At 60.2% G+C, this 70586-nt stretch overlaps 2 protein-coding genes across 5 annotated transcripts in view; one reads left to right on the top strand and one right to left on the bottom strand.

The window, feature by feature from the left end:
• Positions 1-15327, top strand: part of SHANK3 (SH3 and multiple ankyrin repeat domains 3) — a 163146-nt gene extending 147819 nt beyond the window's left edge. For all 4 annotated transcript variants that reach the window (XM_086886258.1, XM_086886255.1, XM_086886256.1 and 1 more), the window contains one exon: positions 12856-15327. In XM_086886258.1, coding sequence (XP_086742384.1) covers positions 12856-13402 — 547 coding nt within the window. In that variant the 3' untranslated portion in view covers positions 13403-15327. The remainder of the gene's footprint in view (positions 1-12855) is intronic.
• Positions 15328-30297: 14970 nt separating this feature from the next.
• On the bottom strand, positions 30298-67090 carry MAPK8IP2 (mitogen-activated protein kinase 8 interacting protein 2). The gene is made up of 12 exons (XM_086886247.1): positions 66542-67090; positions 55665-55770; positions 53144-53386; positions 49225-49321; positions 44341-46536; positions 42458-42533; positions 41313-41485; positions 37205-37314; positions 37010-37129; positions 35778-35848; positions 32857-32955; positions 30298-31386 (listed from the first exon to the last, which is right to left on the bottom strand). The coding sequence occupies exons 1-12, from the start codon at positions 66604-66606 to the stop codon at positions 31314-31316; spliced, it is 3429 nt and encodes a 1142-aa protein (XP_086742373.1). The 5' UTR covers positions 66607-67090; the 3' UTR covers positions 30298-31313.
• Positions 67091-70586: the final 3496 nt, after the last annotated feature.

Genomic DNA, 70586 nt, shown 5'->3' with positions numbered 1-70586 from the left:
GAGGGAGGGTGGGAATAGAGGGACGGGGATGAGGTGGCCACTTTGGGAGAGGAGGTGGCCAGGATTGGGAATGAGGGGACCGGGATTGAGAAGGAGGTTCCAGGATTGGGATGGAGATTCCAGAATTGGGATGGAGATTCCAGGATTGGGATGGAGAGTCCAGGATTGGGATGGAGATTCCAGGATTGGGAATGAGGTGCCAGGATTGGGATGGAGATTCCAGAATTGGGATGGAGATTCCAGGATTGGGATGGAGATTCCAGGATTGGGAATGAGGTGCCAGGATTGGGATGGAGGTTCCAGAATTGGGAATGAGGTGCCAGGATTGGGATGGAGGTGTCAGGATCAGGATGGAGGTTCCTGGATCAGGATGGAGGAAGCCAAGTTTAGGAAGGAGTAGAAGAGAATTGGGAAGGAGTGACCAGGATAGAAGAGGAGGTGGCAAAATTTGGCAAGGAAGTGACCAGGATTGGGATGGAGGTTCCAGGATCAGGATGGAAGTTCCAGGATTGGGAATGAGGTTCCAGAATTGGGAATAATCTGACCAGGATCGGGATGGAGATTCCAGGATCGGGATGGAGGTTCCAGGATCAGGATGGAGGTTCCAGGATCAGGAATGAGGTTCCAGGATCGGGATGGAGGTTCCAGGATCAGGAATGAGGTTCCAGGATCAGGAATGAGGTTCCAGGGTCAGGATGGAGGTTCCAGGATCAGGAATGAGGTTCCAGGGTCGGGATGGAGGTTCCAGGATCAGGAATGAGGTTCCAGGATCAGGAATGAGGTTCCAGGATCAGGAATGAGGTTCCAGGACCAGGAATGAGGTTCCAGGATCAGGATGGAAGTTCCAGGATCAGGATGGAGGTTCCAGGATCAGGAATGAGGTTCCAGGATCAGGAATGAGGTTCCAGGATCAGGATGGAAGTTCCAGGATCAGGATGGAGGTTCCAGGATCAGGAATGAGGTTCCAGGATCGGGATGGAAGTTCCAGGATCAGGAATGAGGTTCCAGGACCAGGAATGAGGTTCCAGGATCAGGGATGGAATTTCCAGGATCAGGAATGAGGTTCCAGGATCAGGAATGAGGTTCCAGAATTGGGATGGAGGTTCCAGGATCAGGAATGAGGTTCCAGGATCAGGAATGAGGTTCCAGGATCAGGAATGAGGTTCCAGAATTGGGATGGAGGTTGCAGGATCAGGAATGAGGTTCCAAGATTAGGAATGAGGTTCCGGGATCAGGATGGAGGTTCCAGGATCAGGATGGAGGTTCCAGGATCAGGAATGAGGTTCCAGGATCAGGAATGAGGTTCCAGGATCAGGATGGAGGTTCCAGGATCAGGATGGAGGTTCCAGGGTCGAGATGGAGATTCCAGGATCAGGAATGAGGTTCCAGGATCAGGATGGAGGTTCCAGGATCAGGAATGAGGTTCCAGGATGGGGATGGAGGTGGCCACGCTGCTGACGGCCACAACCCCAGCCTTCTCCACCCTGCCCCCCAACAGGGCTCCATGGATTCCACTTCCCGTGGGAAGAGGCTTCTGCAGAGGTCCCAGGCACAGTGGGATCTCCTGGATCCCCTCCCCTCTGGCTTTCCGTGGGATTTTCCCAGCTGCCCAAAGGACATCCCAGGGTCCTTTCCCACCAGCAGGGCCTTGGGAGAACTCAGGGAGGTTGAGCCGTGGAAAACCGGGAATTCTGGGGAGGTCGATCCCAGCCCTGGATCCCAGATGATCCCGCGGGATGCGGGAAGGGTTTGATGCCTACAAGGAGACAGGGTCCCAGCACGTGTCCTGTCCCGGTGTCCCCGTGTCCGCGCGTCACCGCTCCGCTGGCTTCTCCCATCCCACCCATCGCACTCATCCCAAGGAAACGGGACTCGGGATTCCTGGGGAATTCGGGAAGAGCAGCGAGGGCTGGCTGGAGCTCCCTGGGATGAGCTCCGGGTCCTGAAGGAGCCTCCAGGAGGGAAAAGCGTTCCCGGCTCGGGATGTTCCCGTCAAACAGGGATTTGTCACCTTTTCCTTGGAAATGGCCGGGAAAGGGTTTTTCCTTGGAGAAATCCAGAGGGATCCGTTCCAGGTGGAGTTCAGGGAAGGAGGGAGCTCCGGGTGTTCCTCAGGATCCCTCACGGGAAGAGATTGGCTTGGGAAGGCCCAGGGGAAACGCTGGAGGAATTGGGAATTTTCCTATGGATTCCAGCCCTGAATTCCCTTTTCCTGCCAGGATCAGAGAAGGGAAAAAGGGAATTTTAGTCATGACACCCCTGACCCTGCCAGAGCTCCCTGCCGGAGCTTCCCGGACACCGGGAATGCTCCGGATCATCCCAGGGCAGAGCTCATGGATAAATCCCAATCCCAAAACTGCTCCGGAAAAATCCCAGCTGGAGCCTGAGACCCCCTTGGGTCCCCATCCCTGCTCCAGCAGGGTTCCCTTGGGAAGTCCTTCCCAAAAATTCCCAAATCCACCTTCCCAAATGTTCCCAGACTCCTCTCCCAACTTTTGGCATTCCCGAGGTGTCCCCGGCACAGCTCCGGCATTTCCGCTGCAGGAAGGGATAAAATTGGGAACAATCCAGGGGTTTTGGGACGTTGCGAGCTGCCATTCCAAACCTGGGAGCTCCTGGTCCTTATCCAGGTGGGATGAGGCCGTTCCCTCCTTCCCGACAGCGCAGCCGGGAGGGATCCGGGGGAACTTCCACAGGTAATTCCCTCTGGGAAGCACCGAATCCCCGGGAACATCCCGTGGCCTTTGGGGGTGGCCGATGGCACTGTCACTGTCACCAGCCCCGGGGGGACATGGAAAAACTTGGGAATTTTGTGTCGGCTGCTCGGTGTTGTTTTGGCTGTGGGGCATTTTTCTCATGCGTTTGTTGTTTCCTTCCTTTCCCAAATCCTGGCCTTTCCCAAATCCCTCTTCCCGATGCCCCTGCCTTTCCCAAATCCCCGCTTTTCCCAAATCCCTGCCTTTCCCAATTCCCTGCTCCTTCCCAAATTCCTCTTTCCCAAATCCCTGCTCCTTTCCCATTTCCCTCCTCCTTTCCCAAATCCCTGCTCCTTCCCAAATCCTTCCCCTTCCTACATCCCTGCAATTCCCATTTCCCTGCTCCTTTCCCAAATCCTGCCTTTCCCAAATCCTCACCTTTCCCAAATCCCCGCCTTTCCCAAATCCTCACCTTTCCCAAATCCCCGCCTTTCCCAAATCCCCACCTTTCCCAAATTCCTCTTTCCAAAATTCCTGCTCCTTTCCCATTTCCCTCCTCCTTTCCCAAATCCCCGCCTTTCCCAAATTCCTCTTTCCCATTTCCCTGCTCCTTTCCCAAATTCCTCTTTCCCAATTCCCTGCTCCTTTCCCAAATCCCCGCCTTTCCAATTTCCTCTCTTTCCCAAATCCCCGCCTTTCCCAGATCCCTGCTCCTTTCCCAAATTCCCCTCCTTCCCAAAAACCTTTCCCAAATCCCTCCCTTCCCTCTTTTCCCAGCAGCTCTGTCGCTGTCCCACCCTCCAGGCTTTGGCTGAATCCATGCAATTCCAACCGCCCCATTCCCGGCCGGCCACGCCCTCCCCCATCCCACGGGAACCATCCCAATTTTTCCCCCCTCTCCCCCCAATTCCCATCCCCTGGAATTTCAAACCCAACTGGGGCTCTCCACTCAGGGAACAACCGGGACAACCCCAGGCCGGATTCCCGCGGTTCTCCCGGCCGCGAATCCCTCGGGATCGACGTCCGGTGGCTTCTTTTCCGTGTGGCGCTTCCCGGACCGGAGCTAACATTTCTCTCATTGCCTCTTTTCCTGCTTCCATGTGCATGTCCCGCTGCTCTGTCCTAGATCCGCCTCTGGCCTCCGGAGGGTGGGCGAGTTGTGTAAGTGAGCACGTTCCCATTCCATAGCTCCATCCCACCGGGAATGTTCCCATTCCTCGCCCGTCTCTCTTCCCCACTCCCGGCTCCGGGATGTCCCTCGGGAGCATGGCCCTGTCCTCCTCCTCCTCCTCTTCCCCGTGCTGTGGTGGCTCTTCCTGCTGGTGTTCCTGCTGAGGAAATTCCCGTCGGGATCCCGGGGAGTTGGGGAGTGAGACCTCGGAGAGGTCTGGGAAGGGTGGGAGAGACACTGGGAAGTGGGAGAGGATCCCAGGAAAAGTGGGAAAGGGTCCCAGGAAAGATCCCAGGAAGGGTGGGAGAGACACAAGGAAGTGGGAGAGGATCCCAGGAAAAGTGGGAAAGGGTCCCAGGGAGTGGGAAAGGGTCTCAGGAAGTGGGAAAGGATCCCAGGAAAGGTGGGAGACACCCAACGAAGAGTGGGAGAGACACCAGGAAGTGGGAAGGGGTCCCAGGAAAGGTGGGAAAGGATCCCAGGGAGTGGGATAAGATCCCGGGAAAGGTTCGACAGGATCCCAGGAAAGATCCCAGGAAGGATGGGAAGGACAGCAGGAAGTGGGAAGGGATCCCAGGAAAAGTAGGAAAGGATCACAGGAAAGATCCCAGGAAGGGTGGGAGAGACACAAGGAAGTGGAAAAGTATCCCAGGAAGTGGAAAAGGATCCCAGGAAAGGTGGGAAAGGATCCCAGGGAGTGGGAGAAGATCCCAGGAAAGATCCCAGGAAGGGTGGGAGAAACACCGGGAAGTGGGAAAGGATCCCAGGGAGTGGGAAAGGATCCCAGGAAAGGTGGGAAGGACCCCGGGAATGGTGGAAGAGACTCCAGGAAAGGCAGAGGAGACCCTGGGAAGGACATTGGGAATGGGGGCGGAGCATCCCCATTCCCATCCCTGTAATCCACGGATGCGGCCATGGATGCTCCAGGATCCATCCGCGATTCCCCAGGGTGGGGGAGGGGTCCCAGCTCCCCCTCCGGAGCAAAAATTCCATGAGCCAGAGGTGGGAGCTGCCGGGATCCTGCTGCATCCCAATCCCCCAGGGAAAGGGACCCACAGCAGGAAAATCGGGATCCGGGAATTCCCCCCCTCTTCTCCCAGCAGCGATTCCGGGATATCCCAGCGGCTTCCAGAGCTTCTGGAATCCCTTCCTGAGCCGGAAGGATCCCTGGAAAAGCTGTTCCCGCTCAAGCTCCCATGGAGCGGAAGGAGCAATCCATGGGATTGGGTGGGGGAAATCCCTGGGAATCCATGGGAATCCATGGGATTGGGTGGGGGAATCCATGGGAATCCCTGGGAATCCATGGGAATCCATGGGAATCCATGGGATTGGGTGGGGGAATCCATGGGAATCCCTGGGAATCCCTGGGAATCCATGGGAATCCATGGGATTGGGTGGGTGGGGAGGGGAGGGAAATCCATGGGATTGGGAGGGCCGGAGAATTCCCCCTGGGAATTTCCCAGCGTGCATGGCCGGCTCTGTGCTCCTGGTTGTGCTTCCTCCGTGTTGTCCCCGTGTCCCGTCCTCGTGTCCCGTTGTTCCGTGTGCGGAGCTCCGGCTCCATCCGTGTCCCAGCTCCCGGAGCCCTTCCCGGGGTGATTTTTGTTTTTTTTCCTTGTCCTTTTCTGCCAAGTGCTGAATTCCCGAGGCCGCTGCCCCATCCCGGCAGAGCGGAGCCGGATCCCGACGCTCCGGGAATGCCGGGGGCTGCGTTCCCAGGGATTTGCTCTGCTCCCGGGTGGGCTGGAGGTGTGGGATGCTCGGAAGCCTCCGGCCTGCTCCGGAACTTTCCGGGAACACCCGGAGCGGGGTCGTTCCGGAGGCCGTGGGGAGCTGATCCCATCAGATCCAGCCGTGGATTCGTTCCCTCGGTGCTGGCACCGGTGTCACGGAAATTTGGGATATTTGGGGGACGCTGGGGGGTGTCCGTCCCCTGTGTTGGCACCAGGGGCTCTTGGATCATCCAATGGATTGTTCTGGGAGTTATCCCGGGCTCATCCCGAGGTTCTGCCCGGGGTTTATCCCAAGGCTCATCCCGAGGTTCATCCCAAGGTTCCTCCCAAGGCTCCTCCCAAGCTTTCTCCCAGGGTTCATCCCAGGGCTCATCCCAGGGCTTATCCCAAGTTTCCTCCCTGGGCTCATCCCGAGGTTCCTCCCAGTTCTCATCCCAGGGTTCATCCCGAGCTTCATCCCGAGCTTCATCCTGAGGTTCCTCCCAAGGTTCCTCCCAAGGTTCTTCCCAGAGCTCATCCCCAGGTTCATCCCAGGGCTCATCCCAAGGTTCATTCTGAGGTGCTTCCCAAGGTTCATCCTGAGGTTCCTCCCAAGGTTCATCCCAAGGTTTGTCCTGTGGTTCCTCCCAAGGTTCTTCCCAGAGCTCATCCCAAGGTTCATCCCAGGGCTCATCCCAAGGTTCCTCCCAAGGTTCTTCCCAGAGCTCATCCCGAGGTTCCTCCCAGGGCTCATCCCGAGGTTCATTCTGAGGTTCATCCCGAGGTTCCTCCTGAGGTTCTTCCCAAGGTTCATCCCAGAGCTCATCCTGAGGTTCATCCCAAGGTTCCTCCCAGGGCTCATCCCAGGGCTCATCCCAAGGTTCATTCTGAGGTTCCTCCCAAGCTTCATCCCAAGGTTTGTCCTGTGGTTCCTCCTGAGGTTCTTCCCAAGGTTCATCCCAGGGCTCATCCTGAGGTTCATCCCAAGGCTCCTATCACAGCTGCCGGGTTCAGGACAGCAGGAATTCTGTCTCCTGCTCCCACACCTGATCCCAGATCCTTTGCCATGGCCACATCCCAACCCCCAGAGTGACTGGGATCAGGAAAACTTTGGACAGTGTTTGATCCTAGCCCAGTATCCCTGTCCAGTTCCCAGTATCCATATCCAGCTCCCAGTATTCCTGTCCAGCTCCCAGTATTCCTGTCCAGTTCCCAGTATTCCTGTCCAGTTCCCAGTATCCATATCCAGTTCCCAGTATCCCTGTCCAGCTCCCAGTATTCCTGTCCAGCTCCCAGTATCCCTGTCCAGTTCCCAGTATTCCTGTCCAGCTCCCAGTATCCCTGTCCAGTTCCCAGTATCCCTGTCCAGCTCCCAGTATCCCTGTCCAGTTCCCAGTATCCCTGTCCAATTCCCAGGAAAAGCCAGGGGCAGGGTTAGGGTGAGGATCAGGATCAGGGTCGGGATTGGGGTCAGGATCAGAGTTAGGATTGGGATCGGGATCCAGATCAGGATCAGGACCAGGGTTGGGATTGGGGTCAGGATCAGAATTAGGATTGGGATCGGGATCCAGATCAGGATCAGGATCAGGGCTGGGATTGGGGTCAGGATCAGAGTTAGGATTGGGATCGGGATCCAGATCAGGATCAGGACCAGGGTTGGGATTGGGGTCAGGATCAGAATTAGGATTGGGATTGGGATCCAGATCAGGATCAGGATCAGGATCAGGGTCAGAATCAGGATCAGGGTTAGGGTTATGTTTGGGATCAGGATTAGGATCAGGATCAAGGTTAGGGCTGGGATCAGGGTCAGGATCAGAGTTGGGATGAGGATCAGGGTCGGGATCGGGGTTGGGATCAAGGTTGGGATCAGGGTCAGAATCAGGATCAGGATCAGGGTTAGGGTTATGTTTGGGATCAGGATTAGGATCAGGGTTAGGGTTGGGATCAGGGTCAGGATCAGTGTTGGGATGAGGATCGGGGTCAGGATCAGGGTTAGGGTTATGTTTGAGATCAGGGTCAGGATCAGTGTTGGGATCGGGGTTGGGATCAGGGTCAGGATCAGGTTTAGGATCAGGATTAGGATCGGGATTAGGATCGCGATTGGGATCAGGATTAGGATCGGGCTTAAGGTTACATTTGGGATCAGCACTGGTGGAAGGTCCACAGAAAGGACAGATAATCCATCGGATCCATTGGAAGGAAGATTCCGAGGAAGCTCCTTGGGAAGGTTGGGAAAAGCACCATTGGAAAGTTGGGAAAAAAGTGGAAAAGATCTGTGGAAGGTCAGGGGAAGATCCATGAGAAGTTCAGGAAAATGTCCAGAGGAAGATTGGGAAGATTCATGGGAAGGCTGGATGAACGATCCATGGGAAGATCGGGAAGATCCATGGGAAGATCCATGGGAAAGTTGGGAGGAGATTGGAAGAAGATCTGTGGCAAGATTGGGAAGATCCATGGGAAGATCAGGAGGATCCATGGGAAGATTGGATGAAAGATCCATGGGAAGATCGGGAAGATCCATGGGAAGATCGGGAAGATCTATGGGAAGGCTGGATGAAAAATCCATGGGAAGATCAGGAAGATCCATGGGAAGATCCATGGGAAGGTTGGATGAAAGATCCATGAGGAGATCCATGGGAAGATCAGGAGGATCCATGGGAAGGTTGGATGAAAGATCCATGGGAAGATCAGGAAGATCCATGGGAAGATTGGGAAGATCCATGGGAAGATCGGGAAGATCCATGGGAAGGCTGGATGAAAAATCCATGGGAAGATCCATGGGAAGATCAGGAAGATCCATCGGAAGGCTGGATGAAAAATCCATGGGAAGATCGGGAAGATCCATGGGAAGATCCATGGGAAGGTTGGATGAAAGATCCATGAGGAGATCCATGGGAAGATCCATGGGAAGGTTGGATGAAAGATCCATGAGAAAATCCATGGGAAGATCCATGGGAAGGTTGGATGAAAGATCCATGGGAAGATCAGGAAGATCCATGGGAAGGCTGGATGAAAGATCCATGAGAAGATCCATGGGAAGATCCATGGGAAGGTTGGGAGAAGATTGGAAGAAGATCCATGGGAAGGCTGGGAGAAGGTCCAAGGTGGGGGAGGAAAGGGCTCCTTTGGAAGCTGCGATGGGAATTGCGGGAGACAATTCCAAGGATTTCTGGGCCACCACGGAACAGCAGCACGGGAGCGTTGGCAAGGAACGGGGAACGATCCAAACGATCCCAGAAGCGATCAAAAAAATACCAGGAGCAATCACAGTAATTCCAGAAATTATCCCAGTGATCCCAGGAACGATCCAAACAATACCAGGAATGATCCCAGTGATCCCAGGAGAGATCAAAATAATCCAGGAATGATCCGAGTGAATCCAGGAGCGATCCCAGCAATCCCAAGAATGATCCAAATAATCCAGGGGTGATCCCAGTGATCCCAGTGATCCCAGGAATTATCCAGATAATCCCAGGAACAATCCCAGTGATCCCAGGAGTGATTCCAGCAATCCCAGGAGCGATCCAAATAATCCAGGAGTGATACAAATAATCCAGGAATGATCCCAGGAATTATCCAAATAATCCAGGAATGATCCCAGTGATCCCAGGAGCGATCCCAGCAATCCCAGGAGTGATCTAAATAATCCAGGAACGATCCCAGAGTGATTCCAGCAATCCCAGGAGCGATCCAAATAATCCAGGAGTGATCCCAAATAATCCAGGAATGATCCCAGGGATCCCAGGGATCCCAGGAACGATCCCAGTGATCTCAGGAGTGATTCCAGCAATCCCAGGAGCGATCCAAATAATCCAGAAGTGATCCCAGCGATCCCAGGAATGATCCCAGCAATCCCAAGAGCGATCCAAATAATCCAGGAGTGATCCCAGGAATTATCCAAATAATCCAGGAATGATCTCAGTGATCCCAGGAGTGATCTAAATAATCCAGGAACGATCCCAGGAGTGATTCCAGCAATCCCAGGAGTGATCCAAATAATCCAGGAGTGATTCCAATAATCCAGGAGTGATCCCAGTGATCCCAGGTGCAATCCCAATAATCCAGGAATGATCCCAGTGATCCCAGGAGTGATCCCAGGAGCGATTCCAGCAATCCCGGGAGCGATCCAAATAATCCAGGAGCCATCCCAGTGATCCCAAGAATGATCCCAATAATCCAGGAGCGATCCCATCGATCCCAGGAGTGATCCCAGGAGCGATCCGGGCTCGGGAGCTGCCCCAGGTGGGATCGATGGGGTCGGAACGCCCTGGAGGAGCTGCCCCATCCCAGCTCCCGGAGAAACCCGGAGCAGCGGGAACGGTGCCCCTTGGAGCCGCCCGGAAAATCCCCCAGGAGCGGGAACGGGATTCGGGATCACCTCGAGGAAAATCCCGTGATCCCAAGGGGTTCCTAAAGCCTGGAAAAGCTCCCTGAGAGCAGCATCCCAAAAACTGGGATCCTCCCGAAGGAATCGTCCGGCATCCGGAGATTCCTGGATGGAGAGGAAGGAGCCGGGATGGGATCGGATTTTCCAAAGGGGAATCCGGCCACCTCGGCGCATCCATAGGCTTGGGAGAAACACCCGGATCCTTTGGATTTTCCGTGGCTGGTCCTTCCCAGATGCTACTCGCGGGGTTTTCCGGCAGATCCAGAATTTCCCGGATTCCCAGATCCAGGTGGGACGCAGCCACGCCCCCGCAATTCCCATCCCACGTCCCGTTCCGCAGGGAAATCCGGCTTTTCCCTGCCCGCTTCCAGAGGGTGATTCCTTCTCTCTGTGCCAGGGGAGCAGAAAAACGGGAATTGTTGGGAATGTGGCTCAAAAATGGGAATTATCAGGAATGTGGCTCAAAAAAAATGGGAATTATTGGGAATGTGGCTCAAAAAAAACAGGAATTATGGGGAATGTGGCTCAAAAATGGGAATTATTGGGAATGTGGCTAAAAAAAATGGGAATTATCAGGAATGTGGCTCAAAAATGGGAATTATCAGGAATGTGGCTCAAAAAAAAATGGGAATTATCAGGAATGTGGCTCAAAAATGGGAATTATCAGGAATGTGGCTCAAAAAAAAATGGGAATTATCAGGAATGTGGCTCAAAAATGGGAATTATCAGGAATGTGGCTCAAAAAAAAATGGGAATTATCAGGAATGTGGCTCAAAAATGGGAATTATTGGGAATGTGGCTAAAAAAAAATGGGAATTATCAGGAATGTGGCTCAAAAATGGGAATTATTGGGAATGTGGCTCAAAAAAACCGGGAATTATGGGGAATGTGGCTCAAAAATGGGAATTATCGGGAATGTGGCTCAAAAAAAATGGGAATTATCAGGAATGTGGCTCAAAAATGGGAATTATCGGGAATGTGGCTCAAAAATGGGAATTATCAGGAATGTGGCTCAGAAATGGGAATTATTGGGAATGTGGCTCAAAAAAAATGGGAATTATCAGGAATGTGGCTCAAAAAAATAGGAATTATCAGGAACATGGCTAAAAACCTGGAATTGTCGGGAATGTGGCTCAAAAACGGGAATTATCTGGAAATTGGCTCAAGAACGGGAACTTTTGGGAATGTGGCTCAAGAACAGGAATTTTTGGGAATGTGGCTCATCCTGCAGATCTTCGGGCACGTCCAGCTCGTCCCTTCGGGAATTACGGATTTATGGGATCTTCAGAGACCATCGACATTCCCAATCCCGGGGGGCGGCGTTGGAGGCGGCGCTGGATCCCAGCAGCATTCCGGAGTGTCCCGGTTTTCCAGGAGGGAGCTGAGATTGGGGGGTGGGGGTGGGGGGCAGAGCCGGGGAGTGTCAGGGAAACTGAGGCACGGGGATGCCGGGATTTTATGGGATGGTTGTGAGGATGAGCGGGGTGGGGTGGGATGGGATGGGATGGGATGGGATGGGACCTCAAAACCCATCCAGGGACAATTCCCACCATTCCAGGCTGCTCCAAGTTTTCCTCGGACATTCCCGGGATCCAGGGGCAGCCCCAGCTGCTCTGGCAATTCCAGCTGGGAATTCCCAATTCCCAACATCCCAGCCCCATCTCCCCTTGCCCAGGGAATTCCCTCCATTCCCAGCTCTCCCAGCCTGGCATTGGATCCAAAGGAATTTTGGGATCCAGGGGTTTCCCTGGGAATCTCGGCACTGCAGGAAGGGTCTCCCTTCCCTTTCCCAGCCCCAACTTCCAGAAAAATCCCTCGGGATGGATTCGGAGCCTCCCAAATCCCAGAATCCCGGAATGGTTTGGGATGGGATCCAGGGACCTTCAATCCCATCCCATTCCAATCCCACCATCCCAGTCTGCTCCAAGCTTTCCCTGGACATTCCCGAGATCCAGGGGCAGCCCCAGCTGCTCTGGGAATTCCATTCCAGCCGGGAATTCCTTCCCAAATTCCCCTTTTCCGATCTGGAGCCATTCCCTGCGTCCTGCCCCTCCAGGCCTTTCCCAAATTCCGGCTCTCCTGGAGCCCCTCCAGGCCCTGGAATGTTCTGGAAGCTCTCCCTGGCTCCTTCCCTTCTCCAGAGGAACATTCCCAGTTTTCCCAGCCTCTCCAGAGCAGAGGGCTCTGATTTCCTGGGATTTCCTGGGATTCCCGCCAGTGTCAGATCCCTTTCCTTTCCCGTTCCCCGTCCGTTCCGTGGGGACCGGGATGGGGACAACTCCGAGGGGACAGCGCCGGGCTCGGGAGCTTTGTCCCCATCCCAGATTCCCACAGTGGGAATTCCAGGGAGGATTCCCAGGGGGTCCCACATGTCCCAGCGCCCAGGGGACACCGGTCCGGCCATCCCTGAGCTCCTCAGGCCGCAGTGACCGCCCGGTGACCACCACCGGCGTGTCCAGAGGGTCCTTCCATGCCGGGAAAACACCGGAATGTTCCCTCTTATCCCAACTTTTCTCCGCTGGGTCTCTCCCGTTCCGTGCGGGACCGGGATCAGCGCGGGTCGGGGCAGGACGGGGGGTGGGGGGGGGACAGAATCCTCGTCCCCAAGGCCGGGGACATTTGTGGGGCGCAGAGCCGGCCGGGAATTCCCACCCTGGAGACTCGGCTGGAATCTTTGGGATATCCCCAGCGGGGATCTCCCACCCGAGCCGCGTCCCCCACCCCGTGCCAAACCCAATCCCGCTGGATCGGTGTCCCCATTCCCAGACCTGGCCTCACCCCTTCCCTCTCCTCTCTCTCTCTCTCTCTCTCTCTGTGTGTGTGTGTCTGTCTGTCCGTCTGTCCGTGTTGTTGTTGTTTTTTTTTCCCGTTTTCCCGCTCTCTCCGCAGACTTTTCAGTAGTTTAGGAGAGCTCAGCACCATCTCCCAGCGCAGCTCCGGCACCACCTTCACCGTGCGGCCCGGCAGCCGCTACCCCGTCACCCGCCGCACCCCCAGCCCCGTCAAACCCGCCGCCCTGGAGCGCCCGGAGCCCCTCAGCACCGTCCGCCCCTACGGCCTGACGCCCCCCACCATCCTCAAATCCTCCAGCCTCTCCATCCCCCACGAGCCCAAGGAGGTTCGCTTCGTGGTCCGGAGCGTCAGCGCCCGCAGCCGCTCCCCGTCGCCGTCGCCGTCGCCGGGGCCGCCGCTGCACACGCTGCACCCGCCGCGACCCTTCATGCAGAAGCCGCTGCAGCTGTGGAACAAGTACGACGTGGGGGACTGGCTGGAGAGCATCAACCTGGTGGAGCACCGGGATAAGTTCGAGGATCACGAGATCGAGGGGACCCACCTGCCCGCCCTGACCAAGGAGGACTTCGTGGAGTTGGGGGTGACCCGCGTTGGGCACCGCATGAACATCGAGCGGGCGCTCAAGCAGCTGGTGGACAGCTGACCGCGTCCGGAGCCGCCGTGGGAAGGGCGGGGCGTTATTCCCAAGCCAAGAAAACCCACTCGGATTCTCCTTCTCCTTCTCCGAGCGCTGCACTGAGGGTGTGGAGCCCACCCCCCACCCACCCCCGACCCCGGGCTCCCACCCGCTCCCGGCCCTCCGCCCCCGCGCCGCCTCCGGCCCGGGAATGTTGCATGAAATTCCTCCTCGTTGCCGTTCTCCCGGAGAGTCTGGCCTGTAAATCGCTCCCTGTGCCCTGCCCGGGGGGTTGGGGACAGGCAGGGACGCGGTGGTGGCACCTCGGTCACGGCCCGGAGCCCCCCCCGCAGCCCCCCAGGCGAGAGCCCCGCGGGTGGCACCTGCCGAGGTGGCACCTCCAGGGTGGCACCGCCGGGCTCGGAGGTGGCCCGAGGTGCTGAGGAGTCCGGGGTGGTCCTGCCGGGAGGTGGCTCCAGGTCCTGAACCCCCCCTCAGGTGGCCCTGGCAGGGTCAGAGGTGGCCCCAGGTCACTCTTAGGGTCAGAGGTGGCTCCAGGTCCTCCCCAGGTGGCCCTGGCAGGGTCAGAGGTGGCCCCAGGTCCTGAACCGCCCTCAGGTGGCCCTGCCGGGAGGTGGCTCCAGGTCCTGACAGCACCAGGTGGCCCTGGCAGGGTCAGAGGTGGCCCCAGGTCCCTCTCAGGTGTCCCTGGCAGGGTCACAGGTGGCCCCAGGTCCCTCTTAGGGTCAGAGGTGGCCCCAGGTCCCTCTCAGGTGTCCCTGACAGGCTTTGGGGTGGCCCCAGGTCCTGAACCCCTTCAGGTGTCAGGGTCAGAGGTGGCCCCAGGTCCCTTTCAGGTGACTCTGGCAGGGTCAGAGGTGGCCCCAGGTGTCCCTGGCAGGGTCAGAGGTGGCCCCAGGTGTCCCTGGCAGGGTCCCAGGTGTCCCCAAGTGTCCCCCAGGTGTCCCTGGCAGGGTCCCAGGTGTCCCCAGGTGTCACCCAGGTGACCCTGGCAGGGTCACAGGTGGCCCCATGTCCCTCCCAGGGTCAGAGGTGGCCCCAGGTGTCCCTGGCAGGGTCCCAGGTGTCCCCAGGTGTCCCTGGCAGGGTCCCAGGTGTCCCCCAGGTGTCACCCAGGTGTCCCTGGCAGGGTCCCAGGTGTCACCCAGGTGTCACCCAGGTGTCCCTGGCAGGCTCCCAGGTGTCACCCAGGTGTCACCCAGGTGTCCCCGCTGGGCTCAGAGGCGGCAGCTCCAGCGGGGCCATCCCAGCGGCGCTCTCGGAGAAAGGAAGAAAAGAAAGAAAAAGAAGGAAAAAGAAGGAAAAAGAAAGAAAAAAAGAAAGAAAAAAAGAAAGAAAAAAAGAAAGGAAAAGAAAGAAAAAAGAAAGAAAAAAGAAAAAGAAGGAAAAAGAAAGAAAAAGAAAAAAAAAGAAAGAAAAAGAAAAATAAAGAAAGAAAAAGAAAGAAAAATAAAGAAAAAGAAGAAAAAATAAAGGAAAAAATAAAGAAAAATAAAGGAAAAAAAAGGAAAAAGAAGGAAGAAGAAGAAGGAGGAGGAGGAGGAGGAAGGCCAGCCGGACCCCCCCGGACTCTGAGCTGCTGCCCCGGCCGGGTGAGAGGGAGCGAGGAGCGCATGGATCGAAGCATGTTTGGGAAATTCGGGAGGCCGGGGGAGGGGGAACAAATCCCGCAGCAAAAAAAAAAAAAACCACAAAAACCCACAAAAACCCACAAAAAACAAAAAAGCTTTGCCAAGGTTTTGAGGGGAGGGGGAGGGGAGGGGAGGGAGGGCAAGGTTTGATTTCCTCTGGCCTTCGGGGGGGTCTCGTTTTTCCCAAAAATCAAAAAAAAAAAAAAACAAACGGGGGAGGGGGAAAAGCGTTGATGGGAAATTATTTAATCTCCGTGCATTTATCTAAAGAGCAGCTGATAAACCCCACCAGATAACGAATTCCAGGATTTTCTCCCCTTTCCAAACCCTTCTCTCCCTCAAAAAAATCCCGCTCATCCCTGGTTTTTGCATCTTTTTAAGCAGCTCTATATTTGGAAAGAGAGAATATCTATATATCTATAACTCCAGAGCTATAATCACCTGATTTTTGGGGGTTTTTTTTTGCTTTTTTGGGTTAGGATTTTTTTCCTAAAAATAATAATTCCTATCTCTGGACTGGAGGAGACGCTCCCGGGACGCCCCAAGTGGCTCGAGGGAGTTTTTAAAGCGACTGAATGAATGTGAAAAAAAAAAAAAAAACAAAAGCAAAAAAACAAAAGAAAAAAAAAGAAAAAAAAAAGAAAAAAAAAAAGAAAAAAAAAGGTCTTTTTAAACACACACACACACACACACAAAAAAATAAAAATAAAAACCCTCCTAAAACCCTCCCCCACCTCAAAAAAAACAAACTCCTTTTAGATGCTCTGGATTTGTTAAAATTCAGAGATTTACAAAAAATAAATCCACACACACACAAAAAAATATAAAAAATAAAAATAAACCAACCCCAAAGTTGGGTTTTGGGACACACCGAGTCTTCCAGGCACTCAGCAGGGAGGTCCCCGAGGGTCGTGTCCCCAATTTGGGGCTGGCGGTGGCCGCGGGGACGCCGGAGCCCGGTGGTTTTTAGGGGGAAGGGAGCGGCGTCCCCGGTGCCACCTCTGTTGTCCCCCTGGGGTGACCGGGAGGGGAGGGCTCGGTGGTCCCAAAAGCCGAGACCCCCAGGAAGGCATTAAACAAAAAACTCTTGTGGTGCTAAGAGGGGAGGACAGGGAGATTCGTCCTGACCCTCGACCATCTCCGAACCTTTCCGAGCTTGCCAGGGAAAAGGGCCCGGAGCTCCTCCGGGACACCGGGGTGGCCCCGGGGTGGCCCCAGGATGGTCCCTGTCCTGTGCCAGGACACGGGGATGTCCCCAGGATGGTCCCTGTCCTGTGCCAGGACACCAGGATGTCCCCAGGATGTCCCCAGGGTGTCCCCTGTCCTGTGCCAGGGCACTGGGACCTCCCCAGGATGTCCCCTGTCCTGTGCCAGGACACTGGGATGTCCCCAGGATGTCACCTGTCCTGTGCCAGGACACAAGGGTGGCCCCGGGGTGGCCCTGAGATGTCACCTGTCCTGTGCCAGGGCACTGGGATGTCCCTGGGATGTCCCCTGTCCTGTGCCAGGGCACTGGGACCACCCCAGGATGTCCCCAGGATGTCCCCAGGGTGTCCCCTGTCCTGTGCCAGGACACTGGGACCTCCCCAGGATGTCCCCAGGGTGTCCCCTACCCTTTACCCAGGATGTCCCCGACATGTCCCCTGCCCTGTGCCAGCCACCGGGATGTCCCCAGGAGGGTCCCCGGTGCCACCTCCTTGTCCCCGAGCCCTCACCCAGGTGGCGACACCCGGAGCTCTCCGGAAGCCACCGGGGCTGCGTGGCCTGTCCCTGTCCCCGGCTGCCACCCCGCTGTCCCAACCGGGACGGGAGCGCCTCGCCGGGATAAAAAAAATTCCCGGGAGAACCAAAATCCCGGGAATTCCGGGCTCGGTGAGCCCGGGCAGCTGCCCGAGCCCTCACCTGTGTCACCACGGGTGCCACCGCACCTGGCAGGTGTCCCCAGCCCCCGCGATGTCACCAATGTCACCCGCGAGGCAGTGCCCGTGTCCCCAAATCTGCCCTGCCAGCCCTGCTGCGTCCTCAGGTGTCACCCTCGGCCCCCAAATCCTCTGTGACAGAGCCCCCCATGGTCGCCTGCCTGCAATCCGCCCTCCTGTGCCCCCCAAATCCTTCCCCCTGTGCCCCCAAATCCGCCCTCCCGTGCCCCCCAAATCCATGTCACCCTGTGCCCCCCAAATCCATCTCACCTGTGCCCCAAATCTGTCCCCCTGTGCCCCAAATCCTTCCCCCTGTGCCCCCAAATCCGCCCTCCCGTGCCCCCCAAATCCGCCCTCCTGTACCCCCCCAAATCCGCCTTCCTGTGCCCCCCAAATCCATCTCACCTGTGCCCCAAATCCGCCCTCCTGTGCCCCCCAAATCCAGCCCCCTGTGCCCCCAAATCTGTCCCACCTGTGCCCCTCAAATCTATCTCACCTGTGCCCCCAAATCCAGCCCCCTGTATGCCCAAATCTATCCCACCTGTGGCCCCCAAATCTGCCCTCCTGTGCCCCCCAAATCCAGCCCCCTGTGCCCCCAAATCCATCTCACCTGTGCCCCAAATCTGTCCCCCTGTGCCCCAAATCCTTCCCCCTGTGCCCCCAAATCCGCCCTCCCGTGCCCCCCAAATCCGCCTTCCTGTGCCCCCCAAATCCTTCCCCCTGTGCCCCCAAATCCGCCCTCCCGTGCCCCCCAAATCCGCCTTCCTGTGCCCCCCAAATCCATCTCACCTGTGCCCCAAATCTGTCCCACCTGTGCCCCCCTAAATCCTTCCCCCTGTGCCCCTCAAATCTATCTCACCTGTGCCCCCCAAATCCACCCACCTGTGCCCCCCAAATCTGTCCCACCTGTGCCCCCCAAATCCATCTCATCTGTGCCCCCAAATCCATCCACCTGTGCCCCAAATCCAGCCCACCTTAAGACCCCAAATCCATCTCACCCTGTGCCCCCAAATCCATTTCACCTTATGACCCCAAATCCATGTCACCCTGTGCCCCAAATCCATCTCACCCTGTGCCCCCAAATCCATCCCCCTGTGCCCCCAAATCCATCCCCCTGTGCCCCCAAATCCATGTCACCCTGTGCCCCCAAATCCATCCCCCTGTGCCCCCAAATCCATGTCACTCTGTGCCCCCAAATCCATCTCACCTGTACCCCAAAATCCAGCCCACCTTATGACCCCAAATCCATCTCACCTGTACCCCAAAATCCATCCCCCTGTACCCCAAATCCGTCCCCCTGTGCCCCCAAATCCATCCCCCTGTGCCCCAAAATCCGTCCCCCTGTGTTCCCAAATCCGTCCCCCTGTGTTCCCAAATCCGGTGCCACCCTCGCCCTGTGCCCCTGCAGTGTCCGGCATTCCTGGGACACTCCGGGCGCAGGGACAGGTTGGCAGATCCGTCCCGATCCCATCCCAGATCCATCCCAGATCCCATCCTGTATCCCATCCCGATCCCATCCCAGATCCATCCCAGATCCATCCCAGATCCCATCCCATATCCCATCCCAAATCCATCCTGATCCCATCCCATATCCCATCCCATATCCCATCCCAGATCCCATCCCAGCTCCCATCCCGATCCCATCCCAGATCCATCCCGATCCCATCCCAATTCCATCCCATATCCCATCCCAAATCCATCCCATATCCCATCCCAGATCCCATCCCAGCTCCCATCCCGATCCCATCCCAGATCCATCCCGATCCCATCCCAATTCCATCCCATATCCCATCCCAAATCCATCCCAGATCCATCCCAGATCCCATCCCAATCCCATCCCAGATCCATCCCGATCCCATCCCAATCCCATCCCAGATCCCATTCCGATTCCATCCCAGATCCCATTCCGATTCCATCCCGATCCCATCCCAGCTCCCATCCCGATCCCATCCCAGCTCCCATCCCAGATCCCATCCCAGATCTGTCCCAATCCCATCCCAGCTCCATTCCTTATCCCATCCCAATCCCATCCCAATCCCATCCCAGATCCATCCCAGATCCCATCCCGATCCCATCACAAATCCATCCCAGATCCCATTCCAGATACATTCCAGATACATTCCAGATACATCCCAGATCCAATCCCACGTCCAGTTCCGGATCCCATCCCAGCTCCCATCCCAGATCCATCCCGATCCCATCCCAATCCCATCCCAATACTGTCCCAGATCCATCCCAGATCCCATCCCAGATCCATCCCAGATCCCATCCCGGATCCATCCCAGATCCATCCCAGATCCATCCCATCTCCATTCCAGATCCATCCCAGATCCATCCCGGATCCATCCCATCTCCATCCCAGATCCATCCCGGATCCATCCCGGATCCATCCCAGATCCATCCCGATCCCATCCCAATCCCATCCCAGATCCATCCCGGATCCATCCCATCTCCATCCCATATCCATCCCATCTCCATCCCAGATCCATCCCATCTCCATCCCAGATCCATCCCATCTCCATCCCAGATCCATCCCGGATCCATCCCGGATCCATCCCAGCTCCCATCCCAGATCCATCCCAGATCCATCCCGGATCCATCCCGGATCCATCCCAGATCCATCCCAGATCCATCCCAGATCCATCCCGGATCCATCCCATCTCCATCCCAGATCCATCCCAGATCCATCCCGGATCCATCCCAGATCCATCCCAGCTCCATCCCAGCTCCATCCCGGATCCATCCCGGATCCATCCCAGCTCCCATCCCGGATCCATCCCGTGCCGCCCTCCTGTGCCTCCCGTGCCACCTCCTGTCCGTGTCCCCTCTGTCCCCGAGCCCTTCCCACCTCTGTCCCAATCCCATCCCGGGGAGCTCCCAGCCCCTCCGCATCCCGCCGGGAATGTCGCACGCGGGAATGTCCCACGGGAATGTCGCACGCGGGAATGTCCCACGGGAATGTCACACGCGGGAATGTCACACGCGGGAATGTCACACGCGGGAATGTCCCACGGGAATGTCACACGCGGGAATGTCACATGCGGGAATGTTCCACGGGAATGTTGCACGCGGGAATGTCACATGGGAATGTCACACGGGAACGTGGCACACGGGAATGTCACTCGTGGGAATGTTCCATGGAATGTCACACGTGGGAATGTCACACGCGGGAATGTCACACGTGGGAATGTCACACGTGGGAATGTCACATGTAGAATGTTCCATGGGAATGTCGCACGTGTGAATGTCCCATGGGAATGTCGCACGCAGGAATGTCGCACGTGTGAATGTCCCACGGGAATGTCGCACACGGGAATGTCACATGCGGGAATGTTCCACGGGAATGTCGCACACGGGAATGTCACATGCAGGAATGTTCCATGGGAATGTCACACGCGGGAATGTTGCGCATGGGAATGTCACACGCGGGAATGTCACACGCGGGAATGTCACATACAGGAATGTCACACACGGGAATGTCGCATGGTGGGCAGAGCGCTTCCCTTCCCGGGCTGGGGAACTGGGGAATTCCCAGGACCACCCTGCCTGGCACTGACCACCCTGAGTGGCACTGACCACCCTGGCACTGACCACCCTGCCTGGCCTCCCTGCCTGGCACTGACCACCCCTGCCTGGCACTGACCACCCCTGCCTGGCACTGACCACCCTGGCACTGACCACCCTGGCACTGACCACCCCTGCCCACCCTGCCTGACCACCCTGCCTGGCACTGACCACACCTGCCTGGCACTGACCACCCTGGCACTGACCACCCCTGCCCACCCTGCCTGACCACCCTGGCACTGACCACCCTGGCACTGACCACCCCTGCCCAGCACTGACCACCCTGGCACTGACCACCCTGCCTGACCACCCTGCCTGGCACTGACCACCCTGAGTGGCACTGACCACCCTGGCACTGACCACCCTGCCTGACCACCCTGCCTGGCACTGACCACCCTGGCACTGACCACCCCTGCCTGGCACTGACCATCCTGCCTGACCACCTTGCCTGACCACCCCTGCCCAGCACTGACCACCCCTGCTCAGTACTGACCACCCTGCTTGGCACTGACCACCCTGGCACTGACCACCCGGCCTGACCATTCCAGCACTGCCCATCCTGCTCAGCACTGACCATCCTGAGTGGCACTGACCACCCCACTACTGACCACCCCTGCCCAGCACTGACCACCCTGCGTGACCACCCTGCCTGACCACCCTGAGTGGCACTGACCACCCTGGCACTGCCCACCCCTGCCCACCCTGGCACCCTGCTCAGCACTGACCACCCCAGCACTGACCACCCTGCCTGGCACTGACCACCCTGCCTGACCACCCTGCCTGGCACTGACCACCCTGCCTGGCACTGACCACCCTGCTTGACACTGACCACCCCAGCACTGACCACCCTGCCTGGCACTGACCACCCTGCTTGGCACTGACCACCCTGCTTTGCCACTCTGCCTGTCCCTGCCCCTGTCCCTACCCGTGCCCCTGCCTGTCTCCCCTGTCCCTGTCCCTGTCCCCCCGTCCCCCACGTCCCTCCCCTGTCCCCGCAGGTACCGCAGTCCCCGGTGTCCCCGGTGTCCCCCTGCTCGCCGCGGTGGAAGGTGACAGTGGCGGCCTGAGCGCGGGCATCCCCGGGTCTCGGCCCCTGCTTTTTCCGCAGCTGTTTTTTGGGGCCACCCCTAGACGGAGAGACCCGCCCGCGGCCAAACCCCCGCGGAGCGCAACCGCTCCGCGCCAAGCTCGCTCTGGGACCGGGAGAGCTGGACGCCTTCTCGCCATTTCGGAGGAGCCTTCCTCACCCTCCTCCTCCTCCTCCTTTTCCCTGGGATTTTTTCCCCTACCTCGTCCTCCGCGCCCCCGGAGGGCGGAAATGGCGGTGCCCGCTCCGCGCCCGCGGAGCCGCGGCCGTGCCCGCCCGGGCACCCCCAGCTCCCGCTGAAGCAGCTGCAGCCGTGCCTGTGTTGGTAACACTGGGTGTCACCTGCCCCGCGGGGACACCACGGCTCGTCCCAGTCAGGCGCCACGCCAGAGAAGGCGACTTCCACCCGCGCTGCCCGGCCCGGGTGCGCCCGGGGCTGCCACCCGCCTGTGTCCCTTTGTGCCGTGTCCCCGCAGCGTCATCGTCCTGATGGCTCTGTCCCCTGTGCCGCTCATCCCTGTCCCCTGTGCCACTCATCCCTGTCCCTTTTATCCCTGTCCCCTGTGCCGCTCATCCCTGTCCCCTGTGCCATTTATCCCTGTCCCCTGTGCCATTTATCCCTGTCCCCTGTGCCGCTCATCCCTGTCCCCTGTGCCGCTTATCCCTGTCCCCTGTGCCGCTCATCCCTGTCCCCTGTGCCGCTCATTCCTGTCCCCTGTGCCGCTCATCCCTGTCCCCTGTGCCACTCATCCCTGTCCCCTGTGCCATTTATCCTTGTCCCCTGTGCCACTCATCCCTGTCCCTTTTATCCCTGTCCCCTGTGCCGCTCATTCCTGTCCCCTGTCCCTTTTATCCCTGTCCCCTGTGCCACTCATTCCTGTCCCCTGTCCCTTTTATCCCTGTCCCTTTTATCCCCGTCCCCTGTGCCGCTCATCCCTGTCCCCTGTGCCGCTCATCCCTGTCCCCTGTGCCACTCATCCCTGTTTCTTTTATCCCTGTCCCCTGTGCCGCTCATCCCTGTCCCCTGTGCCGCTCATCCCTGTCCCCTGTGCCGCTCATCCCTGTCCCCTATCCCGTTTATCCCTGTCCCCTGTGCCACTCATCCCTGTCCCCTGTCCCTTTTATCCCTGTTTCTTTTATCCCTGTCCCCTGTGCCGCTCATCCCTGTCCCCTGTGCCGCTCATCCCTGTCCCCTGTGCCACTCATCCCTGTTTCTTTTATCCCTGCCCCCTGTGCCGCTCATTCCTGTCCCCTGTCCCTTTTATCCCTGTCCCCTGTGCCACTCATTCCTGTCCCCTGTCCCTTTTATCCCTGTCCCCTGTGCCACTCATTCCTGTCCCCTGTCCCTTTTATCCCTGTCCCTTTTATCCCTGTCCCCTGTGCCGCTCATCCCTGTCCCCTGTGCCGCTCATCCCTGTCCCCTGTCCCTCTCATCCGTGTCCCCAGCCCTTTTCATCCTCGTCCCCCGATCCCGTCCATCTTTGTCCCAGCCGCTGTCATTCCTGTCGCCTGTGCCACTCATTCCTGTCCTGTCCATCCCTGTCCCCTGCACTGTCCATCCCTGTCCCCTCTCCTGTCCATCCCTGTCCCCTGCACTGTCCATCCCTGTCCCCTCTCCTGTCCATCCCTGTCCCCTGCACTGTCCATCCCTGTCCCCTCTCCTGTCCATCCCTGTCCCCTGCACTGTCCATCCCTGTCCCCTGCACTGTCCATCCCTGTCCCCTCTCCTGTCCATCCCTGTCCCCTCTCCTGTCCATCCCTGTCCCCTGCACTGTCCATCCCTATCCCCCCTCCTGTCCATCCCTGTCCCCCCTCCTGTCCATCCCTGTCCCCTCTCCTGTCCATCCCTGTCCCCTGCACTGTCCATCCCTATCCCCCCTCCTGTCCATCCCTGTCCTCTCTCCTGTCCATCCCTGTCCCCTGCACTGCCCGTCCCTGTCCCCTCTCCTGTCCATCCCTGTCCTCTCTTCTGTCCATCCCTGTCCCCTGCACTGTCCATCCCTGTCCCCTCTCCTGTCCATCCTTGTCCTCTCTCCTGTCCTTCCCTGTCCCCTGCCCGTCCCTGTCCCCTCCCACCCCTGTCCCCAGCGCTGCCACGGGCAGGTGGCAGATCTGGACAAGGGACTTCCAAAGGCCATCAGGGTCCCCGGGCGAACTGGCTTCACCCGGGGCGGCCCCTCCAGCTGCCAGCACAGACCCCCCCGTGTCCCCTCCGTGTCCCCCCGGTGTCCCCCCGGTGTCCCTCAGTGCCACCGGCTCCGGGGTGGCCCCGCGGTCACTCCCGCCACTGTCCGGCCCCGTGGCCGTTCCCGCGGGAGAGGAACAATTCCCGGTGTCCGCAGCTCCCGTCCCCCTCCGGACACCTCCAGAGCCAGGGCCACCTCGCCTTTGGAAAAGCCATCCGGGAGGAGGCAGGGCTGGAGCCGAACTGACCCCTGAGCCCTGGGTCACACTGACCCCTGGGCCACACTGACCCCTGGGTCACATTGACCCCTGGGCCCTGGGTCACACTGACCTCTGGGTCACACTGACCTCTGGGTCACACTGACCCCTGACCCCTGGGTCACACTGACCTCTGGGTCACACTGACCCCTGACCCCTGGGTGACACTGACCCCTGGGTCACATTGACCCCTGGGCCCTGGGTGACACTGACCCCTGGGTGACACTGACCCCTGGGTCACATTGACCCCTGGGTCACACTGACCCTGGGTCACACTGACCCCTGGGTGACACTGACCCCTGGGTCACACTGACCTCTGGGTCACACTGACCCTGGGTCACACTGACCCCTGGGTCACATTGACCCCTGGGTCACACTGACCCCTGACCCCTGGGTGACACTGACCCCTGGGTCACATTGACCCCTGGGTCACACTGACCCCTGACCCCTGGGTCACACTGACCTCTGGGTCACACTGACTCTTGGGCCACGCTGACCCCTGGGTCACACTGACCCCTGGGCCTCCGTCACACTGACCCCTCAGTCACACTGACCCCTCAGTCACACTGACCCCTGGGTGACACTGACCCCTGGGCCCTTGGTCACACTGACCCCTGACCCCTTGGCAATGCCAACCCCTCGGCCATGCTGACCCCTGGGTCACTGCCCAGCTCTGCCAACCCCAGGGTCACACTGACCCCTTGGTCACAACAACACATTGGCCATGCCAAACCTTTGGCCACACTGACCCCTCGGCCATGCCAATCCTGGGGTCACACTGACCCCTCGGCCATGCCAATCGTGGGGTCACACTGACCCCTTGGCCATGCCAATCGTGGGGTCACACTGACCCCTCGGCCATGCCAATCCTGGGGTCACACTGACCCCTTGGCCATGTCAACCCATCGGCTGTGCCGACCCTTTGGCCACACTGACCCTTTGGCCATGCCAACACTTTGGCCATGCCGACCCCTCGGCCACACCAACCCATTGGCTGTGCCAACACCTCGGCCACGCCTTGGCCATGCCAACCCATTGGCCATGCTGGCCCCTTGACCACACTGACCCCTCGGCCACACCAACCCATTGGCCATGCCAAACCCTTGACCACACTGACCCCTCGGTCATGCCAACCCATTGGCTGTGCCAAACCCTCAGCCACGCCAATCCATCAGCGGTGCCAACCTCTTGGTCAGCCCTCAGTCACACTGACCCCTCGGCCACACTGACCCCTTGGCCACACTGACTCCTTGGCCACACTGACCCCTCGGTCACACTGACCCCTCAGTCACACTGACCCCTCAGCCACACTGACCCCTTGGTCACACTGACTCCTCAGCCACACTGACCCCTCGGCCACACTGACCCCTCAGCCACACTGACCCCTTGGTCACACTGACTCCTCAGCCACACTGACCCCTCAGCCACACTGACCCCTCGGTCACACTGACTCCTCGGCCACACTGACCCCTCGGCCACACTGACCCATCTGCTGTGCCGACCCCTTGACCACCCTTTGGCTCCTCAGCCATGCCAGCCCTTTGGCCATGCTGAGCCTTCAGCTACACTGACCCCTTGGCCACACTGACCCCTAGGTCACGCTGACCCCTCGGCCACACTGACCCCTCGGCCACACCAGTCCATCGGCTGTGCCAAGTCCTTGACCATGCCTCAGCCCTCTGGCCATGCCAGTCCCTCGGCCGTGCCGACCCCTTGACCTTCAGCTCTTTGGCCATGCCAACCCATCGGCCTTGACCCCCTCTTGGCCCTTTGGCCACGCCAACCCCTTGGTCTTGACCAACCCTTGGCCGTGCCAACCCCTTGACCAGCCCTTGGGCCTTTGGCCACGCCAAGCCCTCGGCCACACCAACCCCTTGGTCTTGACCACCTCTTGGCCGTGCCAAACCATCGGCTGTGCCGAGCGCTTGACCACCCCTTTGGGCCTTTGGCCACGCCAATCCATTGGCCGTGTTGACCCCTTGGCCACGCCAACCCATCGGCCGTGCCGAGCCCTTGACCGCCCTTTTGGGCCTTTGGCCAGTCCAACCCTTCGGCCACACCAACTCCTTGGCCACTCTTTTTGGCCTTTGGCCATGCCAACCCATCGGCCGTGCCGAGCCCTTGACCGCCCTTTTGCCGTGCCAATCCCTCAGCCACGCCAACTCCTTGACCACTCCTTTGGGCCTTTGGCCACGCCAGCCCCTTAGCCACACCATCCCACTGGCCACTCCTTTGGGCCTTTGGACATGCCAACCCATCAGCCATGCCGACCCTTTGACCACCCCTCGGGCCTTTGGCCACGCCAAACCCTTGGCCACGCCAACCCATTGGCCGTGCCAAGCCCTCAGCCACACCAACCCCTTGACCACTCTTTTGGGCCTTTGGCCACGCCAACCCATCGGCCATGCTGACCCTTTGACCACCCCTTGGGCCTTTGGCCACGCCAACCCATCGGCCATGCTGACCCTTTGACCACCCCTTGGGCCTTTGGCCACGCCAACCCATCGGCCATGCTGAGCCCTTGACCACCCCTCGGCCACGCCAACCTCTTGACCACCCCTTTGGGCCTTTGGCCACGCCAACCCCTCGGCCGTGCCGAGCCCTTGACCGCCCTTTTGGGCCTTTGGCCATGCCAACCCATCGGCCGTGCCGACCCCTCGGCCACCCCTCGGCCACGCCAACCCATCGGCCGTGCCGACCCCTTGACCAACCCTTGGTCACGCCAACCCCTCGGCCACACTGACCCCTCGGCCACTCCTCGGCCACGCCAACCCATCGGCCGTGCCGACCCCTTGACCACCGCTTGGCCTCTTGGCCACGCCAACCCCTTGACCACGGCTCGGCCACGCCAACCCCTGGGCCGTGCCGCCCCCGGCCACGCCGCCCCCGGGCCAGGCCGCGCCCGGCCGCGGCGGTTACTGTGATTCCTCTCATGGCTTCTCCAGCACTCGGGTTTTTCTGCTGTACAAAGGGAGACACTTTTCCTTTTCTTTTATCCCCTCCTTTCCCCCCGCTTCCAAAGGGGGGGAGGTTTTCCACCCCCCTCCCCAAAAAAAAAAAATAAAAATTGTCGATATTTTTCCGTTGTCCAGCCCGGCGCCATCGCTCCCCTTTTCCATCCGCCTGTCCCCGAACTGTGACAAAGAGCAAAAACCCCCCTCGGGTCACTCAGCTCCCCCACAAGGGAGGGGGGACGGCCCCGCCGGACACAACCCCATGGCGGGGCCGCGCTGTCCGGCCGCTCTCCGGCCACCGCCCTCACTGCCCATGCATGTGCCACGCCCTCACGCCCGCTGCATGTGCACAGCCCGGACCCGCCACACTCGGTTCCCCCCTTCTTTTTGTTCCCCCCACCCCCTCTCTGCCCCAAGCCGGACTCACCTGTGGGTTTTCGTTCCGTTTTTAATTTCCCCCCCAGGGTCAGTTTTGACTTTCACCCCTTAATTTTGTATGGATTTTCGGAGGAGCTTTCTCCTTCTCCGGAGTCACGGAGGTGCGGCCATTCGCCTCCCGCCCTTGACGTTGTGATACACATCCCCCCACAGAGATCTATGTTTCTTATATTATATTATTATTATTATTATTATTATTAATTATTATTATTAATTATTATTATTATTATTATGTAATAAATTTATAAGAAAGCTCTGCGTGCTCCTGTGGTGGATGGGATCCTGGGATGGTTCCAGCTCCAGGCGAGGGACTCGGAGGGTGAATTTTGGGGTGTCCTGGGTGAATTTTGGGGTGTTTCGAGTGAATTTTGGGGTGTTTCGGGTGAATTTTGGGGTGTTTCGAGTGAATTTTGTGGTGTCCTGGGTGAATTTTGGGGTGTCCTGGGTGAATTTTGGGGTGTTTCGAGTGAATTTTGGGGTGTTTCAGGTGATTTTGGGGTGTTTCGGGAGAATTTTGGGGTGTTTCGAGTGAATTTTGGGGTGTTTCAGGTGTTTTTGGGGTGTTTCGGGAGAATTTTGGGGCGTTCTGCTTGAATTTTGGGGTGTTCTGCTTGAATTTTGGGGTGTTCTGGGTGAACTTTGGGGTGTCCCGGGTGAATTTTGGGGTGTCCCGGGTGAATTTTGGGGTGTTTTGAGTGAATTTTGGGGTGTTTCGGGTGAATTTTGGGATATTTCTGGCTGAAATTTGAGGTTCCCTGAATGAATTTTGGGGTTTTCCTGGGTAAATTTTGGGGTGTCCCTGGTGAATTTTGGGCTGTCTCGGCTGAATTTTGGAGTGTTTTGAGTGAATTTTGGGGTGTCCCTGGTGAATTTTGGGGTGTCCCGGGTGAATTTTGGGGTGTTTTGAGTGAATTTTGGGGTGTTTCGGGTGAATTTTGGGATATTTCTGGCTGAAATTTGAGGTTCCCTGAATGAATTTTGGGGTTTTCCTGGGTAAATTTTGGAGTGTTCCTGGGTAAATTTTGGGGTGTCCCTGGTGAATTTTGGGGTGTCCCTGGTGAATTTTGGGCTGTCCCGGCTGAATTTTGGAGTGTTTTGAGTGAACTTTGGGGTGTCCCTGGTGAATTTTGGGGTGTCCCAGGTGAATTTTGAGGTGTTTTGAGTGAATTTTGAAGTGTCCAAGGTGAATTTTGGGGTGTCCCGGGTGAATTTTGGGGTGTTTTGAGTGAATTTTGGGGTGTTTCAGGTGAATTTCGGAGTGTTTTGAGTGAATTTTGGGGTGTTCTGGGTGAATTTTGGGATATTTCTGGCTGAAATTTGAGGTTCCCTGGATGAATTTTGGGGTATTCGTGGTGAATTTTGGAGTGTTTCAGGTGAATTTTGGGGTGTCCCGGGTGAATTTTGGGGTGTTTCAGGTGAATTTTGGGATGTTCCTGGGTGAATTTTGGGGTGCTCCTGAAGGAGTTTTGGGGTGTTCCAGGTAAATTTTGGGGTGTCCCAGCTGAATTTTGGGATATTTCTGGCTGAAATTTGAGGTTCCCTGGATGAATTTTGGGGTGTCCCGGCTGAATTTTGGGGTGCCCCTGGCAGGTCCCGGCCCCCCCCCCCGGTGTCCCCAGTGCCGGGGCAAGGGGGGGACCCTAGTGGGGCACGGCCGAGGGACAAAGGGACAGCGAAGGGTCCCCCCTTTTCTGGGTGTCCCCAACTCACTCCCCTGGGTGTCCCCAGCTCCACCTTGGTGTCCCCAACTCACTGTCCCCACCCTGCCCTCCCGCTGTCCCCGCTCTGTCCCCTCTGTCCCCCCTCTGTCCCCGCTGTCCCCTCTCTGTCCCCACCCTGTCCGCTCTTTGTCCCCACCCTGTCCCCGCTCTGTCCCCTCTCTCTGTCCCCTCTCTGTCCCCCCGCTGTCCCCTCTCTGTCCCCGCTGTCCCCACCCTGTCCCCCCGCTGTCCCCACCCTGTCCCCTCTCTGTCCCCGCTGTCCCCGGGCTGTCCCCACCCTGTCCCCTCTTTGTCCCCACCCTGTCCCCGCTGTCCCCTCTCTGTACCCTCTGTCCTCTCTCTGTCCCCGCTGTCCCCGGGCTGTCCCCCCGCTGTCCCCGGGCTGTCCCTTCTTTGTCCCCACCCTGTCCCCGCTCTGTCCCCTCTCTGTCCCCCCGCTGTCCCCTCTCTGTCCCCGCTGTCCCCTCTCTGTCCCCGCGCTGTCCCCGCTCTGTCCCCTCTCTCCCCTCTCTGTCCCCGCTGTCCCCTCTCTGACCCCGCTGTCCCCCCGCTGTCCCCTCTCTGTCCCCGCTGTCCCCTCTCTCCCCCCGCTGTCCCCTCTTTGTCCCGCCCCTGTCGCCGCTGTCCCCGCGCTGTCGCAGCTCACACCAAGCATATATTTTATTGAAAGACCAAGTGGGTGACAACGGCGTGGGGACAACCGGGGCTGGCCCGGTGGCTCGGGGGGCTCCTCTGGCTGCTGAGTTACAGATAAATATCGGGACATCGAGCGGGTGGCGATATAGTCACGATAGCGCTGGGCGACAGGGGCCGAAGCGAGGGACCACCAGGCACAGCAGTGAGGAGGGGGCGGCCCCGGGACCCCCCCCCCCCCCCGCGGGGCCCGAGCTCGGTGGTGGCGGAGGGGGGTGGCGGGGTTGGGGACAGCCGGGGACACCGACACGAGGGGCAGCACACCCGCCACGGGGGGGAGGGGCAGCTCCGGGGGACATCGGGAGGATTTGGGGGTGCGTGATGCCCCTCCCCCCATCCCCCCCCCCCGAGCTGCTCCTGGACCCCCTCCCCCTCCCCCCCACCACCCCCGGTGTGTCCCCTCCCCCCCCCCCCCCCCCCCCCACCTCGGTGTCCCCAAAGCCGCGGTGTCCCCAAAGCCGCGGTGTCCCCCGGGCTGGCCGTGCTCATGCAGGGGGGGCTGCTCGGGCCGTGTCACCCCCCCCCCCCCGAGGGGACCCCCAGACCCCCGAGGGGACCCCCGAGAGGTGGGGGGGGAGGGGCAGAGGGGGGGCCGGGAGGTGACACCGAGGCCTTGGGGGGTCACACACAGAGTGACACCGAGCCCCGGGGGGTGTCACACACAGGGTGTCACACCAAGTCCCTGGGGGTGACACCCCGAGCCCCTGGGGTGACACTGAGCCCCTGGGGGTGTCACACACAGGGTGTCACACCAAGTCCCTGGGGGTGACAGCAGGTCCCTGAGGTGACACCGAGCCCCTGGGGGTGTCACACCGAGCCCCTGGGGGTGACATTAAGTCTCTGGGGTGACACCGAGCCCCTGGGGGTGTCACACACAGGGTGTCACACCGAGCCCCTGGGGGTGACACCGAGTCCCTGGGGGTGACACTGAGCCCCTGGGGGTGACACTGAGTCCCTGGGGGTGACAGCAGGTCCCTGGGGGTGTCACCCCGAGCCCTGGGGGTGTCACAGGGTGTCACACTGAGCCCCTGGGGGTGACACCGAGTCCCTGGGGGTGACACTGAGTCCCTGGGGGTGTCACACCGAGCCCTGGGGGTGTCACAGGGTGTCACACTGAGCCCCTGGGGGTGACAGCAGGTCCCTGGGGATGTCACCCCGAGCCCCTGGGGGTGTCACAGGGTGTCACCCCGAGCCCCTGGGGGTGACAGCAGGTCCCTGGGGGTGTCACAGGGTGTCACACTGAGCCCCTGGGGGTGACACCGAGTCCCTGGGGGTGACACTGAGTCCCTGGGGGTGTCACACCGAGCCCTGGGGGTGTCACAGGGTGTCACCCCGAGCCCCTGGGGGTGACAGCAGGTCCCTGGGGGTGTCACACCGAGCCCTGGGGGTGTCACAGGGTGTCACCCCGAGCCCCTGGGGGTGGCACGGGGGTGGCACCGTGGCGGGTGGCGGGGGTGGCAGGGGACCCCTACTCCAGGTAGATGTCCTCTGTGGGGCAGGCGTACTCCAGGTGCTCCTGGTAATATTCCTGAAACGCTCGGCTGAGGGGGGCAGCGGCGGGGACGGGGGGTCAGGGGGCGCCGAGTGCCCCCCAAAACCCCCGGACCCACCGAGACCCCCGGTGCTGGCACCCCCGGAACCCACAGCCCCCCCAGACCCCCCGAGACCCCCAGCCCCACCCCAGCCCCCCTGAGTCCCCCGAGGCCGAGCCCCCCAGCCCCCCTGACCCCCCGAGCCCCCCAGCCCCATCCCGCGCCCCCCGAGGCTGTGCCCCCCCAGCCCCCCCGAGACCCCCAGCCCCACCCCAGTCCCCGAGGCCGAGACCCCCAGCCCCATCCCGCACCCCCCGAGCCCCCCAGCCCCACCCCAGTCCCCGAGGCCGAGACCCCCAGCTCCCCTGACCCCCCGAGCCCCCCAGCTCCACCCCAGCCCCCCAAAATCTGCACCCCACCCCAGCATCGCCCCCCAAAAACACAGCCCCGCACCCGACAGCTGCTGGGCGCCCCCAAAGCTGCTCCTGGTGACCCCCAAACCCAATCCCCATGTCCCCCTGCCCCCCCTGACCTCCCGAGACCCCCAGCCCCACCCCATCCCCCGAGGCCGAGACCCCCAGCTCCCCTGACCCCCCGAGCCCCCCAGCTCCACCCCAGCCCCCCTGACCCCCTGAGCCCCCCAGCTCCACCCCGAGCCCCCCGAGACCGAGCCCTCCAGCCCCCCAGCCCCACTCTGAGCCCCCCGAGGCCGAGCCCCATTCAGGAGCACCCTTCCAGGGACCCCCACGGTGTCCCCCCGAGCCCCCCAGCCCCACCCGCGCCCCCCGAGCCCCCCACGCACCCCCAGCCCCCCAGCCCCTCTGAGCCCCCCAGCTCCACCCCGAGCCCCCCGAGACCGAGCCCCCCAGCCCCCCAGCCCCCCCCGAGCCCCACCCCAGCCCCTCTGAGCCCCCCAGCTCCACCCCAGCCCCTCTGAGCCCCCCAGCTCCACCCCGAGCCCCCCGAGACCGAGCCCCCCAGCCCCTCAGCCCCCCCCGAGCCCCACCCCAGCCCCTCTGAGCCCCCCAGCTCCACCCCGAGCCCCCCGAGCCCCCCAGCCCCCAGCCCCTCTGAGCCCCCCAGCCCCACCCGCGCCCCCCGAGCCCTCCAGCCCCCCAGCCCCCCCGAGCCCCCCAGCCCCACCCCAGCCCCTCGAGCCCTCCAGCCCCCCAGCCCCTCTGAGCCCCCCAGCCCCACTCCGCGCCCCCCGAGACCGAGCCCTCCAGCCCCTCTGAGCCCCCCAGCCCCACCCCAGCCCCTCGAGCCCCCGAGCCCCCCAGCCCCCCAGCCCCCCAGCCCCCCCGAGCCCCCCAGCCCCACCCGCGCCCCCCGAGACCGAGCCCCCCAGCCCCACCCCAGCCCCTCTGAGCCCCCCAGCCCCACCCCAGCCCCTCGAGCCCCCGAGTCCCCCGAGCCCCCCAGCCCCCCCGAGCCCCCGAGCCCCCCAGCCCCCCCGCGCCCCCCCAGCCCCCCACGCACCCCACACATTCGGCCACGTGTCTCATGGACTCCTGCGACACGAAGACGTGGCAGGCGAAGCGGCTCAGCACCGGGTGCTTGGTGATGAACCCGAAATAGCTGCGGGGGTTTGGGGGGGGGCAAAGCGGGCTCAGGGGGGCACCCCAAAACCTGCCCCGCCCGGGCCCTGCGAGGGGACACCCCCGAGAGACACGCCGGGGGCACCGGGAGCGGGCAGGGGGCTCTGGGGTGGCACCGTGGGGGTCTCTGGGAGGGCGGGGGGCCTTTGGGGTGCCCATGGATGGGGTGGGGTCTTTTGGGGGGTCACTGGATGGGGTGGGGTCCCTTGGGGTGCCCCTGAATTCGGTGGGGTCCCTTGGGGTGTTCCTGGATGGGGTGGGGGTCCCTTGGGGTGCCCATGGATAGAATGGGGTCTTTTGGGGTGCCCATGGATGGGGTGGGGGTCCCTTGGGATGTCCCTGGATGGGGTGGGGGTCCCTTGGGGTGTTCCTGAATTGGGTGGGGTCCTTTGGGGCGTCCCGGGTGGGGTTGGGGGTCCCTTGGGGGTGCCCCTGGATGGGGCAGGGGTCCCTTGGGGTGTCTCTGGATGGAGTGGAGGTTGTTGGGGTGCTCCTGAATTGGGTGGGGTCCTTTGGGGTGTCCTGGGGTGGGGTTGGGGGTCCCTTTGGGGTGCTTCTGATTTGGGTGGGGGTCCCTTGGGGTGCCTCTGAATTGGGTGGGGTCCTTTGGGGAGCCCATGTGTTGGTTTGGGGTCCCTTGGGGTGTCCCTGGATGGGGTGGGGGTCCCTTGGGGGTGCCCCTGGATAGGATGGGGGTCCTTTGGCGTGCCCCTGAATTGGTTGGGGGTCCCTTGGGGGTGTTCCTGGTGGGGCGGGGGTCCCCTGGGGATCCCATGGGTTGGTTTGGGGTCCCTTGGGGTGCCCCTGAATTGGTTGGGGTCCCTTGGGGTGTCCCTGGATGGGGCGGGGGTCCCTTGGGGTGTCCCTGGATGGTGTGGGGGTCCCTTGGGGTGCCCCTGGATGGGGTGGGGGTCCCTTGGGGTGTCCCTGGATGGGGTGGGGGTCCCTTGGGGGTGCCCCTGGATAGGATGGGGGTCCTTTGGGGTGCCCCTGAATTGGTTGGGGGTCCCTTGAGGGTGTTCCTGGTGGGGCGGGGGTCCCCTGGGGATCCCATGGGTTGGTTTGGGGTCCCTTGGGGTGCCCCTGAATTGGTTTGGGGTCCCTTGGGGGTGCCCCTGGCAGGGCGGGGGTCCCTTGGGGTGCCCCTGGATGGTGTGAGGGTCCCCTGGGGATCCCATGGGTTGGTTTGGGGTCCCTTGGGGTGTCCCTGGATGGGGCGGGGGTCCCTTGGGGGTGTCCCTGGTGGGGCGGGGGTTCCTTGGGGTGCCCCTGGATGGGGCAGGGGTCCCTTGGGGTATCCCTGGATGGGGTGGGGGTCCCTTGGGGTGTCTCTGGATGGGGTGGGGGTCCCTTGGGGTGCCCCTGAATTGGTTGGGGGTCCCTTGGGGTATCCCTGGATGGGGTGGGGGTCCCTTGGGGTGTCCCTGGATGGTGTGGGGGTCCCTTGGGGTGCCCCTGAATTGGTTGGGGTCCCTTGGGGTGTCCCTGGATGGGGTGGGGGTCCCTTGGGGTGCCCCTGGATGGGGTTGGGGGTCCCTTGGGGATCCCATGGGTTGGTTGGGGGTCCCTTGGGGTGCCCCTGGATGGGGTGAGGTTCCCTTGGGGTGCCCCTGAATTGGTTTGGGGTCCCTTGGGGGTGCCCCTGGCAGGGCGGGGGTCCCTTGGGGTGCCCCTGGATGGTGTGAGGGTCCCTTGGGGATCCCATGGGTTGGTTTGGGGTACCTTGGGGGTGCCCCTGGATGGGGCGGGGGTCCCTTGGGGTGTCCCTGGATGGGGTGGGGGTCCCTTGGGGTGTCCCTGGATGGGGTGGGGGTTCCTTGGGGTGCCCCTGAATTGGTTGGGGGTCCCTTGGGGTGCCCCTGGATGGTGTGGGGGTCCCTTGGGGTGTCCCTGGATGGGGTGGGGGTCCCTTGGGGATCCCATGGGTTGGTTGGGGGTCCCTTGGGGTATCCCTGGATGGGATGGCGGTCCCTTGGGGTGCCCCTGAATTGGTTTGGGGTCCCTTGGGGTGCCCCTGGATGGGGTGGGGGTCCCTTGGGGTGTCCCTGGATGGGGTGGGGGTCCCTTGGGGTGTCCCTGGATGGGGTGGGGGTCCCTTGGGGGTGTCCCTGGATGGGGTGGGGGTCCCTTGGGGGTGTCCCTGGATGGTGTGGGGGTCCCTTGGGGTGCCCCTGGATGGTGTGAGGGTCCCCTGGGGATCCCATGGGTTGGTTTGGGGTCCCTTGGGTGTGCCCCTGGATGGGGTGAGGGTTCCTTGGGGTGTCCCTGGATGGGGTGAGGTTCCCTTGGGGTGCCCCTGGCAGGGTGGCGGTCCCTTGGGGTGCCCCTGAATTGGTTTGGGGTCCCTTGGGGGTGCCCCTGGCAGGGCGGGGGTCCCTTGGGGTGCCCCTGGATGGTGTGAGGGTGCCCTGGGGATCCCATGGGTTGGTTTGGGGTACCTTGGGGTGCCCCTGGATGGGGTTGAGGGTCCCTTGGGGGTGTCCCTGGTGGGGCGGGGGTCCCCTGGGGATCCCATGTGTTGGTTTGGGGTCCCTTGGGGTGCCCCTGGATGGGGCGGGGGTCCCTTGGGGTGCCCCTGGATGGGGTGGGGGTCCCTTGGGGATCCCATGGGTTGGTTGGGGGTCCCTTGGGTGTGCCCCTGGATGGGGTGGGGGTTCCTTGGGGGTGTCCCTGGATGGGGTGGGGGTCCCTTGGGGTGCCCCTGGATGGGGGTCCCTTGGGGTGCCCCTGGATGGGGTTGGGGGTCCCTTGGGGGTGTCCCTGGTGGGGCGGGGGTCCCCCAGGCCACCCCGGGGGTCTCACCAGCTGTTCCGGGGGTGGCACCCGCAGAAGGAGATGTTCTTCATCTGGAAGAAGTGGCTGCAGCGCTCCAGCTGCCGGGGGATGGGGCGGAGGGGAGGCTCCAGCTCAGCTCTGCCCCCCGAAATCTGCACCCCACCCCAGCATCGCCCCCCAAAAACACAGCCTCGCACCCGACAGCCGCTGGGCACCCCCAAAGCTGCTCCGTGCACCTCCTGGTGACCCCCAAACCCCGAGCCCTGAGCCCCTCATCACCCTCAAATCCACCCCTGTCTTCCTCCTGTCCTGGTGACCCCAAACCCGGAGCCCTGTACTCCACATCCTGGTCACCCCCAAACCTTCTTCTGTCCTCTCCTGGTCACCCCCAAATCTTCTCCCATCCCCTCCTGGTGACCCCCAAGGTCTCCTGTCCCCAGGGATCCCAAACTTTCTCCTGTCCCCTCCTGATTACCCCCCAAGCCCTCCCATCCCTGGTGTCCCCAAACCTTCTCCATCCCTGCTGACCCCAAACCCTTCTCCATCCCTGCTGACCCCAACCCTTCTCCATCCCTGCTGACCCCAAACCCTTCTCCATCCCTGCTGACCCCAAACCCTTCTCCATCCCTGCTGACCCCAAACCCTTCTCCATCCCTGCTGACCCCAAACCTCCTGTCCACAGTGACCCCAAACCCTTCTCCATCCCAGCTGACCCCAAACCTCCTGTCCACAGTGACCCCAACCCTTCTCCATCCCTGCTGACCCCAACCCTTCTCCATCCCTGCTGACCCCAACCCTTCTCCATCCCGGTGACCCCAACCCTTCTCCCATTCCAGCTGACCCCAACACTTCTCCATCCCTGGTGTCCCCAACCCTTCTCCATCCCTGCTGACCCCAACCCTTCTCCATCCCTGGTGACCCCAACCCTTCTCCATCCCCGGTGACCCAAACCCTTCTCCATCCCTGCTGACCCCAAACCCTTCTCCATCCCTGCTGACCCCAACCCTTCTCCATCCCTGGTGACCCCAACCCTTCTCCATCCCTGCTGACCCCAACCCTTCTCCATCCCTGCTGACCCCAAACCCTTCTCCATCCCTGCTGACCCCAAACCTCCTGTCCACAGTGACCCCAAACCCTTCTCCATCCCGGTGACCCCAAACCCTTCTCCATCCCTGCTGACCCCAACCCTTCTCCACCCCGGCTGACCCCAAACCCTTCTCCATCCCCGGTGACCCCAACCCTTCTCCATCCCGGCTGACCTCGCGCTCGGGGCCGTACTCGGTGACGCTCAGGATGAGTTTGATGCCCTGCAGGGTCACCTCCAGCTCGCAGCTGGCCGGGGGCCGCAGGTGCACCGTCAGCTTCCTGGTGGTGGCGATCTGGGGTGGGGGGACGGCGAGGGGTCAGCGGGGGTCCCTCCGCCGGCCGCGGGGGTCCGGCCGCCCCCTCCTCACCTTCTGCATGGCGGCGCACAGGATGCCGTTGCCCTGGTGGTACGGGACCTCCACGGAGCCCAGGAACTGCACCGAGAAGCGCTCGAGCCAGCGCGGGTTCCGCCGCAGGCCTGGGCGAGGAACGGGACCCGCCAGTGAGGGGAAATGTGGCGGGGGAGTTAATTATAAATTAATTATTATTAGCGTTATTTAATTATAATTCATTTTTTTATAATGTAAAAACCGCGCTCTGGCCACCTGTGAGTGACCAGAAATCCAGCGGGGGAGTTAATTATAAATTAATTATTATTAGCGTCATTTAATTATAATGCATTATTTTATAATGTCAAAACGGCGCTCCGGCCGCCTGCGAAATCCAGCGGGGGAGTTAATTATAAATTAATTATTATTAGCGTTATTTAATAATAATTCATTATTTTATAATGTAAAAACCGCGCTCTGGCCACCTGTGAGTGACCAGAAATCCAGCAGGGGAGTTAATTATAAATTAATTATTATTAGCGTCATTTAATTATAATGCATTATTTTATAATGTCAAAACGGCGCTCCGGCCGCCTGCGAAATCCAGCGGGGGAGTTAATTATAAATTAATTATTATTAGCGTTATTTAATAATAATTCATTATTTTATAATGTAAAAACCGCGATCTGGCCACCTGTGAGTGACCAGAAATCCAGCAGGGGAGTTAATTATAAATTAATTATTATTAGCGTTATTTAATTATAATTCATTATTTTATAATGTAAAAACCGCGCTCTGGCCACCTGTGAGTGACCAGAAATCCAGCAGGGGAGTTAATTATAAATTAATTATTATTAGCGTTATTTAATTATAATTCATTATTTTATAATGTCAAAACGGCGCTCCGGCCGCCTGCGAAATCCAGCGGGGGAGTTAATTATAAATTAATTATTATTAGCGTTATTTAATAATAATTCATTATTTTATAATGTAAAAACCGCGCTCTGGCCACCTGTGAGTGACCAGAAATCCAGCAGGGGAGTTAATTATAAATTAATTATTATTAGCGTTATTTAATTATAATTCATTATTTTATAATGTAAAAACCGCGCTCTGGCCACCTGTGAGTGACCAGAAATCCAGCAGGGGAGTTAATTATAAATTAATTATTATTAGCGTTATTTAATTATAATTCATTATTTTATAATGTCAAAACGGCGCTCCAGACACCGTAACCCGTGAGTGACCAGAAAACCGGTGGGTGAGTTAATTATAAATTAATTATTATTAGCGTTATTTAATTATAATTCATTATTTTATAATGTAAAAACCGCGCTGCGGCCACCCGCCAGTGACCAGAAAACCGGTGGGTGAGTTAATTATAAATTAATTATAGATATAAATAATAAATAAATAATAAATAAATAATATATAAATAATATATAAATAACAAATAATATATAAATATATATATAAAATATATATTTATATTGTATTATTATTATATATACAGTAAAAATATATAAATAATAAATTAAATAATTCATTATTTTATAATGTAAAAACTGCGCTGCGGCCGCCCGCGAGTGACCAGAAAACCGGTGGGTGAGTTAATCATAAATTAATTAAAAATTAGCATTATTTAATTACGATTTGTTATTTCATAGTGTAAAAACCGTGCTCCAGCAGCTGGAATCCGCAAGTGACAGGAAAAGTGGTGGGTCTGAGTTATAAATTAATTATTAATTAGTGTTATTCGATTATAATTTGTTACCTTATAATGTAAAAACCGCGCTGTCGACTGGATGACCAGCAGGTGGGTGGGTGTGAGTTAATTAGAAATTAATTATTAATTAGAATTATTTAATTACAATTTGTTATTTTATAACATAAAAACAGCGCTCCGGCCTCCCGCCAGTGACCGGAAAACCCGCAGGTGAGTTAATTATAAATTAATTATAAATATAAATAATAAATAAATAATAGATAAATAATAGATAAATAATAAATAATATTTAAATAATAAATAAATAATATATAAATATATATAAAATATATATTAGTATTATTTTATATATGTATAGTAAAAATATATAAATAATAAATTAAATAATAAATTATTTTATAATTAATATTAAAAAAAAACAGCAGGTGAGTTAATTATAAATTAATTATTATTAGCATTAATTACAATTTGTTATTTTATAATAGAAAAACCATGCTCCGGACGCCGGAACACGCGAGTGACCGGAAAACCGATGGGTGGGTGTGAGTTAATTATAAATTAATTATTAATTAGCGTTATTTAATTATCATTTGTAATTTAATAATGTAAAAACCGCGTCATCAACTCAACGGGCGGCGTCCGGTTGTGTGTTAGTTATAAATTAGCGTTAATAAATTAATATTAGTAATTTTATAATGTAAAAACCACTCTTGGATCAGAAAACTGGCGGGTGGGTGGGTGTTAGTTATAAATTAATTATTAATTAGCATTATGTCATTATAATTCATAATATTATATATATATATAAAATCTATTATATAGAATATACAATTATACTATATTATATTACATTACATTATATTATATTATACTATATTATACTATATATTATATTATATTATATTATACAATATTATACAATAATATATATTGTAAATATATAAATATATATAAACAAATATTTATATATTTATATTAAATATAAAAAATCTAAAATGTTATGATATACATAGTATATGTATAAATTTATATGATACATATATCTATTTCAGATATATAAATATATATTAAAAATATAATGTAATGTAATATGATAATATGATATAATAATATAACAATATAATAATATAATATAATATAATATAATATAATATAATATAATATAGTATAATATAGTATAATATAATATAATATAATATAATATAATATAATATAATATAATATAATATAATATAATATAATATAATATAATATAATATAATATAATATAATATAATATAATATAATATAATATAATAGACAATGCAAAACTTTTACCAATTTTTACAAGTTTCTCACAGGGAGAAAGTGCCAAAACCGCCGTAAATTTTGGCTTTGACATTTTTTAGAACCAAGGAGTTGCTGCAGCTTCAGGCACAGAAATTTTAACCAGCAGCGAATCGATGGAGCAATTCTGGTGCTTCATTAACTGAACCTTAATTAATTGAATAATTAACCCTGATATGGAAATGGACCAGAAGTTAAAATAATATCTATCTATCTATCTATCTATCTATCTATCTATCTATCTATCTATCAAATATATAAAATATATATGAATATAAATAAATATATTATAAATAAATAGATATACAAAATATATTTTTAAATTGATAAATTCTAACTATATAAATATTTATTTATATATATGTATTATATTTATTTTTATTTTTATTTTTTATTTATTTATATTTGTATTTATTTTTTAAAATGTATTAATATTTAAATTTATTTGTCAGTTTTATTTATTTATTTTATTAGTTATTTATAAATGTATAAATTTGCATTTATATAAATTCATATTTATAAATATATAAATTATATATTATAATATATATAATATATATATATAAAAATATAAAAAATATATTATAAATAAATATATATTTAAAATATTTTTAAATATATAAATTATAACTGTATAAATATTTATTTATATTTATTTAGTTTTTATTTTTATTTTTATTTTTATTTATTTAGTTTTATTTTTATTACTTATTTATATTTATTTATTATTTATATTTATTTGTTATTTACAAACATATCAATTTTTATTTATATAAATTTATATTTATAAATATATTAATTATATATTATTAACATATCTACAATATATAAAAATAAATAAAAATATATCTATATAATTTACATATATAATAATGTATATAAAATTTATTATAAAGTTATAAAATTAAAAGTTATAAAAATATAAAACTCATGACTTGGAGTCCATCTTGGGTGGAGCCTCAGCCACACCCAAACTCCCTCCTTTAATAAACCCCAACTTCATCCCTTCAACTCTCCCCAACCTCCACTCCAGAACCTTCTGGAAACATCTCCAAGACCCCTCCCCAAATTTTTTGGGGTTCCCCACGCTCCTACCGATGATGTCACGGGCCTGTCCCACCACCTCGTGGGCGTAGAAGGCCGGGAAGATGCCGCGCTCGCCCGTCCGCATGTTGTAGCCGCGGTACCAGTAATCGTCCTCCTCCAGCTCCACCAGGATGGGATCGTCCACGTCCAGCTCCAGCTCGTCCTCGTGGCGCGGGATGAACCTGGGGGGACGCCACCACCCGCGGGGTGGGAACCCGCCCGGAGACCCAGAGTCACGGCTCGGCACGGCGCGGCTCAGCAGTGACGCAATGGCACCTCATGGGCACCCCAAAGTCACCTCATGGTCACCCTAAAGTCACCTCATGGGCACCCCAAAGTCACCTCCTGGGCAGCTCAAAGTCACCTCATGGTCACCCCAATGTCACCTCCTGGTCACCCCAAAGTCACCTCATGGTCACCCCAAAGTCACCTCATGGGCACCTCAAAGTCACCTCATGGTCACCCTAAAGTCACCTCATGGTCACCCCAAAGTCACCTCATGAGCAGCTCAAAGTCACCTCCTGGACACCCCAAAGTCACCTCATGGTCACCCCAAAGTCACCTCATGAGCAGCTCAAAGTCACCTCATGGTCACCCCAAAGTCACCTCATGAGCAGCTCAAAGTCACCTCATGGACACCCCAATGTCACCTCCTGGGCAGCTCAAAGTCACCTCATGGTCACCCTAAAGTCACCTCATGGTCACCCTAAAGTCAGCTCCTGGGCACCTCAAAGTCACCTCCTGGTCACCCCAAAGTCACCTCATGGGCACCTCAAAGTCACCTCATGGTCACCCCAAAGTCACCTCATGGGCACCTCAAAGTCACCTCATGGTCACCCTAAAGTCACCTCCTGGACACCCCAAAGTCACCTCATGGTCACCCCAAAGTCACCTCATGGACACCCCAAATTCACCTCATGGTCACCCCAAATTCACCTCATGGTCACCCCAAAGTCACCTCATGGTCACCCTGATCCCATCCCCCTTCACCTCCTGGTCCCCCCAAACCCACCCCTGTGGTGGCACCCCCATAACCCAGGGGGCCCTGAGGTGGCACTGGGGGACCCTGGGGTGGCACCGGAGGGTGCTGGGTGGCCCCGGCAGGGACAGGGGGTCCCTCGGGGTGCCCCGGGTGTCACCTGGGGTGGCCTCACCTGAAGACGGCGCGGTGGGTCTGCTCCCGCTCCTCGCCGTTCACCGTGCACGAGAACAGCCCGAAGGACTCTGTGCCTGTGGGGACAGCCATGGCAGGGACAGGGGACAGGGCCACCAACCCCGTGGGGACAGGGGATATCCATGGCAGGGACAGGGGACAGGGCCACCCCCATGGGGACAGGGGACAACCATGGCAGGGACAGGGGACAGGGCCACCAACCCCATGGGGACAGGGGATATCCATGGCAGGGACAGGGGACAGGGGACAGGGGACAGGGGACAGGGGACAGCCATGGCAGGGACAGGGGACAGGGGACATGGGACAGGGGACAGCCATGGCAGGGACAGGGGACAGGGGACAGCCATGGCAGGGACAGGGGACAAGGGACAGGGCGACCACTGTGGGCACAGTGACACCACCATGGGGACAGGGCCACCCCCGTGGGGACAGTGACAGCACCATAGGGACAGTGCCACACCCATGGGGACAGTGGCATCCCCCCACAGGGACACTGCTGCCCCTGCAGGGACAGAGGACAACTGCCACCCCCGTGGGGAGAGGGGACAGCCATGCCAGGGGCACGGGGGACACTGCCAGCCCTACTGGAACAGTGCCACCCTCGTGGGGACACTGCCACCTCCATGGGGACAGTGCCACCCCCACGGGGACAGGGGACAGCCATGGCAGGGATGCGGGGGACAGCTGCCAACCCTATAGGGGACACTGCCACCCCCACAGGTCACTGTGGTCACTGTGCATCTGCCTCGTCCCCGTGCCATGTCACGACATGCCGTGACACATCGTGACACATTGTGACACCATCGTGACACCATCGTGACACCATCGTGACACCATCATGACATGCCGTGACACATCGTGACACCATCGTGACACCATCGTGACACATCACGACACCATCGTGACACATCGTGACACCATCGTGACACATCGTGACCCATCATGACACCATCGTGACACATCGTGACACCATCGTGACACATCGTGACACATCGTGACACCATCGTGACACATCACGACACCATCATGACACCATCGTGACACCATCGTGACACCATCGTGACACATCATGACACATCAAGACACCATCGTGACACATCGTGACACATCGTGACACCATCGTGACACCATCGTGACACATCGTGACACATCGTGACACATCGTGGCACATTGTGACACATCGTGACACCATCGTGACACCATCGTGACATGGGAATGGGACAGGACAGGGAGGGCAGCTGGTGTGAGAAGAGCCGGGACAGCACGGCATGACATGTCGTGACATGCAGTGACATATCGTGTGACATGCCGTGACATACCACGTGACATATCGTGTGACATGCTGTGACATATCACGTGACATATCATGTGACATGCTGTGACATGTGGTGACATATCGTGACATGCCGTGACATATCATGACATGCTGTGACGTACTGTGACATGCTGTGACATATCACGACGTGCCATGACATATCGCGTGACATGCCGTGACGTATCGTGACATCCTGTGACATATCACAACATGCTGTGACATATCGCGTGACATGCCGTGACATACCCCAACATGCCATGACATATCACGACATCCCATGACATACCACAACATGCTGTGACATATCATGACATGCCGTGACATATCGCGACATGCTGTGACATACCACGACATGCCGTGACATATCGCGAAATCCCATGGCATATCGCGACATCCCACGACATATCGCGACATGCCGCGACGTACCACCACAGGGTACGGGGACCGGCTGGGGCAGGACACGGAGGGCAGGCGACGCGCCAGCATCACACGGCCCGGCCCGGGTGACGCCGCCACGCGTCGCGACGCGTCGCGACGCCGCCACTTACTGGAGGAGCGCGAGGTGCTGTTGACGAAGACGTTGAGGAACTTCTTGGAGAACTGCAGGTCGGCCTCGGGGGACGAGTCCTCGGAGGAGCTGCGCCCGTCGGGGGCCACCAGCCCGTCCCCGAAGGCCACCTCGTCGTCGCAGGCCCTCAGGATGTCGCTGTCGTCGCTGAGCACGGACGTGCAGCGCCGCAGGCTGACCAGCTCCAGCTGCGTGTGCTCGTCCACCACCAGCGTGTACTTGACCGAGTCGTAGGCCAGCGACTCGTCCAGCGCCGGCGGCTCCGGCGCCTCCCCGGCCGGGCTCCCCCGGCGCGGGGTCACCAAGGCCGGCTCGGTCTCCTCCAAGGTCATGGCGAAGCCGCGGTTGGTCTTGGCCGTGGACACATCCAGCGCGGCGGGGTCGGCGTCGGGCGCTAACCGGACGTCGTCGATCATGGAGTCGGCCTCCAGCACGCTCGAGTCCAGGTCCCCGTCGAGGGCCCAGCGCCGGGGGCTGGCTGGGCGGCGATCCCCGACGGTGACGGCCGGCTCGGTGCCCGGGGACGCCCGCGGTGGCGGCGCCGGGCGGCAGCCCAAGGTGGCCAGGACCTCGGAGGCGTCCAGGCGGCCAAGGGCGACGGGGCGTCCGGGGCACACGGGAGCGATGGTGTCGTTGGTGGGGTTGCTGAGGAACAGGAAAGGCCCCGGCTCCTCGGCCGGCGGCTCCGGCGGCGGCTCGGCGGCCGCGTGCTCGGCCTCGGCCAGGGAGCTGCGCAGCGTCTCCATGTCCACCAGCTCGATGGCGCCGCGTTGGCACCGCGACGCCGCCGTCGCCGCCGCGTCGCCCAGCGCCACCGGCGAGTCCCGCGGGCCCGGCTCCTCGTCCAGCGCCTCGCTCAGGATCTCGGGCTCCAGGTCGGAGGCGGGCGAGATGGTGTCGCACAGCGAGTGGCTGTTCTGGAAACACTCATCCGGGCACTTGATGGGGTACGAGCCCTCCGAGATCATCTTGTTCACCAGGTTGCTGAGCAGCCACGGCGAGTCCGAGTCCTCGCTCAGGTCGGGCTCCGACTCCGAGTCGGAGTCGTACTCGCTGTTGTCCTCCTCGTCCGCCTCGGGCATCAGCTTGGGCCCCACGGGCAGGTAGAAGGAGCGGCGGATGCTCTCCAGGCCGTGGTCGGGGTCGATCTTCAGGTCCAGGGGGCTGGCGCTGGACACGTCGGTCTGGCCCTCGGGCGCGGGGCCGTCGGCCGGGTCCAGGCTGTCGTAGTAGGCGTCCATCTTCAGCTCGGCCAGGCTCTCCCTCCTGACCACGCCGCGCTCCGGCTGGCCCCTCTCGGCCGCCTCCTCCTCGTCCTCCTTGCCCTTGTCCAGCAGCAGCGAGTCCTTGATGCCCAGCAAGCCGGGCGCCTCCAGCTCGGGCTCCAGCTCGCCCTCGGAGCCGGGCGAGCTCGCCTCCTCGATGGAATTGGTCAGGTGCGACGAGCGGCCGCTGCTGCTGTCGCTGCTCAGGTCCAGCTCGGTCTCCGAGATGGACGAGATCATGTTGCTGACCAGGCGCCCGCCGGCGAAAGCCGCCTCCAGCTCCCCGTCCACGTCCGAGTCGGAGCCGGGCGAGCTCAGCTCGTCCCCGCGGCGCCCGCCGGGCAGGAAGGGCTTGGCCGTGCGGCTCGTCAGGTCGGCCTCGATGCCCGGGTCCGAGGAGGGCGAGGTGGTCTCCGAGGAGCCCGAGGGGTGGCCGCGCACGCTGGCGGCCCGGCCGGACCGGGGGCCCTCCCCGTCGGAGCTGAGCGGCTCCGCGGGAGCCCCGTCCCGCTCCGGCCTCACCGGGGGCTGCGGCCGCGGGCGGGGGGACCCCGGGCTGCCTCCGCCGCCTGCCCGGGGCTGCGTGGGGGCCTGGGGGGCGGCCTGGGGCGGGGGGGCGGCGTCGGGGGGAGCCGCGGGCCCTGTTGGAGAGAGACGGGGGTGAGGAGGAGGGGGCGTCTGGCGGGGGCGCGGCGGGGAGAGCGGAGCTCGGAGCGCAGCAGAGATGAGGTTCATGTTAAAATCGGGCGCGGCCCTCGGGGGCGATGGGTTACCATGTGCCAGGGACTCGGGGCTGTTGCCTTGCGAGTCCAGGGGGGAGGGCGGCAGCGAGGGGGGGGCCCCCCCCCCGGGGCCCGGCGGGCTCTCCAGGCAGGGTCCGTCCAGGATGCAGGCGTGGGGGGACGAGTGTCCTGCGGGGAGGGGGGACACGGAGATGGGGTCACGGTGGGAGCTGCGGTGTCACGTCCTGCCGCTGCACCCCACTGCCACACCCGCAGTGTGTCACCCCAGTGTCACACCCCACTGTCACACCCAGTGTCACACCCCACTGCCACACCCGCAGTGTGTCACCCCAGTGTCACACCCCACTGTCACACCCAGTGTCACATCCAGTGTCACACCCCACTGTCACACCCGCAGTGTGTCACCCCAGTGTCACACCCCACTGTCACACCCAGTGTGTCACCCCAGTGTCACACCCCAGTGTCACGCCTGCAGTGTGTCACCCCAGTGTCACCCCACTGTCACACCCAGTGTCACACCCCACTGTCATACCCAGTGTCACATCCAGTGTCACCCCAGTGTCACACCCCATTGTCACACCTCACTGTCACATCCAGTGTCACACCCCACTGTCACACCTGCAGTGTGTCACCCCAGTGTCACCCCACTGTCACACCCCAGTGTCACACCCCACTGTCACACCTGCAGTGTGTCACCCCAGTGTCACCCCACTGTCACACCTCAGTGTCACACCCCACTGACACGCCTGCTGCGTGTCACCCCAGTGTCACACCTCACTGTCACACCCAGTGTCACATCCACTGTCACACCCCACTGTCACACCCGCAGTGTGTCACCCCAGTGTCACACCCCACTGTCACACCCCACTGACACACCCAGTGTCACATCCAGTGTCACACCCCACTGTCACACCCAGTGTCACATCCAGTGTCACACCCCACTGTCACACCTGTAGTGTGTCATCCCAGTGTCACACCCCACTGTCACACCTTACTGTCACATCCAGTGTCACATCCAGTGTCACACCCCACTGTCACACCCCAGTGTCACACCCCACTGTCACACCCCAGTGTCACACCCCACTGACACGCCTGCAGTGTGTCACCCCAGTGTCACAACCCACTGTCACACCTCACTGTCACACCCCAGTGTCACACCCTACTGTCACACCCCACTGTCACACCCGTCACACCCCACTGTCACATCCAGTGTCACACCCCCATGTCACACCTGCGCTGTCACACCCCAGTGCTACACCGAGTGCCACACCCCACTGTCACACCCAGTGTCACACCCAGTGCCACACCCCGCTGTCACACCTGCACTGTCACACCCAACTGTCACACCGAGTGCCACACCCCACTGTCACACCCCTGTGTCACACCCCAGTGTCACATCCAGTGTCACACCCCACTGTCACACCCACTGTCACATCCAGTGTCACACCCCACTGCCACACCTGCAGTGTGTCACACCTCACTGTCACACCCAGTGCCACACCCCACTGTCACACCTTACTGTCACATCCAGTGTCACATCCAGTGAGACACCCACTACCACACCCCACTGTCAAACCCCACTGTCACACCCATGTCACACCCCAGTGCCACACCATGTCACACCAACTGTCACACCTGATGCCACACCCCAGTGCCACACCCCACTGTCACCTGCCAGTCACTCCCCTCTGTCACCTCTCAGTGCCACACCCCACTGTCACACCCCACTGTCACACCCCAGTGTCACACCCACACTGCCACACCTATGTCACACCCGTGTCACACCTCACTGTCACCCCACACTGTCATTCCCCAGTGCCACACCCAAGTGCCACACCCACACTGTCACATCCCAGTGCCACCCCCCAGTGTCACACCCACTGCCACACCCCACTGTGACACCTGCACTGTCACACCCCAGTGCCACACCCATGTCACACCCACACTGTCACACCCCACTGTCACACCCACGACCACACCCCAGTGGCACACCCCACTGTGACACCTGCACTGTCACACCCCAATGCCACACCCCAGTGCCACACCCCACTGCCACACCCACACTGTCACACCCACTGCCACACCCCACTGTGACACCTGCACTCACACTCCAGTGCCACAACCATGTCACACCCACACTGCCACACCCCGGTGTCACACGCACACTGCCACACCCACACTGCCACACCCGCACTGTCACACCCGTATCACACCCACTGTCATCCCCCAGTGTCACACCCCCATGCCACACCCACACTGTCACATCCCAGTGCCACACCCCACTGTCACACCCACTGCCACACCCCACTGTGACACCTGCACTGTCACATCCCAGTGCCACACCCCACTGTCACCCTGCAGTACCACACCCGTGTCACACCCGTGTCACACCCACTGTCACCCCACCCTGTCACCCTGCAGTGCCAGACCCGTGTCACACCCGTGTCACACCCACTGTCACCCCACCCTGTCACCCTGCAGTGCCAGACCCGTGTCACACCCGTGTCACACCCACTGTCACCCCACCCTGTCACCCTGCAGTGCCACACCCATGTCACACCCGTGTCACCCCACACTGTCACCCTGCAGTGCCACACCCGTGTCACACCCGTGTCACCCCACACTGTCACCCTGCGGTGCCACACCCATGTCACACCCATGCCACACCCCACTGTCACCCTGCAGTGCCACCCCCGTGTCACACCCGTGTCACCCCACACTGTCACCCTGCAGTGCCACCCCCGTGTCACACCCGTGTCACCCCACACTGTCACCCCGCAGTGCCACCCCCGTGTCACACCCGTGTCACACCCGTGTCACCCCACACTGTCACCCCGCAGTGGCGGGGCCACTCACCGGTGTGTGAGGAGGAGGAGGAGGAGGAAGAGCGCTGCAGCAGCGCCTCCTGCCAGCTGGGCCGGGCCGCGAAGCCGCCGTTGTTGTTCAGGGAATCCTGGGGACAGAGAACGGGGGGGCTCGGGGTGACACCCCTGCCTGGGGACACCCGGGAGGACACCTGGGGGACACCGGGGACAGCGCGGGGGGCTCGGGGGTGTGCAGGGTTTATCCTGAGTGGGGCCACCACATCCCTGAATCACGCGCCAGGAGCCGGGAACAGCGTGGGGTGGGGTGACGTGGGGTGGGTGACACAGGGTGTGTGACACGGGGTGACATGGTGTGAGGTGGCATGGGGTGACACGGGGTGGCCCTGTGCCCAGCCCAGGAACAAAGCCAGAAGCGGTACTGAGCCATGTGTGACACCCCACGGCCCTGTGTGACACCCCACGGCCGCCTGTGACACCCCACGGCTGCCTGTGACACCCCACGGCCGCCTGTGACACCCCACGGCCCTGTGTGACACCCCACGGCCGCCTGTGACACCCCACAGCCCTGTGTGACACCCCACGGCTGCCTGTGACACCCCACGGCCCTGTGTGACACCCCACAGCCCTGTGTGACACCCCACAGCCCTGTGTGACACCCCACGGCCGCCTGTGACACCCCACTGCCCTGTGTGACACCCCACGGCCGCCTGTGACACCCCACAGCCCTGTGTGACACCCCACGGCCCTGTGTGACACCCCACGGCCACCTGTGACACCCCACAGCCCTGTGTGACACCCCACGGCCCTGTGTGACACCCCACAGCCCTGTGTGACACCCCACAGCCCTGTGTGACACCCCACGGCCGCCTGTGACACCCCACGGCCCTGTGTGACACCCCACGGCCACCTGTGACACCCCACAGCCGCCTGTGACACCCCACGGCCATGTGTGACACCCCACGGCCCTGTGTGACACCCCACAGCCCTGTGTGACACCCCACAGCACTGTGTGACACCCCACAGCCCTGTGTGACACCCCACGGCCGCCTGTGACACCCCACGGCCGCCTGTGACACCCCACAGCCCTGTGTGACACCCCACAGCCCTGTGTGACACCCCACGGCCGCCTGTGACACCCCACGGCCGCCTGTGACACCCCACAGCCCTGTGTGACACCCCACAGCCCTGTGTGACACCCCACAGCTGCCTGTGACACCCCACGGCCCTGTGTGACACCCCATGGCCCTGTGTGACACCCCACAGCCCTGTGTGACACCCCACCGCCCTGTGTGACACCCCACGGCCACCTGTGACACCCCATGGCTGCCTGTGACACCCCACGGCCCTGTGTGACACCCCACGGCCCTGTGTGACACCCCACGGCCGCCTGTGACACCCCACAGCCCTGTGGGACACCCCACAGCCCTGTGTGACACCCCACGGCCGCCTGTGACACCCCACGGCCGCCTGTGACACCCCACGGCTGCCTGTGACACCCCACAGCCCTGTGTGACACCCCACAGCCCTGTGTGACACCCCACGGCCCTGTGTGACACCCCACGGCCCCGTGTGACACCCCACGGCCGCCTGTGACACCCCACGGCCCTGTGTGACACCCCACAGCCCTGTGTGACACCCCACGGCCCTGTGTGACACCCCACGGCCGCCTGTGACACCCCACGGCTGCCTGTGACACCCCATGGCACTGTGTGACACCCCACGGCCCTGTGTGACACCCCACGGCCGCCTGTGACACCCCACGGCCACCTGTGACACCCCACAATCGCGGCCCCACCCACAGAGGGTTCCCGGAGCCCCGGGAACAGCCGCAGCCCCCGGAATGTTGGGGAACTGCGGATTAATCCCGCCGGGAAGCGCTAATCCCGGTGGATCCCAGCGGATCCCGGCAGATCCCGGCGGATCCCAGAGGATCCCGGCAGATCCCGGCGGATCCTGGCATATCCCAGAGGATCCCGGCAGATCCCGGCAGATCCCGGCAGATCCCAGAGGATCCCAGAGGATCCCAGAGGATTCCGGCGGATCCCAGAGGATCCCAGCAGATCCCGGCAGATCCCAGAGGATCCCAGAGGATCCCGGCAGATCCCGGCGGATCCCAGAGGATCCCAGAGGATCCCGGCAGATCCCAGAGGATCCCAGAGGTTCCTGGTGGATCCCAGTGGATCCCGGATTCGGGAGCGCGGCCGGAGCCACCCGGAACCAACTGGGGCTGCCCAAATTGGGAATGGGAACCGAGGGGACAGGGATGGGGGATGGGAATGGGGGATGGGAATGGGGGATGGGAATGGGGGAATGGGGGATGGGGATGGGGGATAGGAATGGGGGATGGGGGATGGGAATGGGGGATGGGAATGGGGGATGGGAATGGGAATGGGAATGGGGGATGGGAATGGGGGATGGGAATGGGGGATGGGGGATGGGAATGGGAATGGGGGATGGGAATGGGGGATGGGAATGGGGGATGGGAATGGGGAATGGGGATGGGGGAATGGGGGAATGGGGGATGGGAATGGGGGATGGGAATGGGGGATGGGAATGGGGGAATGGGGGATGGGGGATGGGAATGGGGGATGGGAATGGGGGATGGGGGATGGGAATGGGGAATGGGGATGGGGGATGGGAATGGGGGATGGGAATGGGGGATGGGGGATGGGAATGGGGAATGGGGATGGGGGAATGGGGGAATGGGGGATGGGAATGGGGGATGGGGGATATGGGAATGGGGGATGGGAATGGGGGATGGGGGATGGGAATGGGGGAATGGGGGATGGGAATGGGGGATGGGGGATGGGGGATATGGGAATGGGGGGGATGGGAATGGGGGAATGGGGGAATGGGGGATGGGAATGGGGGATGGGGGGATGGGAATGGGGGATGGGGATGGGGGATGGGAATGGGGGATGGGAATGGGGGATGGGAATGGGGGATGGGAATGGGGGAAGGGGGTGGGGGATGGGGGGATCGGAATGGGGGATGGGAATGGGGGATGGGAATGGGGGAGAAAAGGAAGGCCCCAAAATTCCCAAGGACCCCCGGAGCTCTCCCGGGTAAAGGGGGGAGCCCCGAAATTCCCGAGGCCCCGCGGTTCCCTGGCAACGCCGGCGGCTGCGGCCGCCCCGCCCGCGGCTTCCCACGCGCTGCGGTGGCGCGTGCGCGGGGACACCGGGACACCCCCGGGGGGACACCGGGACACCCGGACACCGAGACACCCCCGGGGGGACACCGGGACACCCGGACACCGGGACACCCCCGGGGGGACACCGGGACACCCGGGACACCGGGACACCCCGGGGGGGACACCGGGACACCCCCGGGGGGACACCCCCAGTGCGGGAAAACGGGGGGACACCGGGGACACCGGGACACGGGGACACCGGGACACCCCCGGGGGGACACCGGGACACGGGGACACCCCCGTGGGGACACCCCCAGTGCAGGAAAAGGGGACACGGGGTGGGGATGGACACAAGGGAATGGCGGGGGGAAGGGGACGGTGGCAATGGGAAGGGGACGGTGGCAGCGGGGGGAGGGGACGGTGGCATCGGGGGGGAGGGGACAGTGATCCGGGGGGGGAGGGGACAGTGACCCCACGGGGAGGGGACAGTGACCCCCGGAGGGGGAGAGGACAGTGACCTCAGTGGGGGAGGGGACAGCGACCCCAGGAGGGAGGGAGGGGACAATGACCCCGGGAGGGGACAGTGACCCCAGGAGCCCGGAGGGGACAGTGACCCCAGGAGTGGGGACAGTGACCCCTCAGGGGGAGGGGACAGTGACCCCAGGAGTGGGGAGGGGACAGTGACCCCTCAGGGGGAGGGGACAGTGACCTCACGGGGAGGGGACAGTGACCCCAGGAGCGGGGAGGGGACAGTGACCCCACGGGAAGGGGACAGTGACCCCTCAGGGGGAGGGGACAGTGACCCCCGCGGCCTCACCTGTGTGCCCGGGGCTGTCAGGTTGAGGCTGGTGGGGCGATGCTTCTGCGTCTCCTCCAGCGCGGGCGAGGGGATGGGCGAGGCCGAAGGGGACGGCGGCGCCTCCAGCTCGTTGCCTTCCTCCTCCTCCTCTTCCTCGTCGTCATCGTCGTCGTTGTCGTCGATCATCTCGAACTCCTGGAAGTCGTCCTGGAAGGTGCAGACGGGGTGCGGCTGCTCCCCGCGCTCCAGCACCAGGCAGTCCTGAGGGTGACAGCGTGTCAGGGGCACGGGGACACCGCGGGTCACCCTCCCGGCCACCCGGGGATGGCAGCGTCCCCGGTCCCCTGCGGGCTGGCCAAGAGGGGACAAGTTCAAAAGTCGAGGTTGGGTTGGGTTTGGGGTCTTGGAGACACCAAAAGTCAAGGTTGGGTTGGGTTTGAGGGGTTGGAGAAACAGGAGATCATCCAAAGTCAGCTTGGAGTCATGGGAGACACCAAAAGTTGAGGTTGGGTTGGGTTTGAGGGGTTGGAGACACCAAAAGTCGAGGTTGGGTTGGGTTTGGGGTCTTGGAGACACCAAAAGTCAATGTTGGGTTGGGTTTGGGGTCTTGGAGACACCAAAAGTCGAGGTTTGGTTTGGTTTGGGGTCTTGGAGACACCAAAAGTCGAGGTGGGGTTGGGCTTGAAGGGTTGGAGATCATCAGAAATCAGTTTGGAATCATGGGGAATACCAAAAGTTGAGGTTGGGTTGGGATTGAGGGGTTGGAGATCCCAAAAGTGGAGGTTGGGTTGGGTTTGAGGGGTTGGAGACACCAAAAGTGGAGGTTGGGTTGAGTTTGAGGGGTTGGAGATCAAAAAAGTCGAGGTTGGGTTGGGTTTGAGGAGTTGGAGACACCAAAAGTCAAAGTTGGGTTGGGTTTGAAGGGTTGGAGATCATCAAATGTTGAGGTTGGGTTGGATTTGAAGGGTTGGAGACACCAAAAGTCGAGGTTGAGCTGGGTTTGAGGGGTTGGAGATCATCCAAAGTCAGCTTGGAATCATGGGGGGTTCCAAAAGTTGAGGTTGAGTTGGGTTTGGGGTCTTGGAGATCCCAAAAATTGAGATTGGGGTAGCTTTGAGGGGTTGGAGACACCAAAAGTTGAGGTGAGATTGGGTTTGAGGGGTTTGAGATCCCAAAAGTCATGGTTGGGTTGGGTTTGAAGGGTTGGAGACACCAAAAGTGGAGGTTGGGTTGGGTTTGAGGGGTTAGAGACACCAAAAGTCGAGGTTGGGTTGGGTTTGGGGTCTTGGAGACACCAAAAGTCGAGGTTGGGTTTGGTTTGGGGTCTTGGAGACACCAAAAGTCGTGGTTGGGTTGGGTTTGTGGTCTTGGAGACACCAAAAGTCAAAGTTGGGTTGGGTTTGAAGTTTGGACACCATCAAATGTTGAGGTTGGGTTGGGTTTGAGGGGTTGGAGATCATCAGAAGTCAGCTTGGAATCATGGGGGACACCAAAAGTGAAGGTTGGGTTGGGTTTGAAGGGTTGGAGACACCAAAAGTCGAGGTTGGGTTGGGTTTGAGGGGTTGGAGACACCAAAAGTCGTGGTTGGGTCGGGTTTGAGGGATTTGAGATCCCAAAAGTGGAGGTTGGGTTGGGTTTGGGGACCTGGAGACACCAAAAGTCAAGGTTTGGTTTGGTTTGAAGGGTTGGAGATCCTCAAACATTGAGGTGGGGTTGGGTTTGGGGTTTTGGAGACACCAAAAGTTGAGGTTGGGTTGGGTTTGAAGAGTTGGAGACCCCAAAAGTCATCTTAGAATCAGGGGGGACACCAAAAGTGAAGGTTGGGTTGGGTTTGAGGGATTTGAGATCCCAAAAGATGAGGTTGGGTTGGGTTTGGGGGGTTGGAGACACCAAAAGTCGTGGTTGGGTTGGGTTTGAGGGGCTGGAGATCCCAAAAGTCACGGTTGGGTTGGGTTTGAGATCCCAAAAGTCAAGGCTGGGTTGGGTTTGAGGGGTTGGAAACACCAAACGTCGAGGTTGAGCTGGGTTTGAGGGGCTGGAGATCCCAAAACTTGAGGTTGGGTTGGGTTTGAAGGGTTGGAGACACCAAAAGTGGAGGTTGGGTTGGGTTTGAGGGGTTGGAGACACCAAAAGTCATCTTAGAATCAGGGGGGACACCAAAAGTGGAGGTTGGGTTGGGTTTGGGGTCTTGGAGACACAAAATGTTGAGGTTGGGTTGGGTTTGAGGGGCTGGAGATCCCAAAACTTGAGGTTGGGTTGGGTTTGGGGGGTTGGAGACACCAAAAGTTGTGGTTGGGTTGGGTTTGAGGTCTTGGAGATTCCAAAACTTGAGGTTGGCTTGGGTTTGAGGGGCTGGAGATCCCAAAACTTGAGGTTGGGTTGGGTTTGAGGTCTTGGAGACACCAAAAGTCGAGGCTGGGTTCGTCCCCTTTGCCTCAGTGCCCACAGAGAGCCACCAAAGCCACCACAGCGGTGCCACCACTGGGCTGTGCCAGCTCATGACCCCGCCGTGTCCCCAAGGGCCACCAGGCCCCCGCACCTTCTCGTAGTGGTCAGAGTCGTAGTTGAGGCCGATGCCGCAGTCGTCCGTGATCTCGGACAGGTCCTCGTCATCGAACTCCTCCAGGCTGATGTCCTGGGGGGGCCTGGGGACAGCGGGGACACGGCTCAGGGACAGCCCAGCCAGCCCCTGGTGGCACCGCGACCACAAGGTGGCACCAAGGGGACATCGGGGTGTGTGGGGTGGCACCTCGGCATGGGGGCAGTGGGGACATGGCACTGTCACCCCTGGTGTCACATGGCACAGAGCATTGTCACCCCTGGTGTCACATGGACATGGCACAAACACTGTCACCCCTGGTGTCACATGGCACTGTCACCCCTGGTGTCACATGGCACAGAGCATTGTCACCTCTGGTGTCACATGGACATGGCACAAACACTGTCACCCCTGGTGTCACATGGACATGGCACTGTCACCTCTGGTGTCACATGGCACAGAGCACTGTCACCCCTGGTGTCACATGGACATGGCACTGTCACCCCTGGTGTCACCTGGCACAGAGCACTGTCACCTCTGGTGTCACATGGCACAAACACTGTCACCCCTGGTGTCACATGGACATGGCACTGTCACCCTCTGGTGTCACATGGCACAGAGCACTGTCACCCCTGGTGTCACATGGCACAGAGCACTGTCACCCCTGGTGTCACGTGGCACGAACATTGTCACATCTGGTGTCTCACGGACATGGCACAGAACCCTGTCACCTCTGGTGTCACATGGCACAGAGCACTGTCACCCTTGGGTGTCACAGGGACACATCCCCACATCAGTGTCACCCCTGGGTGCCAAAGGGAGGTGTCCCTACTCCTGTCACCCCTCAGCGCCACAAGGACATGTCCCCATGCCACTGTCACCCCCAGGTACCACAGGGACACATCCCCACATCAATGTCACCCCTGGGTGCCACAGGGACATGTCCCCATGCCACTGTCACCCCCGGGTGCCACAAGGACACATTCCCACATCAGTGTCACCCCTGGGTGCCACAGGGACATGTCCCCACATCAGTGTCACCCCTGGGTGCCACAGGGACATGTCCCCATGCCACTGTCACCCCCTCAGCACCACAAGGACACGTCCCCAGGCCGCTGTCACCCCTGGGTGTCACCCGGCCGGGCAGAGGTGCCGATGTCACCACAACGTCCCCAAATTCCCGGCCCAGCAGAAACCCCGGAGCCAAGGCAGGTTTGGGGTGCGCTGGGGGGCTGGGGGGTCACAGGGGGGGCACCAGGATGTCACCATGATGTCACCAGGATGTCACAACGATATCACCATGATGTCACCGGGACGTCACCAGGATGTCACAATGATGTCACTGGGATATCACCATGATGTCACCATGATGCCACCATGATGTCACCGGGATGTCACCAGGTTATCATCATGATGTCATCATGATGTCACAATGATGTCACCATGATGTCACTTGGATGTCACTGGAATGTCACCATGATGTCACCGGGATGTCACTGGGATATCACCAGGATGTCACCAGGATGCCACCATGATGTCACCATGATGTCACCGGGATGTCACCAGGATATCACCATGTTATCATCATGATGTCACCGTGATATCACCATGACATCACCATGATGTCACAATAATGTCACCATGATGTCACCACGATGTCACCGGGATGTCACCAGGATATCACCATGTTATCATCATGATGTCACCGTGATATCACCATGATGCCACCATGATGTCACCACGATGTCACCACGATGTCACCAGGATATCACAATGTTGTCACCATGATGTCACCATGATGTCACCAGGATGTCACCAGGATGTTACCAGGATGTTACCAGGATGCCACCGTGATGTCACCGTGCTGTCACCACGATGTCACCATGATGTCAGCATGATGTCACCATGCTGTCACACCAGCACGGCTGGCGGTGACAAAGGGACCCCGAAGCCCTGAGCGCATTCCCAAGGAACGGGGTTGCCATGGAAACCGGCGGCTCCTGCGGGAATTCCGGGAACGGAGAGAGATCCCGGCAGGATTTGGGCCGGGAAAACAGAAATTGGGCATTTTGGGCTGGGCCAGGTGGGAGACACGGCCTGGGTGCCACCGGGACACTCTGGTCACCTGCCATGGCCTTGGGGACACCCAGGACTGTCCCCAGAGGGGTGTGACAGCCCCCAGGTGCCACCACGACCCTTTTCCATGGGTTGGGGACACCCAGGACCCCCAGCTTGTCCCCAGAGGGGTGTGACAGCCCCCAGGTGCCACCAGGACCCTTTTCCATGGGGTTGGGGACCCCCAGGGGGATGTGACAGGCCCTGAGTGCCACCAAGACCATTTTTCCATGGGTTGGGGACACCCAGGACCCCCAGCTTGTCCCCAGGGGGGTGTGACAGCCCCCAAGTGCCACCAGGACCCTTTTCCATGGGTTGGGGACATTCAGGACCCCCAGCTTGTCCCCAGGGGGATGTGACAGCTCCCAGGTGCCACCAGGACCCTTTTCCATGGGGTTGGGGACCCCCAGGGGGATGTGACAGGCCCCGAGTGCCACCAGGACCATTTTTCCATGGGTTGGGGACACCCTGGACCCCCAGCTTGTCCCCAGAGGGGTGTGACAGCCCCCAGGTGCCACCAGGACCCCTTTCCATGGGGTTGGGGACACTCAGGACACCCAGGAGGATGTGACAGCCCCCAGGTGCCACCAGGACCCCCAGAGACAGCTCCCAGATGCCACCAGGACCCATTTCCATGGGTTGGGGACACACAGGACCCCCAGCTTGTCCCCAGGGGGATGTGACAGCTCCCAAGTGCCACCAGGACCCTTTTCCATGGGTTGGGGACACCCTGGACCCCCAGCAGGGCGTGGCAGCCCCCGAGTGCCACCAGGACCTTTTTTTTTGTAACCTGGGGACATCCAGGACCCCCAGCATGTCCCCAGAGGGGTGTGACAGCTCCCAGGTGCCACCAGGACCCCTTTCCATGGGGTTGGTGACATTCAGGGGGATGTGACAGCTCCCAGATGCCACCAGGACCCCCAGAGACAGCCCCCGAGTGCCACCAAGACCATTTTTCCATGGGTTGGGGACACTCAGGGGGGTGTGACAGGCCCCAAGTGCCACCAGGACCCTTTTCCATGGGGTTGGGGACATTCAGGGGGATGTGACAGCCCCCAGGTGCCACCAAGACCCTTTTCCATGGGGTTGGTGACATTCAGGGGGATGTGACAGCTCCCAGATGCCACCAGGACCCCCAGAGACAGCCCCCAAGTGCCACCAGGACCCTTTCCCATGGGTTGGGGACATTCAGGGGGATGTGACAGGCCCCGAGTGCCACCAAGACCATTTTTCCATGGGGCTGGGGACATTCAGGGGGATGTGACAACCCCCAGGTGCCACCAGGACCCTTTTCCATGGGGTTGGTGACATTCAGGGGGATGTGACAGCTCCCAGGTGCCACCAGGACCCTTTCCCATGGGGTTGGGGACATTCAGGGGGATGTGACAGCCCCCAGGTGCCACCAGGACCCCCAGAGACAGCTCCCAGATGCCACCAGGCCCCTTTCCCATGGGATTGGGGACCCCCAGCGAGCCGTGGCATCCCCCAGGACCCCACACCCCCCCCTCGGTGGGGCTGGGGACCCCCAGATGGGCTCCAGCAGGGTCAGACCCCCAAGGGGGGCTCCGGGCTGAGCCCCCCTCGGTGCCCCCGCGCCCGCTCCCCATCCCCCGGCAGGAAGATCCCCCTAATCCCATAATTCCCAAAAGTAGGGCACGGCCGCGCCGGATCCGCGCGGATTTGGGGCAAAAAGCGGCAGAAACGGGAACGGGAACGGGGCCGGGGGGGACCCCAAAAACCGCACAGGACAGGGCAGCCCTGGGGGTGTGGGGAGAAGGGGCCTGGGGTGTGGGGAGAGGAGATTTTGGGGTGTAGAGCCCTGGGATTTTGGGGTGCAGAGCCCCGAGATTTTGGGGTGCAGAGCCCTGGGATTTTGGGGTGTGGGGAGAGGAGATTTTGGGGTGTGGAGCCCTGGGATTTTGGGGTGAAGAGCTCCGGGATTTTGGGGTGCAGAGCCTCGGGATTTTGGGGTGTGGGGAGAGGAGATTTTGGGGTGCGGAGCCCTGGGATTTTGGGGTGAAGAGCCCCGGGATTTTGGGGTGCAGAGCCCCGGGATTTGGGGTGCGGAGCCCCGGGATTTTGGGGTGCAGAGCCCTGGGATTTTGGGGTGCAGAGCCCCGAGATTTTGGGGTGCAGAGCCCTGGGATTTTGGGGTGCAGAGCCCCGGGATTTTGGGGTGAAGAGCCCCGGGATTTTGGGGTGCAGAGCCCCGGGATTTTGGGGTGCGGAGCCCCGGGATTTTGGGGTGCAGAGCCCTGGGATTTTGGGGCGAAGAGCCCCGGGATTTTGGGGTGCAGAGCCCTGGGATTTTGGGGTGAAGAGCCCTGGGATTTTGGGGTGAAGAGCCCCGAGATTTTGGGGTGCAGAGCCCTGGGATTTTGGGGTGAAGAGCCCTGGGATTTTGGGGTGAAGAGCCCCGGGATTTTGGGGTGAAGAGCCCCGGGATTTTGGGGTGCAGAGCCCCGGGATTTTGGGGTGCGGAGCCCTGGGATTTTGGGGTGCAGAGCCCTGGGATTTTGGGGTGAAGAGCCCCGGGATTTTGGGGTGCAGAGCCCTGGGATTTTGGGGTGAAGAGCCCTGGGATTTTGGGGTGAAGAGCCCTGGGATTTTGGGGTGTGGAGACCTGGGATTTTGGGGTGTGGAGACCTGGGATTTTGGGGTGCAGAGCCCCGGGATTTTGGGGTGTGGAGCCCTGGGATTTTGAGTTGCGGAGCCCCGGGGTTTTGGGGTGCAGAGCCCTGGGATTTTGGGGTGCAGAGCCCTGGGATTTTGGGGTGAGGAGCCCTGGGATTTTGGGGTGAAAAGCTCCGGGATTTTGGGGTGCAGAGCCCCGGGATTTCGGGATGCAGAGCCCCGGGATTTTGGGGTGCAGAGCCCCGGGATTTTGGGGTGCAGAGCCCCGGTGTGTAGGGGAATGGAAATGTCGGGGTGCTGAAGCTTTTGGGGTGCAGAAACCTTTGGGGTTCAGAGCTGTGGGATGTTGGGGTACAGAAACCTTTGGGGTTCAGAAGCCTTTGGGGTTTCAGAGTGCCGAAATCTGAGGTGTTGGGGTGCTGAACCTTTTTGGGGTGCAGAGTCCTGGGATGCTGGGGAGCAGAGCCCCAAATATTGGGGTGCAGGGCCCAGGGGTGTTGGGGTGCAGGGCCCAGGGGAGTTGGGGTGCAGAGCCCCAAATATTGGGGTGCAGAGCCCAGGGGTGCTGGGGTGCAGGGCCCTATGGGGAACAGAGATCTATGGGGTGCAGGACCCTCCCCCACGGCACCCCAGTGATCCCAGTGCCACCACCACAGTGCCACCACCGCAGTGCCACCACCCCAGTGCCATCACCCCAGTGAGCCCAGTGCCACCATCCCAGTGCCACCATCCCAGTGCCACCATCCCAGTGAGCCCGGTGCCACCATCCCAGTGCCACCACCGCAGTGCCACCATCCCAGTGCCACCACCCCAGTGCCACCACCTCAGTGCCACCACCCCAGTGCCACCATCCCAGTGCCACCACCGCAGTGCCACCACCGCAGTGCCACCACCCCAGTGCCACCATCCCAGTGAGCCCAGTGCCACCACCGCAGTGCCACCATCCCAGTGCCACCATCCCAGTGAGCCCGGTGCCACCATCCCAGTGCCACCACCCCAGTGAGCCCAGTGCCACCACCCCAGTGAGCCCAGTGCCACCACCACAGTGCCACCATCCCAGTGCAACTATCCCAGTGCCACCATCCCAGTGCCACCACCCCAGTGCCATCACCCCAGTGAGCCCAGTGCCACCATCCCAGTGCCACCATCCCAGTGCCACCATCCCAGTGAGCCCGGTGCCACCATCCCAGTGCCACCACCGCAGTGCCACCATCCCAGTGCCACCACCCCAGTGCCACCACCTCAGTGCCACCACCCCAGTGCCACCATCCCAGTGCCACCACCGCAGTGCCACCACCGCAGTGCCACCACCCCAGTGCCACCATCCCAGTGAGCCCAGTGCCACCACCGCAGTGCCACCATCCCAGTGCCACCATCCCAGTGAGCCCGGTGCCACCATCCCAGTGCCACCACCCCAGTGAGCCCAGTGCCACCACCCCAGTGAGCCCAGTGCCACCACCACAGTGCCACCATCCCAGTGCAACTATCCCAGTGCCACCATCCCAGTGCCACCACCCCAGTGCCATCACCCCAGTGAGCCCAGTGCCACCATCCCAGTGCCACCATCCCAGTGAGCCCGGTGCCACCATCCCAGTGCCACCACCCCGGTGATCCCAGTGCCACAACCCCAGTGAGCCCAGTGCCACCATTCCAGTGAGCCCAGTGCCACAACCCCAGTGAGCCCAGTGCCACCACCCCAGTGCCACCACCCCAGTGTCACCAGGGATGGGCCGGAGGGGACCCCAGAGGGTGCCGGTGTCACCCGGGGCGGGCCGGGCTCCCCCGGGAGCGCTGCCGGTGGCGCCGGCCCCGGGCGGATGGGATTTCCCCATCGCCCAGCCCGGGGGGAGGCTCCGGAGAGAGGGGAAGGGACCCCCGGAGCACCCCGACCCCCCCCGGGACCCCCGCACCCCGGGATCCCCGCAGAACCGGGACCCCCGCAGGACCGGGACCCCCGCAGAACCGGGACCCCCACAGGACCGGGACCCCCCCCCGGGACCACCGCACCCCGGGACCCTGCACCTCCGGGACCCCCACCCTCGACCCCCGCATCACCGGGACCCCCGCACCGCCCGGGACCCCCGACCGGGACCCCCGCAGCACCGGGACCCCCACCCTGAACCCCCGCAGCACCGGGACCCCCGCCCGGGACCCCCGCATCACCCGGACCCCCGCACACCGGGACCCCCGCACCCCGGGACTCTCGCACCCCGGGACCCCCGCAGGACCGGGACCCCCGCAGGACCGGGACCCCCGCACACCGGGACCCCCGCAGGACCGGGACCCCCGCACACCGGGACCCCCGCAGGACCGGGACCCCAACCCGGGACCCCCGCAGAACCGGGACCCCCGCCCGGGCCGCTCCCGGAGCCGAGCCGGACCCTGCGGCCGCCCCACACTGGGGGCACCCGGGGGCTCCCGAGTGTCACCCGGGGCTGCCGCGGCCCGAGCGGGAGGTGGGAACCGGCCCAGGGCCCGGCTGCGTGCGCGCCCGGAATTCCCAGGGCCTGGAATTCCCAACCCGAGCATTCCCAGCCCATTCCCAGCCTGAGAATTCCCAGCCCCGGAATTCCCAGCCCCGGAATTCCCAGCCCCGGAATTCCCAACCCGAGCATTCCCAGCCCCAGAATTTCCAACCTGAGCATTCCCAGCCCCGGAATTCCCAACCTGAGCATTCCCAGCCCCGGAATTCCCAACCCGAGCATTCCCAGCCCATTCCCAGCCTGAGAATTCCCAGCCCCGGAATTCCCAGCCCATTCCCAGCCCTAGAATTCCCAGTCTGAGCATTCCCAGCCCATTCCCAGCCCTAGAATTCCCAGTCTGAGCATTCCCAGCCCATTCCCAGCCTGAGCATTCCCAGCCCCGGAATTCCCAGCCCCGGAATTTCCAACCCGAGCATTCCCAGCCCATTCCCAGCTCCAGAATTCCCAACCTGAGCATTCCCAGCCCCACAATTCCCAGTCCATTCCCAACCCGAGCATTCCCAGCCCTAGAATTCCCAGCCTGAGCATTCCCAGCCCATTCCCAGCCCCAGCATTCCCAGTCTGAGCATTCCCAACCCCAGAATTCCCATTCCCAGCATTCCCAGCCCATTCCCAGCCCCAGAATTCCCATTCCCAGCATTCCCAGCCCCAGAATTTCCAACCTGAACATTCCCAGCCCATTCCCAGCCCGAGCATTCCCAGCCCCAGAATTCCCATTCCCAGCCCATTCCCAACCCCAGAATTCCCATTCCCAGAATTCCCAGGCCATTCCTAGCCCCAGAATTCCCAGCCTGAGAATTCCCAGGCCATTCCCAGGCCATTCCCAGCCCCAGAATTCCCAGCCCATTCCCAGAATTCCCATTCCCAGCCCATTCCCAGCCCCAGAATTCCCATTTCCAGCATTCCCAGCCCATTCCCATTCCCAGAATTCCCAACCCCAGCATTCCCAGCCCATTCCCGCCCGCTCGGCCTCTCCCACCCCAGCGGGACCCCCCGAGCCGGGCTGGGCACCCCCTCCCCGGCTTCCCTGGGGATTTGGGATCCGGGGCCGGGATTTGGGATTCCCGGCTGGATCTCGGGGTGCTCGGGCATCGCCAGGGATCGGCCCCGGTGTTTGGGGAGGGCTCCGGGCGCGGCTCCCGCTCCCCGGGCCGGGGGGACCGGGGGGACCGGGGGGACCGGGGGGACCGGGGGGACCGGGGTGTCCCCTCCCTGCGCCACCGCCGGCAGGGACAGCCCGGGAAGGGGACAGGGACATTCTGGGGACAGGGACAGCCCAGGAAAGGGACAGGGACAGCCCGGGAAGGGGATGGGGACATCCTGGGGATGGGGACAGGGACAGCCCGGGAAGGGGACGGGGACATTCTGGGGACAGCGACAGCCCAGGGACGGGGATGCTGAGGAAGGGGACATCCTGAGGAAGGGGATGCTCAGGGAAGGGGACATCCCGGGAATGGGACATCCTGGGGACAGGGGACATCCTGGGAATGGGACATCCTGGGGACAGAGACATCCCGGGGAAAGGGACATCCTGGGGACGGGGACATTCCGGGAATGGGACAGCCAGGGGAAGGGGACATCCCGAGGAAGAGGATGCTCAGAGAAGGCGACAGGCCGGGGACGGGGATGCTGAGGAAGGGGACATCCTGAGGAAGGGGATGCTCAGGGAAGGGGACATCCCGGGGACAAGGACATAGGGACATCCCGGGAAGGGGACATGCCGGGGACAGGTGACATCCTGGGGACAGGTGACATCCTGGGGACAGGGACATCCCGGGGACGGGGATGCTGAGGAACGGGACATCCTGAGGAAGAGGATGCTCAGAGAAGGCGACAGGCCGGGGACGGGGATGCTGAGGGAAGGGACATCGCGGGAAGGGGAAAGGGACATCCTGGGGACAGGGACATCCCGGGGACGGGGACATCCCGGGGAAGGGGACATCCTGAGGACAGGGGACATCCCGGGAAGGGGACATTCCGGGGACGGGGACATTCCGGGGACGGGGATGCTGAAGAAGGGGACATCCCGGAGACAGGGACATCCCGGGGACAGGGATGCTGAGGAAGGGGACATCCCGGGGACATGGACATCCCGGGGACAGGGACATCCCGGGAAGGGGACATCCCGGGGACAGGGACATCCCGGGGACAGGGACATCCCGGGAATGGGACATCGTGGGGACGGGGACATCCCGGGGACGGGGATGCCGAGGAAGGGGACATCCCGGGGACATGGACATCCCGGGGACAGGGACATCCCGGGGACAGGTGACATCCCGGGGACAGGGACATCCCGGGGACAGGGATGCTGAGGAAGGGGACATCCCGGGGACAGGGACATCCCGGGGACAGGTGACATCCTGAGGACAGGTGACATCCCGGGGAAGAGGAGCCCTGCCCAGCACAGGCCAGAGCCACCCAAGGGCACGTCCCGCATCCCCGCCGTCCCCTGCCCCTCTCCCCGCAGCTCCCGCAGCCCCCGGAGCCCCTCCCGGTGCCCCTCACCGCCTCCTCCCGCCCTTCCCGTTCCCCCTCCGGGCTCCTCGGCCCCGCACTGCGCCAGCCCGGCCCGAGCCCGCAGCCCGACCCCGCAGCCCCCGCAGCCCGCCAAGGTCAGCCTCGGGGCGGGCCCCGCCGCGTCCCCTCCCCGCGGGACCCCCGGGAGGCCCTGCGGGAAGGTGACCGATCCCGGGGTTCGGCTGCGGGAGCCCCCCGACATCCCCTCGGGCAAGGAGGGGCTGAGCCCCCGGCCCCCGGCACCGCTCCCCCATCCCCGTCCCCATCCCGGGGCCCCGGTGCGGCGTCCGGGCTGCGGGAACCCCACGACATCCCCTCGGGCTGAGCCCCCGGGACCGCTCCCCCATCCCCGTCCCCATCCCGGGGCCGCTGCGGCGCCTCGGGAGAGACAAAGAGGCGGCGGCGGCGGCCGCGGCTCCTCCCGCAGCGGCCCCGGGATGCGGCGGCCCCGGGATGCGGCGGCCCCGGGGATGTGGAGGCCCCCGGGGATGTGGAGGCCCCGGGATGCGGCGGCTCCTCCCGCAGCGGCCCCAGGGATGTGGAGGCCCCCGGGATGCGGCGGCCCCGGGATGCGGCGGCCCCGGGATGCGGCGGCTCCTCCCGCGGCGGCCCCGGGATGCGGCGGCCCCGGGATGCGGCGGCTCCTCCCGCAGCGGCCCCGGGATGCGGCGGCCCCGGGATGAGGCGGCCCCGGGATGCGGCGGCCCCGGGGATGCGGCGGCTCCTCCCGCAGCGGCCCCGGGATGCGGTGGCCCCGGGGATGTGGAGGCCCCGGGGATGCGGCGGCCCCGGGATGCGGCGGCCCCGGGGAGGCCGAGGAGGCTCCGAGCCCCAGCGAGAGGGAACCCCACGGAGGAGACCCCCACCCCCGCCCGCAGGGAGCGGCCGCGATGCTCCGGGGGCTGGGAGGACGCGATAACCCCGGGAAGGGCGGGCGGGAGGAGCCCCCCCGGTCCCGCAGCCCCAAGGTGAACGGGCGGGGGGAGCGGCGGGGGCCGGGGGTGCGGGCCCGGCGGCGGGGGAAGGGCAGAGCGGTCCCGCAGCATCCCCCCCCGAGCATCCCCCGAGCATCCCCCGAGCATCCCCCGAGCATCCCCCGAGCATCCCCCGAGCATCCCCCGCGCTCACCGGCAGCCGGGCGGGGACAGCGAGTGGAAGGTGGAGAGCGAGAACATCTCGGCGCGATCCGCCATTTTCTCCGGCCGGGGCTGCGCCGGACTGCGGAGCTGCGGGAGAGGGGGGAGAGGCGGGAGGAGCTGCGGGAGCGGCGGGGGAGACGGGGGGAGAGGGAGGGAGGAGCTGCGGGAGAGGGAGGGAGGAGCGGGGAGAGGGAGGGAGGAGCTGCGGGAGCGGCGGGGGAGACGGGGGAGCGGCGGGGAGAGGGAGGGAGGAGCTGCGGGGATGAGGGAGAGGGAGGGAGGAGCTGCGGGGATGAGGGGAGAGGGAGGGAGGAGCTGCGGGGATGAGGGAGAGGGAGGGAGGAGCTGCGGGGATGAGGGAGAGGGAGGGAGGAGCTGCGGGAGAAGGGGGAGAGGGAGGGAGGAGCTGCGGGAGCGGCGGGGGAGACGGGGGGAGAGGGAGGGAGGAGCTGCGGGGATGAGGGAGAGGGAGGGAGGAGCTGCGGGAGAGGGGGGAGAGGCGGGAGGAGCTGCGGGAGCGGCGAGGGAGAGGGAGGAGCGGAGGGAGAGAGGGAGGGAGGAGCTGCGGGAGGCGCGGGGGAGACGGGGGGAGCGGCGGGGAGAGGGAGGGAGGGAGGAGCTGCGGGGATGGGGGAGAGGGAGGGAGGAGCGGGGAAGGGGAGGGAGGAGCCGCGGGAGCGGCGGGGGAGAGGGAGGAGCGGAGGGAGAGAGGGAGGGAGGAGCTGCGGGGATGGGGGAGAGGGAGGGAGGAGCTGCGGGGATGGGGGAGAGGGAGGGAGGAGCGGGGAGAGGGAGGGAGGAGCTGCGGGAGCGGCGGGGGGAGCTGCGGGAAAAGGGGGGAGAGGGGCGGGAGGAGCTGCGGGGATGGGGAGAGGGAGGGAGGGAGGAGCGGGGAGAGGGGCGGGAGGAGCTGCGGGAGGAGCGGGGGGAGAGGGAGGAGCCGGGAGGGGAGGGGGCGGCGGGAAGGAGGGAAGGGAGGGAGGGAAAGGGAGAGGGAGGGGAGGGGTCTGGGGGCGGGGGTGTGGAGATGGGATCCGTGGGATGGGATCCATGGGATCCATGGGATCCATGGGATGGGATGGGATCCATGGGATGGGATGGGATCCATGGGATCCATGGGATGGGATGGGATCCATGGGATGGGATCCATGGGATCCATGGGATGGGATCCATGGGATGGGATGGGATTCGTGGGATGGGATCCATGGGATGGGATCCATGGGATGGGATCCATGGGATCCATGGGATGGGATGGGATCCATGGGATGGGATGGGATCCATGGGATCCATGGGATGGGATGGGATCCATGGGATCCATGGGATGGGATGGGATCCATGGGATCCATGGGATGGGATCCATGGGATCCATGGGATGGGATCCGTGGGATGGGATCCATGGGATTGATGGGATTGGATCCATAGGGGGGGTGGGATGGGAATGGGGAGTGGTCCGGGGGTCTCCAGAGGGGAGAGAAGGAGGGGTCGAGGAGAGACGGGGGAAGGGGAAAGGGAAAAGGGGAAGGAAAAGGGGAAAGGGAAAAGGGAAATGGGAATGGGAAAAGGGAAAAGGGAAAATGGAAAGGGAAGGGGGAATGGGAAATGGAGAAGGGAAAGGGAAAAGGGGAAGGAAAAGGGGAAGGGAAGGGGGAATGGGAAAAGGGAAGGGGGAAAGTGGAATGGGAAAAGAGAAAGGGAATGGGGAATGGGAAATGGGGAAGGGGAAGGGAAAGGGAAAAGGGAAAGGGAAAAGGGGAAGGGAAATGGGAAAAGGGGAAGGGAAGGGAAGGGAAGGGAAGGGAAGGGAAGGGAAGGGAAGGGAAGGGAAGGGAAGGGAAGGGAAGGGAAGGGAAGGGAAGGGAAGGGAAGGGAAGGGAAGGGAAGGGAAGGGAAGGGAAGGGAAGGGAAGGGAAGGGAAGGGAAGGGAAGGGAAGGGAAGGGAAGGGAAGGGAAGGGAAGGGAAGGGAAGGGAAGGGAAGGGAAGGGAAGGGAAGGGAAGGGAAGGGAAGGGAAGGGAAGGGGGGGGTCTATAGGGACAGGGGGTCTATAGGGACAGGGGGTCTATAGGTGCTCAGGGGATCTATAGGATGCCCGGGGGGTCTATAGGTGCTCAGGGGGTCTATAGGGTGCTCAGGGGGTCTATAGGTGCTCAGGGGGGTCTATGGGGTGCTCAGGAAGTCTATGGGGTGCTCAGGGGGGGGTCTATAGGGGCTCAGGGGGTCTATAGGGGCTCAGGGGGTCTATAGGGGCTCAGGGGAGTCTATGGGGTGCTCAGGGGGGGTCTATAGGGGCTCAGGGGGTCTATAGGGGCTCAGGGGGGTCTATGGGGTGCTCAGGGGGGTCTATAGGTGCTCAGGGGGTCTATGGGGTGCTCAGGGGGTCTATGGGGTGCTCAGGGGGGTCTATAGGGGCTCAGGGGGGTCTATAGGGTGCTCAGGGGAGTCTATGGGTTGCTCAGGGGGGTCTATGGGGTGCTCAGGGTGTCTATGGGGTGCTCAGGGGGGTCTATGGGGTGCTCAGGGGGTCTATAGGGGGTTCAGGGGGTCTATGGGGTGCTCAGGGGGGTCTATGGGGTGCTCAGGGGGGTCTATGGGTGCTCAGGGGGGTCTATAGGGTGCTCAGGGGGGTCTATAGGGACAGGGGGTCTATAGGGGCTCAGGGGGGTCTATAGGGTGCTCAGGGGGCTCTATAGGGGCTCGGAGCGCTATAGGGGCGGTGAGAGGGGCCGGAGCTGTCCGCGGTGCTGAAGGCGGGAGGGGGGGACAGGGGATGTATGGGGGGGTAGGGGGTCTATAGGGGGTCTATAGGGGGTATATAGGGGGCCTGTAGGGGATCTGTAAGGGGTCTATAGGGCGGTCCCGAAGCTCTGTAGGGGTGCGGAGGGATCTATAGGGGCTCTATGGGGTCGGTAAGGGGGGACAGGGGGGTTGGGGGGCTCAGGGGGGCTGTAAAGGCGTCAGGGGCTCTATAGGGGATTCGGGGGCTCTATAGGGGATAGGGGCCCTATGGGAGGCTCTATAGGGGAAATGGGGACCTCTGTTGGGAGTCAGGGGGTCTATAGGGGATCGGGGGCTCTATAGGGGATCGGGGGCTCTATAGGGGATCGGGGCTCCATAGGGGATCGGGGGCTCTATAGGGGATCCTCTATAGGGGACCGGGGCTCTATAGGGGACCAGTGCTCTATAAGAGACCGGGGGCTCTATAGGGGACCAGGGCTCTATAGGGGATCGGAGGCTCTATAGGAGACCGGAGCTCTATAGGGGATCGGGGTCTCTATAGGGGACCAGGGCTCTATAGGGGATCGGAGGCTCTATAGGGGACTGGAGCTCTATAGGGGATCGGGGTCTCTATAGGGGACCAGGGCTCTATAGGGGACTGGAGCTCCATAGGGGACTGGAGCTCTATAGGGGACTGGAGCTCTATAGGGGGCCAGGGTCTCTATAGGGGATCGGGGTCTCTATAGGGGACCGGGGTCTCTATAGGGGACCAGGGCTCCATAGGGGCCCGGGCGGGCCGGGAGCCGCGCGGGGCCGGCGCTCGGAGCTGTCCGCGGTGCTGAGAGCGGGACCGGCCCGAGCCGGAGGGGGAGGGGACACCGGGGAGGGGGGAGGGGACACCGGGGAGGGGGGAGGGGACACTGGGGAGGGGGGAGGGGACACTGGGGAGGGGGGAGGGGCACCGGGGAGGGGGGAGGGGACACCAGGGATGGGGGAGGGGCCGGGAGGGGACACCGGGGATGGGGGAGGGGACACCGGGGATGGGCCCGGGCTGGGGCGGGCAGGCAGGGGGGACCCCCAGAGTGCCCCCGTGGGATGGGGGTCATCCCGTGCCCCCAAATTCCCACAGGATCCCCAAATTCCCTCAGGATCCCAAATTCCCACAGAGCCCCAAATTCCCACAGGATCCCCAAATTCCCACAGGGTCCCCAATTCCCTCAGGATCCCAAATTCCCTCAGGATCCCAAATTCCCACAGGATCCCCAAATTCCCACAGGGTCCCCAATTCCCGCTGTTCCCACCTGAACATTCCCATCCCAG

The sequence above is a fragment of the Cyanistes caeruleus genome, chromosome 4 (genome assembly GCF_971803275.1).
Source record: "Cyanistes caeruleus chromosome 4, bCyaCae1.hap1.1, whole genome shotgun sequence".
NCBI lineage: Eukaryota > Metazoa > Chordata > Aves > Passeriformes > Paridae > Cyanistes > Cyanistes caeruleus.
This window is presented reverse-complemented; position numbering and strand designations above follow the sequence as displayed.

Coding starts and splice junctions, on each gene's coding strand:
- MAPK8IP2 (XM_086886247.1), bottom strand. CDS start 66,606: ATGGCGGATCGCGCCGAGATGTTCTCGCTCTCCACCTTCCACTCGCTG. Junction 49,322..53,143: donor TGACAGCCCCGGGCACACAG/GTGAGGCCGCGG, acceptor CTCTGTCCCCAG/GATTCCCTGAACAACAACGG. Junction 31,387..32,856: donor CACGTGGCCGAATGTGTGGG/GTGCGTGGGGGG, acceptor TGCCCCCCTCAG/CCGAGCGTTTCAGGAATATT.